This window comes from Gavia stellata, chromosome 1, assembly GCF_030936135.1.
Source record: "Gavia stellata isolate bGavSte3 chromosome 1, bGavSte3.hap2, whole genome shotgun sequence".
NCBI classification, from domain to species: Eukaryota; Metazoa; Chordata; class Aves; order Gaviiformes; family Gaviidae; genus Gavia; species Gavia stellata.
The window spans coordinates 34876841-34948929 of record NC_082594.1 but is presented as its reverse complement, the minus strand read 5'-3'; the positions used below and the strand labels follow the sequence as shown (position 1 = coordinate 34948929).

Genomic DNA, 72089 nt, shown 5'->3' with positions numbered 1-72089 from the left:
ATTAGCTGGCACACCCCTAAACAGAGCAGTGGTCTGAAGTAAACAGCTAACTTTATGCTAGATAGCTGAAGAAAAAAAATTGAATTATACTGGAGCCGAAGACCTGTTAAAAGGACTTGTGAAAGTGCTACCCCTCTTGTTAGCTGCCAACCCGAACAAGCTTTTGGTCAGATCGCCAACGAGACTGAACCCACCTTTCCATGATGTGAAGGAACAGAGGTGTCCCGCTGTTTCACAGAGGATTACAAACAGCCAGTAGATGGTAGCAACTGTCGGTCACTAGTAACCTGAGCTCGATGACTGACGACAACCTAGATGAAAAAAACCTCTGCGTTTCATTATCAACTGCATGAGCTATTCAGCCTCCCAGGAGAAAACTGTGTTAGGCTTTGCCATAGCTAATTTTAATTGATAGAGGAAAATGTTTTCAGAAATAATGCTGACCTATATATGGACTTCTTAAACTACTCTGTCCATTTAAGTCAATATTCAGGGGAAAACTAACATTAGGGCGGAATTACATTGGCAGGGTGTGTGAAAATGGTCTGAACAGATGGAAAGATAAGGAGAAACAGACTGTCTTGTCTACCCGTGGTTTTGGAAGGAGGAAAGTTAATAGAATAAGAACAAAAGAGTTATTACATATGTGCAGAACTTTCAAAACTAAAATCTGTATCCCGATGTTTTCAAAAACCTGTCAAGTGTCTTAAATGTTAAGTATCTTTATGTGGAGGATATAAAAAAATGTAATCATCATGCTATGGGAAATACATGAAAGAAGCAAATGCCTCACTGTTGGAAAAAATAATGCAAAGATTTCTTTTTAGAGGAATACTCTCTGGCCCATGGTAACTGTTACTGACAGAAAATTATTAGCTTGAAACTACAGGATGTGTCTTATAAAAAGAATTTGTAAATGTAATAACATAATTTCTGCATAAATTAAAATATTTTAATAGAATGTACTTGCTAAATAGTTGAAAAAATGCTAATTGAGGGAAACATCTGCTCTGAACAAGAGCATTTACCACAGGCAAAGTGCTTGTCTGCAGTGGCAGTTTGCATGAGGAATAACAGGATGCAAAGCCTCAAACTGTATTTTTACTCTGACAGGGAGTTTAAGGATATGGCATGTTGAGTTTGACATTCGTTGTATCCCTGATTTCCATACCATACTTGCTTCGTTTTCACGGGAAAAACTGAAGGAGGTGGGAGGAGGTGGGAAGGAGACGTTGCAAATGATAAGACATGACACTGAAAAGCTTAAACTGGGTTATTTAAGTGAAGCTGTACTTTTCTGGGTCTCTGTTTTCTTTATTATCACCACTAATAAAGGATCTTAGGCACATCTGTGCATCTCAGTTTTCCTCAGAAACACCTATGTCACGCTCACCTGCTGACTGCGAAGAAGGTACAACTTGCTTAGTGGTCTTGCAAACAGCTTTCCATCAAAAAACATGATGCAAATGCAATCTAAAGACCCTCCGTCAGCCTTCCCAGGCTGGGATGGTTTTTCAGAACTGCCAAGTTATATTGGTTTGGGATCTTTTTTTTTTTTCCTATTAGAAAAGCAGCATCTCTGTCCTTTAATAGATCCAGAGATCAGAGCTACTGAGTAAGGGGGCTGAGAGCTGGTGTAGATAATAGCAAAGCTCTGCCTGCCATTTTCACATCCCTGCTAAGCTGTCTTTAATAAGCATTACAATTAGCTTCTGATAGTTGCTCGGAGGCCTGCACAGAGCAGGCTGGTTGTCTGAGTATGGGTCTTATTAGTGAGTTGTCTCCTCACAAAACTTCCTTCACAAGTGACACCCTTCTCAGCAGTCTCTGCAGAAGCGAAGGATTGAACCCATTCAGAGACTGAACAGCCTGTAAAGCCTGTTCCCTGAAGGACACAATAACAAGAAAATAATATAAAGAAGAATGAAGGAGCGAGGACAGGATGGCATAGAAGAACCTGTGCTGATGCTAGGTGGAGAATAATTGTCATAAGGGTGTTTTTTCAACCTCTGAGCTATCAACCTGATAGTTTTCTCTCAGACTAAATATACTTACAGCTTGTTTTGGCATCAAGCAATTCTAGAGTATCAACATCTGCAGCCTTTAGATTTAAAAAAAATATATATATAGCCTCCCTTTAAAACTTTGATTTATTTTCCACAATAAAATAAAATTATAGTGTAGCTGAAAATAACAGAAGCCCACAGTTCTCAAATACCCAGTAGAAACAATCTGGCTGGCTGACCCCTCACCTGTGTTTCCTGATTAGAGTGTCACCTAAATCTATTTATAATGATATTTTCTTTATTAAATTATGTGCTCCTGGCAGGTATGCTCTCTTTTGTAAAGGACAAAGAGTATAATACATGATCTCAATGCAGTTAAACATCTAAGTTGTCTTTAAAATACGCTTTGTGTAGAACAGAAACAATACCAAAATGAAAAACATACATGCCTTGATTCAACTGAGTTTAAAGCAGGGGTTGTTTTTTCCATTTTCTCTTTTCATTATTATGTTATGCTGTATGTTATGTTATTCCAGACATCACCAAGGACTTCCCAGAAAATTCTGCATTTATGGAATCACTTTTTTCTAACCTCCAGCTGAGAAAATGTTTTTTAGTTTTGTTTAAATCTGATCATTATTTTCCTTCCCATTCTGCATAAGTCTGCCCTGACACAGACTCTCAACAAAAAAGTGAATCGATAGGTAAATGTGGTGTTTTGTTTGAAGACTTACGCTACATAATTCAAGGTTTAATTCTACTAAAAGGCAAAACTGACCGATTTCCATTCTTTATCTGAAAAATCAAACTTGTTCTCCATGTGTAATCTCTATCATAGAAGCATTAAACTGAATATAAGGCAGGACTTTTCCTACAAATGTCCTGTATTCCGTGACACTTCTGTGTCGGATCTACATATACAGATATGTACATACATATAGCCAGATCCATACCTACTACAAATGCTTGGAGTGCCATTATTTTCAGCAAAGTTTTGAGGGTTACATCAGCTAAGATCTTGACCTATAATTTTGTGTAATGCAGATTCAATACTCTGAAATTGCAATGATGCAGGCACTTCTAATAGGAAATAATTATGTTGGCAAGCCCATGCTGAATGGTAATGTAATAATAGTTTCATTCTGAGCTCTGTAAGAACAGTCCTCAGGGGAAGATCAAGGATTCACAGCAACATAGACAAAATCAAATTTTACTGTCCCAAGAATGAGGACAAATTCTTGCTGGATAAGGAAATGCCGTTTCGCAGTAGCTATTGACTCTCCACCCCTGCCACAGCCAGTTGCTGAGAGTGCCTCCCAACAGCAAAGAAGCTGATGCAGTGCAGGGTTTATAATAGGGATGGCCATGCAGGCAGTGGGATCGTAGCTACTCACTGGTGAGGACACAGCAGTCCACCAGTCATGACATGCCCAGTTGCTCAGGAAGGACTATACCTACAGAAGCAGTTTGTCCTGCCTCAGATGGGCCAGTGTAAGCCAATTTCAGAAGTTCAGTAGCCCCTGTAACACCAAGAATGTCCTTCTCATGCTTTCCCTTGCTTTCTTAGTATGATTTTTCTGCTGCCATCCCATTCCTGGACACGGCTGATCATGCTGCAAAGTGCCCCAGAGCATATCTGTAGGACAGCTCTCTAGCAAATTGAAGTATCTTGATCAAAAGTAGAGTAGGCTCCGTTTCACATGAGAGCATAATGTGTAAGCATGAAGCTTTACCTGCCAAGTAAGACAACCAGACAATGCCATTGGGTAGAAGTGGCCAAAACTAAAGTACACAACAACCCTGGAGGGATTTATTTCTGCACTGAATCATCTCACTTTCTTATATCCAACAATGACATAAACCAGAGCTGTGAAAACAAGCCTTCTCAGACCTTCTGAAATGTTTGAATCTCAGGGATTCAGCTCAGTCTGACCCTTAGTGAAATCCTGACATCTGCAAATACAGGCCTTTCACATGCAAATAGAGGGGTATAAATAGGGAGCACAAGCATTTTGGAAATGCTTTGACATACTGGGCACTTAGACCAACTTTTTCTTTGGTCACTTCTTTCTCTGCAGTTAAGAAATGTTAAGACATATGCCATGCAACATTGTCAGGACTTCTTCCCCTCACTACCCATGTGCCTAATGATTTAGATGAAAACACATTCAAAAGGGCCATTCACCAATCTCGTTGCAGGCATAAATATTTTCAACTCAGTGTCAAAGGATGCTAGAATGGGAGTGATACTCTGCCCAGTCCTTTTAAAATACAAATCATCCAAGCAGAGTGTGTGTGAAAAAACATGGACATGCCTGATGTTATTGTAAGGTTTCAGTGTTAGCATCCTGTGCTGGGAAAGAGCTCTGCTTAAATTCTCCCATGGTGATAAGATTTGTCTGTGCATGCAGCATGTTTCCAGACCCCATGCCTCTGTAAAGGCAACTTCATGCCTTCACCAGATAACACAAGTTTCCTCTGCACAAAATCCTCTGCTACAGTGATCACATCCCGCTCTCTCTTGAGGTGACAACCTGAGTGCTAGCATGACCCTAGGCTCTTTGTATGCTGCTTTTATCTTTACCATTTTAAAACTGAAATTTCCAAGGGTTCCAGACACTTTCTGGGCATTGCTAAAATCGCAGGAGCAACTACGATTAGTCCAAATAACCTAGGTCACATTTAAGTGACTTCTCCTTAGGATACTGGTTTAAGTTACTGTTCATCTCACCTCCAGCTGGCTTCCTTGGTTAATACATGGATCCTGTTCTTCAGTAACTCTTACCATCTAGTTCACTGAATATTACTGAAATGCTGTTTTTAGCACAGAAAACACCATAGACTCTGAGTTTTAGCTAGATTCTGATTTCCTCTTTTATGCAACTCACAGCAAGTATAATTTCAACAGTTGAAGATCGTTAAGTAAGTCAGTTTATTTTTGTGCTTTTGATATTATGAGATTTATAGTCAGGTCACTAAGGACTTAAATGACTACAAGGTCTTCTCTGGGGAAAGTCTATCAGCAAGAAAGATATTCTTGGAAGAGTTTTAATCTTTCCTAACCACAAAAGCATTGTAAAATTCCATCTTAAGGCTATATGTGACTGACAGTTTTTCCATTTTATTGCAATAATTTTGCAATCCTACTTTACTATACATCTTAATCTTCCACTTTCTTCTGCTCTATTGGATTGAGATCACCAGCATCAATAAAGAAGCAGAAACAGCATCTACGTGTATTTATCAGGAGGAAAGAATTTCAGTCGACAGTGATGAAGAAAGATTAAATACTTGTTCACTTTCAGCCTGGTTCCTGGGGATTTTCTGATGTATTTTAATCTGATGGCTTTTCCAGGACCTATAAACAAGCTAGACTAAAAATCAGAAACAAACAAAAAAACCCCCAAACCCTGCTTAACAAAGTTTTCCCTTCAATTTACCGTATAAAATCTTCCTTATATGCTTTTCCTTACTTTCTCATTTCCAGGTTAGAAATCAGTGCCTACATTCCAGAAACAAATGTTTTTAAACAGCACTGTAAAATATGGAGGTGGCCTAGTCACTTATTACATGTATGTAGTGATAAGTGACCGAGTCTTTTATTGCTGTTTAGGTTGGCAGAGAAAGCTATAACATATCCATGTAAAGGGAATCATTTTGGGTTTGATTTAGCAGGGGAAGGAAGGAAGGAAGGAAAGAAGGGAGGAATTTGCAAACATACCTGTGTGTCTCAAAAGGGTTTAAATCTGGCTTATTCTTGCCATGGAAACAGGTCATAAATCTGAAGAACTAGACAACACTAGCTGCAAGTCTTTATGAACAAACCATTTATTGGATGCAGCAAGCATGACTACATTTAGGGGACATATACTTCTGTTACAGATTGGCATGTGCTGACCCTCTCTTCCTTCTGCCAACTCTACTGTGTCTTTGTAGAGCTTGTCAAAATGTAGGCAAATTTTTGTAACACCCAAGTTCAAAAAATATCATGAAGAATTCTTAAAAACATTTTGTTTGCTTGTTTTACTATTCTTCTTTCTTCCTCCATTTGACCACCTTTTCATTTTCTGTGGAACGTTTCTGCGTTTCATTTGAAGTTGCTTTTCCTCTCGACGTACTAAGGTAGTCAGGCATTCTGCCAAACTCTGGATGTATTCCCAGGGGGATGCTATTTCCCTGGTGCACATGATCCCAGAAGGATGGACTGGCCTGATAATTTTATGTTTTTATGTTACAGAGCACTTACCACTGAGGTAGAGAGGGCAAAGTATGGGGGAAATGTAGTTTTACTCTTTCAATTTTGCAGAAGGGGAATTTAGGCCATATTAAAGGCCATCTTAGAGCATCATACTCTCAAAATAGCCTGGAGATATGTGCAATACTTGGCTTCACAGTCAAACCCTAACAGACAACAAGACTTCATTTGGTTTCACTGGTGCAACGAGCAATGGACCTGATTGAATTCAGGAGTTAACAAAATCAGGAGAAACTCAGTCTGGAGACTCAGTGAAAAACGGGAGCTTGGCTCACCATGACTTGCTACCTCATGTAATCACTTCCATTTCTAAAGGACATTGTGTAAATAGGAGCATGTGACAGTGGACTATTCTGATCTGGAAATGTTTTGCGCCCACATTATGTAAATGTCAGACAGAAGAGAACATGGTTCCCTCATGGCCAAAGTTTGTGTTTGGGGCCAGAGGATATCTCCAACTTCTTTAGCAAGCAGTTTGGATTACTAGAAGTGGATCTACAGACCCCAGGAGTTGGTGCAGAGGTTCTGGCATCTCAATAAAAACATTTCTGAGTATTTCACTTCATAATAGTTCTAGTCTGGTCCTATGGACTGAATGCCTAACTGCAGCTCAAGTGCCGTAGCTGACCTCGTCAGCCATTGCTTCCAGTTTTGTTTCAACCCAAAAGACTCTAGTTCATGAACACTGATACCAATTCATAACACAAATGAAAGCACAGCAAATGGCGAAGAGTCTGCTCTTAAGATTAAGAAGACTTGTTGGAGGTTCATAAGCAGCAGAAACACATCCAACTTACTAATTCCAATAATGCATTTATAGTAAGTAAGTAATGCCTATCACACCAGTGGCTCATTCAATGGTATTAACTGCAATTTATTATGCATGCATTCATTAGACCTATTCCTCCAAATCTGTCTGTGCTTCACTTGGTTCAGCACCCAAGGACAGCTCAATTTTCCTTGCTTTTTCTGGTCCCTGTACTTATCATTTCAGCCCTTGACATAATTAGATTCCTCGCTGGGAATTACTGCTTCAGTCAGAGATTTTTCAAAACATCAATGATCCACCAATGCTCTTTCCTTTAGGAAAATTTATTTTGGGGTAAGCTTGGTTCTGCACCAGCCAGAGGTTACTCCCAGCTTGGGTAACCTCACTGCAGCATGAGGAGGACAGAATCTGTTCCATAGCATATTTCCAGGTTATTGTACTAATATGTCATTTGCTGTTGTTCTGATTTGTTAATCACTATACATCAGCAGCAGACATTAGGTTTGTGTTCATCATCCCAGATGAAATCTGGCAACACTCAAAGTTCTAGCTTTCGCTTTTTTCCTACAACTTGATAAATGGCACAACTCTATGTAAAACTCTCCCCTCCTACATTTTTTTTTTTTTTTAGATATTGTCATATTCTATACATAGGATGATTTCTATAAGAACATAAAGATGCAGCTCTAACAGAAAAATTGCTTAGGAAATTCAGAGCATCTGAAATCAGAAAATGAGAAAAGAAACCATTCTGCAGACTTAATTAAGGCTCTTGCTAGCAGCAAAAACTATAATGCAACATGACAGTTATTTGAATGATTTTTCTTAAGATAACTATTGCTTTTCATTATCTAATTTGACATTAAGGTTGGTGCTGTGTGTCTAGCCTGCAAAACAAAAATAAAAGTTAATAAAACACATGCTAGAAATAGAATACAAGTTCAGAGGGAATGCTTTGGGGGCTAGGCCTTTCTCACGCTTTGGGGAGAAATATACTACCATACCCTTGTCCTAATTTTTTCACTGCAGTTTAGAAAAGGCCTTATGGCTAATATGTCACATCTAATATAATTTGCTCTTTCTGCCTTGCATTTTATTGAACCTTACTTTTTCATATTATAACCACTCTGCTGGAAGGGCTATAGATAAAGTTGTGTCAGCATTTCATTATTAACACTGGTTTTTCTGTGTTTTTCAAATCAGTCATTAAAACAATTCTCATCCCTGGCTTTAGACTGGTAGATATTTTCAACTTAGGTGTGGATCATTTGGAATAATTTTTTAAGAAATATTCTGGCCCACTTTTTATCTGAAGATCCATTTTTGCTCCTGAACGGGGAAACATAGTAGGATTTCTACTGAGTGCTGGAGCTCAGACTGCATCCCAGGCAATTTCTCCTGGTGGTGTAACCTTCTTCTTGCGGAATCTGTTCTTCCCAGTCCTCCTCCAAAATATGCCAGAAGACTAATGAATGATAAAGTCTGACCTTTGCAGGTGCTGAGTGCTTCTGTCTTACACAACCTGAGGACCTAGAGGACCACTCAAACACAAGAGTATGCCTTCCTTGGACAGGGAGCTGGCTCTACAAAATCAATAGGTCCACACAACTGCCAGCACAGTCTGGTCAATTCAGGCTTGAAATCAGAGATTAAATGCAATGGTGTCTTTGTGATAATGTTTTTAAGTAAAACTGCACTTACTGTTGAAGTCTTGACAAAAAAAAAAAAAAAAAAAGGCAAACTATTTAACTCAAGCATGTGTTTTGACTGCATAGGAATATATGACTAAATCTCCTGGGAGCTTTACTTACTACGCAACAAAAAAAATAAATAAATAAATAAACACAGTAATTCTCCCTTGAATTATTGAACAATTGAATTGATTAATACCCTCAATGCCAGCTGCACAAAGAAAATAAGTAAGGAAGAAATTTTAATGAAAAAAACTCCTGTCCCAACTGTGTGCCTTTCTCTTGAGCAATGTAGATGCTAAACTGGAATATTGATTGATAGGTAATTAACAAAACATATCTAATTTATCTGATGATTAAAGATCTAAGTGTATCTTTCAAGTGGATTAAAAGGAATTCAAATATAAGTATTTCATTTGTGAAACTGTATTGCTTAAGTAATTCTGTGTTAATTACTTGCAAATGAGGTATTTTTGTTTCATACGTCTTAAACCTCAACAAATACCCTTAATGAATTAACTGATAATGAGTGTCTTTTTAAAGCAGATCAGATATTAATTTGAAGTAGCTTAATATGTTCTTACTGCTGATATTGTCATTACCTATTGCAAGCATCAGCAAAATAAAATGTTTTCCTTTTTTTTTTTTGCTATTTTCTTTCACTCCTTTCTACCAATGTAATAATGTGTAAAGAAGAGAATTTCCTTAGTCCATGTCTTTAGTATGAAATTTTACAGAATGATAGCAGAAGGTATTTGTGCTCAAAAGCAATGAAAAGAAATTATGCCATTTATTGATGTACAAACTAAAGAAAAATACCATGTTTCTATGATTCAAGTTCGGAAAAGAGGCACAAAATGATAGAGCAGCTGAGGTTGGAAGGCACCTCTGGAATCATCTCACCTGACACCCTGCTAAAAGCAGGGTCAGCTTAGCTCAGGTTGCTCAGGGCTTTATCTACTTGAGATTTGAACATCTCCAAAGACAGACAGTCCTCAAGTTCCCACGGAACATTGCAAGAACATAATTTCCTCCATCTTTCTCCACGTATTCTCTCTTTCACTAGCCATCTTGCACCTTCTGAAGCAGATCCAGAGCTCTTGTATTCAGTGTCCATACTCTTCAGATGTTCCTTTCACCAACACTTCTGCTTATCCTTTCCAGTTCACATTTGTCTCACCATAGTCCTTGGTATTCCCCCTCCAAATTTCACTGTTTGTCTCTTGCTTTCTGTATAACTAATAAGTAAATACTAACTGCAGTTTCCTTATCTAGAAGTAATGGGTTTCTGACATCTTTCACACTATTTAGATCAAGGTTGGAATACCTGTACTTTAACTTTCTAATGGCTCATTCAGATTTTTCATTAGAGTTCTCTTCTGGTGTTAAACTACCACATGTTTATATTAACCTTTCTTATTCTCAGAGTAACATTATAATTTGCAGTTAGATCTTGACTTAAAATGCCTGCAATGCTATGGAAAAAAAAAAAAATTCTGGCCAAAAAAATCAAAATCTGAATAATGTTAACCAAAAAAGTGACTATTCTGATGAAGCACAGAGATGCTGGCACACGGAAGTTAAAAATCGGGTGTCTTATGCTCCAGGTCATGACCATAATCTACTTCCCATTAGCTAAATATCTACTCTAAGGCAGTCATTTAGTCAACCTTGATAGTTAGTAGAAAGGTATAATTGCCTCAGAGAGAAATTCAGCCATCTTACCATGATGCCTGTTCCGAGATACGATGAACTATCTAATGCATATGCTTCTCTCTCCCTGCCTCCAGACATGGGAATCTCCATCCTCTTTAAGACCCTAGTGTCTGCCTCTGCACTTTATGTTTTATAGCCGTTGACTTCCAAAGAGCTTTAGAGGATATTTCTGACAGGAAATATCTTGTATCATCAAGTCTCTAGGACCTGGCTATTGTTCCTAGACACAGCAAATGCAATCTGTGAAACAGGCTTGGCAGAGCAAATATGTGTGAATGAAGACTGAAAATTCATTATGCGCAGTCACTGAAACATAGAGAAGACAGAAGCAAAGCCAAGACAGGAGGGAAAGGAAAGGTTAAAATGCTTAAGGAGAAAAAGAAGTATGGCCGATGCAAAGAAGCAGCATGGTCTGAATGAAGAAGGACATGACAGCAACAAGTCTGAGGCATGCAGACTGGCTTTAGATACAGAGAACAAAACAAAATTCATCCATCATGGATGACATTACAACTGTGCATGGAGAGAAGGATGGGTAGTCAGAACAATGAATATGTCTATCAATTATTGCTAATAATTAGTATGTCACTCTTAAGGGCATCACTGTGATTACATACAAAGATGTGATAAGATGTTTAGCACAAAGGAAAAGAGACAAGGCAAAACTGTTCATAACTGATCCTATAAATATAAACTCAATGTATCTCAATCTGTGTCTGCCAAGAGACTCAACCAGAACGTGCATTCAGAGCAGACGACCTCTGAGTGTAGTCAGCCAGGCAAGATGCACTGGGTGGAGGTAAAAAAGGGGACCACCTGCCCAAGACCACTAGCCAGTATGATGTGCATCCACCCTCTTTCCACAAGAAAGTGAATATAAATCTGCTGACAATAGATTGCTTCTCTTACTCATCTTTCATAAATTCCTTTACAAGCAGGATACAGACTTTTAGGGATCCATGACTCAAAGCTACTGATTAGAGAAAACACCTTTATTAGGTGGCCTACAAGCATCTAATTGCATGGTGCAAGAGAAAGAGGACAAGACAGACTACCAATTAATTTTGGAGTCTCTCTTTGCCTCTCTTTGTCCACATTCGCTCCAGTGTGATCGACAAGGCCACCTCCCCACTGTCATGGGGTTCACACTGTGAAGGACAGGATGGTACGCTCCATCCTTATGCAACTCACTGAAAGCAACGCTACATTGAAAGAACAAGGTAGAAGGGAAAGAGAGTATTCAGTTCCCCCCTCATTTAATAAAATTAGTTTAACGTGCATGCTCTCTGTTAAGTGTTTCCTATCTGTGACCTTCTTCTGGAGGAGAAGATTCATTTCCAGAAAACTGTCAAGCTAAAAATGTGATACTTTTAAAGGGGAGATTTTAACTGCACTTCTGATAAGAACATATATAAGAAGCCCTTTGAGATTGATCTTCCTACGATTTCATTGATGCCTTGAGTGTTTTATTTGAAATGTTAGACGTTCCTTAGACAGAACTATGAGGTTTGGCTTTTAGCAAGACAATCAAGGTTTTATGCTTTTAATCACCATCTGTTGTTCATTAAATGTCAAATTGTTCCTAATGCTATCTTCTGGCATACAGGTTTTTAATTTGATTTAGTATTTTGTGTTCGTTACTGGCAATTGAGGGCTTGTTGTATAAGATTTTCATTTCTTATACTGTCTTGATTCCAGTCAGAAATAAATATACATATGCATTCATACACAGACACACACACATACAAAAGATGTGTAAACTTTTCAAAGCTGTAGAAGAAGTCTTATGAGGAGCAGCTGAGGGAACTGGGATTGTTTAGTCTGCAGAAGAGGAGGCTGAGGGGAGACCTTATTGCTCTCTACAATTACCTGAAAGGAGATTGCAGAGAGGTGGGTGTTGGTCTCTTCTCCCAAGTGACTAGTGACAGGACAAGAGGAAATGGCCTCAAGTTGCGCCAGGGGAGGTTTAGGCTGGATATTAGGAAAAATTTCTTTACTGAGAGAGTGGTGAGACACTGGAATAGGCTGCCCAGGGAGGTGGTGGAGTCACCCTCACTGGAGGTGTTCAAGGAACGTGTGGACGAGGCGTTGTGGGACATGGTTTCGTGGGCATGGTGGTGTTAGTTGATGGTTGGACTTGATGATCTTACAGGTCTTTTCCAACCTTAGTGATTCTGTGAATCTGTGAAGAATACAGAAAGCGAATGAAATTATTCTTTCAGTGGGTACAGTGACTGTATTCCCCACAAAGAATATAAAAAGAACAAGATAACAGATCTCGGGAAAATTGTTGAGAAACATTAGGATTGTCAGACTGCATCTTTCAATCAGAAAGATCAAAAGATGTTTTAACTGAAAATAGTCTGTGTGTTACAGGGAGGTTCAGGGTTCAACCAGGAGGACTCTGTCTGAGCCACTAAAAGAAAATAAATCAGCCGTTGACTCAGAAGGTGGTTTGGATGTCACAGTGAAGAGTCAATACACCCTGAAACACCATGTAAATCCAGACTGGTTGGACTGAGAGATTAGATATGAGAAGGGTTTCTTCTAATCACAGCAGAGAAAGCAGATGCAAAAATGAACTATGTTTGATGAGCTTCTGCAAATGTCAGCAGAGGAATCAGAAATTCTATACTGTTCTCTGATCCGGGATAACAGGTCATCTGCCAGTGATTGGTTAAGTAACAGGAACACACTGCTTTCCTAAGGAGTTTTACAAATACTTCAGGACTCCTTTTCTGAAAAATTTTCTTTGCAGTCATCAAGGAGAGATTAAATACCTTTCAACTGTCAATGTGCTGTTAACAATCTAAGCTCTACCTGACACATCTGATTGCTTGGGTCAATCCTGAAATATTCTCCAAAGCCTGGGGAAACCATATGTAAAGCTAATTGGGACAGACTCAAGGTTAGAAATACAGAAAATCAAGGTAGGTCACTGTAAAAAGCATCCTAACTAGTCAGGCTGTTGCTGTTTAGATCCTCGAGAGGTATAAACTAATGAAAAAACAAAGCAAGATGCCTCATGAACATAGATAACAAGACAGTAAGTGGCCACAAGCAAAATTCAGGAGTGAAGCTGGAGATCAGTATCAAGTCTAATTCCAGAATTTAAAGTCATGGCTGTAAGTCAGAATAGGAAAACATTATTGCTGAGCTACCAGACAGGAGATGGACTCACAAACAGGACCTGAACAGGAACTCTGGCATCATGAGAGGCTGTTCAGACTAGTCCCAGCACCACAGTATGGTCAACCAAGTTTCTGTTAGTCCTCGCAGATATTTGTCCAGCCTTAAAAACCTGCAAGATATTTTAACATCCCCAGTCAGTCTCTTCCATGCTTGACTGTCCTTCCAGCTAGAAAACCTTTCCAAATCTCGATCATACTGCTCTCTTGCTGTAACTCAAACCTATCTCTCCTTGTCCTATGCCCTGTGGACATGTAAAACAGCTCATTCCTTTCCCAGCTGACACAGCCCTTTGCCTATTTATTTCTCCCTTCAGTGTTCTCTCCTCAGCACCATCCATCACCAGGAAGGAAAAAACACTGACATAATTGGAGTTTTTTCACCTGCTTTCATAGTTAAGACAGGCTGAAGTTGGCCAGGTGGGCCATGGTAAGTAACACTTGTGCATGGTGAAGTGGAAAGAAGCACCAAGCATAGAGCTAAGAAAATAATAGCAGAGAAGTTTCTCAAAGATAGCCAAACACCCCAGCTATTTGTTCCTTGACAAATATACAAGAAGTCACCAGAGCAAAAGAAAAGGCAGGTGATATGCCACAAACCATAGCTGGGTGACAATAGCCTTTGCACACGGCAATAACATCAATAAGGTGACAAGTATACTGTACACACAGAGCACCATAGAAACAGATAGCACCACCAGGTAAGACTTCATTCTTTTCCCTGCCTTTTTAGCTAAGCCACAGCCACAAGCTAGACCAAGCTCCATTTATACTGCTGCAAGAGCCTGCCCCAAGGACCTTGTTAGTATATTGAAGATGTAGGAATGTCTATGTTGCCTCACTTCTCTGCAGCCACAAACTGTTGGTAGTTCCAGTTAAGGTCAATTGGTGGTCAGAAGCCAAGTCCTACGTCATTCGAGTGATGCTGCTATTTGACCTGTACTGCTGCAGACAGGAACCTTGGCTAAGGTTTTGCTGAAAATTTGGCCCCAAATTCCAACCCAGCACCAATTTTACACTAAATTTTCAGAAATCTTCCTGAGGTGGCTAAACACAGTGATGGTTTGTGAAATGAGAGGTGATAAGGGCCTAGATGGGAAATAACTGGGGGTGGGGGGCAGGGGAAAAGACCACTATTATTGATATTGTATAGGAAGAAACAAAAAGATTTTAACATGACCTGTATATTGGGATTCAGAGAAAGGATTCAGGTGAGAAAAAAAAGGTTATACGATGCCCAGTGGCAGAGGAAAGGAAGAAGGCTTCAGGAGGGGTACTAACAGCTCCATTTTGTCTGCATTAAGCTTATGTTGATGGTTTCAAAAGCATAATTGCTTCTAAAATAGTCAAATCATGCATTATGAATACATTATTACATGCATTTAGGCCTCTTTTCTTGCTGACAAATAATTCACAAAACAATCCTGATTTCTACAAATATATCCACTTGAAGCTCAAAAATTGGTCTAAAATCAAATCTTTACAGCACTGAGAGAAACACCTCAGCTAGTTCAGCTACATTAGTAGGTCAGATAGATCTTCCATTAGACAGTCTTTCTCTCTCACACAGATAATATACACACACAAATCAGTACATACTATCCAGTGTCTATATTATGGCAGCCTCCTGAACGTTTCTCAGCTTACAAGAGCAATTGCCATGGAAATGTTGTGACAACCCCCTTGAGGCAAATGAGTGGTCTACAAAACAGCATTTCTGAGCTCAAGAGGTCCCTTTTCAAGGCTATATTGAATTGAGTAAGTCACACCATTACTGAGGCAGTCTCAAGACTGGCAGTGCAAAACTATACAGTGATTTGCCAGCCTTAATCGCTTTTCAGTTCTATGCAGCAGCCCTCTGGAAGTCCTGAGACATGCTTTTCCAACACTTGCGCAGTATAACTGAAGCATCCATTGTTAAGGGGCTGTTTTCTTAGCAGTCCCTTTTGTAGCAGGGTCAGCTTTTTAAGAAGGGCTAACACTCCTTCAGTGTCAAAATGACCCTGGTTTCCAAGAAAAAGATCCCACAAAGTAAAAAGAATTAAACAGATGATTTAAATAAAGTAATATTGTATTCTCACAACTCCGATTATTTCTGTCCTCATTCTTCAGCACAGCTAACCTCCTATCCCATTTCATATAGCTTTCAGGTATGCGCCTTTTAGCGTTTTAGGATTCACTTTATCCTTTCCATTCTTTACCTCTTCACATCTTTTCTCCTCCCGGGGTTTCTCTCTCTCCTATCATTTCTGTGATACATAGGTACTAAAAATTAGTGCATATCGTAACCTGCTATGTACCATCATCCTCCCACTGCACTAGAACTGATATAACTACACCACTTTAGAATATCGTCCTATATGGATGCATTTTATATAGGAGAGACTTAAGCTTTCAGTTATTGCTTCTAACCAATACTCCTAAAAGATCAAAGTTCAGGAGCATTTGAACTGAGGAAGGGGAGCTTGCCGGTTATATAGACCCAGATGCAAGCTCTAAGTTCATGTTCACTTACACTCTTATCCACCTCCCAGAATGGAAGATAGTCTATGTCTGGGTTCTGATTCAATGCCATCTCTCTCTGTAAGGGGATTAACTGCTTGTTAGAAGTGTGAGAATGACAATCTGGGAATTTAGGAGACATGCTCAGGGACAGAAATGACATAGCATAAGTAGGAACATGACAACGACTTCAGTTCATGGCATGTGTCAGTGCTGAGTTTGAGGGAACATGCCCATAGGAATGATACACATTCATTCTGCCCTGACATGTTTGCTGATGCGACCAACAGTGCAGAGCATTGTGGTGACAACGCTGATGTCGGAATAACCATTCCTCTAAGAGACAGGCTAAAAAAGAATTCATTTCCCATAAGCTGCCAAATGGCCATTTCCACAGTCACAGCCCATGGCATGTACATGGAGGCCTTCATATTCAAAATGCACTTACAAACAAACACCCTGCTCATCCCTGTTAGGAAATTATATGTACTGTCCCTGTTTTAAGGAGAGGAATAACAATGACAACAAATGCAAATAACCTTCCCACAAGGAACTGGTTCTCATAATTCACTCTGAGGACCTGCCTCCTGCATTGTCACCAGACTAGTCCCTCCTCACCAAGTGGCAGTGACTTCCAACTTCACAGGCCAAGCAAGAACTGCCTCCCCCTTCCCACTCAGCAGAGCTATGCTCACCCCTCCAGTGTCTATAAAGCCCATGCTTACCACCCTGAGGTGGGCAGACCTGAGACAGTCATGATGAGCTCCATGATCCACATGCCCTCCACCCACACTCATAGAGGTGGTCTCAGCTCAGCACGTCCACCCTGTGCTTAGCCAGCACCAAACTCCAACCATCCCCTGTCATATGCCTGGTCCCACTGTAGGCAGACTCATGAGGAAAGCGTGGGTCCATCTTAAAGCCATGAACCTGCTCAGCTGTCCCTCCCCAGAGAAATGTGTAGCTCCACTTTCTGACTATAAACAATGTGCATGAAGGGGGAAGTGGAAACCAGTTTGGACTTCTGTGACCAACCTTGGACCTGCACTTTTCTGATGTTTCAAATTTGCCTTGCCTGTCCCAATCCAATATTGTTCTTCTTGAGAGACTCATTGCTAATATTATAATCCACGCTGGCAAATAAATGTACACATCTCACTGATTACTAGAATGACTGCAATAAAATTGCTTCCTCACGTCTTTCCCTCATCTTTCTTAGCTCTGCACATGTAATTTTCCACTCTATTGTACTTGCTCTGAACTCCGCTTTGAAGAGCTTTTCCTTTTACTGAAATACTAAACAGTCACAACAATTTATTTGCACTTTTATTGTGCCTGCCTCCCCTTGGAGAATATCAACACAAATTACAAACATCAGTGATTTTAGCCTCCATTCATCCCAGCAATATAATCCCCAGCCTACGGATGAGGAAACTAAAGCGTGACTTGTCCAAAGTCATATAGGAAACTCACTCCAGAAATCAGTGGTGTCTTAAGGATGCTGGAGGCCATGGGTACTGTGAGCATGTGCAGCAGAGACACTGTCTGTACATGTGGTGAGACCAGTTCCCTGAGCAGGAGGTGTGGATTCACTCCATCTGAGTCTCCAGACTTGCAGAGCCACTGCCCAGGAAGTCTGAGCTATTTGGCTGCAGGGCTGCTTTTGAAAGAAAGGCCCAGAACCTGAGCCTTACGGTGTCATAATTTAAGATGGCATTGCCAAAAATAAGAACTTAATTCCTGCACAGGTTCCTGCCTGCAGAAGTTTTAGGCCACAGTTAAGAAAGTGGCGTGCACATCAACAGAAACTTTTCGTTTCAGTTTCTTTTCCTCCTACAGGTGTCTACAGTCTTTCTACCCCTAACTCTCACCAGTTGGCTGGAAACAAAGTCATTAGGCTATCAGAATAGAATCCAGCTTGCTGATCTTGGCCCCTAATTTAAGTTTATGATGAGGCAGTCCTCCTAAATTAGGTGTTTCAGTCCCTACAAAGCAAATATGGAAAAGTGAAGGCTTCGGTAGGGAGATTATGTATCCAACTTGAGTGACCAAATATAGATGGACTACATAACTTCTTAGAGTTTTTTCAGAAACACTCATCATTCCCAAATATCTGCACAGAGGGCACTCATATAAAAACTTAGGTAATTACTATAGGAGGGTCATTTAACAAGCAGCCTAAAATTTAAGCTGAAGTTAAATAGGTAAAGTAGGAGGACTAGACCTTCTCTTTATCTTGTATGCCAAGTTCAGTTTCTTTTTGTTTTCAATTCAAGCAAAAACATAGTCCAAAATTATTTCTTTAGAAGTCAAGATTAGTTTCCATTCATAGTCTATTCAGTAAAAGTCATTCTATAGCAAACATTTTTAACACAAATATTGTGGGAGCTGAATTTTCAGTCATTCTTTTATAATGTTGAGAGTCACAGAGAATGAATTGTCATCTTCTTCTTACAACTGAATTCACACTGTGCTAGTTTTATAAGTTGTCTGCTCACACATCAGACATAGAGCTATCCTGAAAATATAGGTGAATAATAGATTTGATAAAATATGTTGTTTTCACATGATAGAAACTGTGAATTTGATTTGCATTTATTTGACATTTCATTTGAAAAACCAGGAATGAAATTTCAAAATGGCACAACATTTCATTTCAACATTTTCAAAAGGAATCTTTTGCATTTTTTATTTTGAAATGTTTTTTTCATATTAAAATTGACCTCATTTTAAAATAAGGGGATTCAACCATACATGGAACATGTGGTCTTAGTTGACTCACATTTTAGTTATGCCAGTATGGAGCAAATCACGTTATTTTTGGGTCCCTGCATCTCCCCCCCCCAAAAAAAAAGAAGGAGAGATGCTCCTAGAGCTAGGGGTTTTTCTCACAATTTTTTTGTCTCAGTTCTCAAGTTGCAATCTTTATTACTTGGTATTTTCTCAGTACAAACAAAACCCTTGGGTGATATTCATCTCATCCAACTTAATTTCCCTCAAATGCGACAGTGGAATTCAAACACTTACACGTAGATGTCCAGGATGCAGCTCTCCCCATGTGAGGTGGGATTACTTCAAGAGGCAAAGTGAATACAGCCAACAGATGGAAGGGTACTGAAGGGTACTGAGCACAGCCTAGAGTAAGCACATACATCTGATCAGATAAAGAAATCTCTTAGTTTCATTGACCATGACTGAGGGGCACACATTCAGGGATTCAGTTGCCCCCACTGTAAGCACCTAGGGCCATTTAAGATGCCCTAGAAGAGGTACATACGACACGGGGTCTACAGGAAATGTGCCTCACTAGACCAGATAGAGGCAAGGCAGTATACCCTAAGGCACTTCAAATGGCCCTAAAAATAGCAGGGTGGGTCACAGAATTAAACCCGACATGTTTAATCCAATTAACATGCCACAATGCTTCAGAGTATTGTCCAGCCTATGTATTTTTATTATTACATGTTTTTCCTTAAGGAGAGGGTGAATCACAGTTGGACAGTGCCTAACTCTCTCTATGGATAGTGCCTATACAACTAGCTTAGAGTAAATACATCTTGCAGATTGATAAAGATGCATAAACTAAATTCCGCTCCATCTGATTCATGTGGCTTTGCAGTATAATAGCAAGTGTGAACTTCGAATATTCCCGGTAAAGTCATCACACTGAGAGGACCATGAATGAAACACAGCCAGTCACAACAAGTACTTCATGAGCTATTCTCTAACATTTTACAAAAACGAAAAGTGGGTTCAGATCTATAATTAAAGCATCCATGCCAAATCTTTCGCTCTGTTAAAATAAAACTACTCGTTACAGTGCCATAGGCAGCACTTAGTTTCACTTGTGGAAGCCCAGGCAGTGTTCTAACTGGCACTTGGGGGATTCACATTGCCAGCTTTAGGCAATCCAGTGAAGTGCCTAAATTAGAAGGCCAATTTCCCTGGGCTCCCTGCATAATCCACAGAGAAAGAACAAAAGGAATCAGTCTCCCTAAATGCTACCTAAATCTCAGAGAGCAACCCATTCTGCAGACTTTAGAGCCCTCCCAATCCTACAGGTGCTTAAAATCAGTAATAAATTAGGTTTTGCTTGCTCTCACATGGGTATTTAGGACCATACAAGATACCCTTGGGTATCATGGCTATCAGATTGGAAGCATAGACCTCTCTGGAACATCTGTGGGTCCAGGCACAGTACTATTATGTACCTCAGACAGCTCTAGACCTAAATTACATTAAGGTTTAAGTGACTTCCTATTTAACCTCAAAATTCCCAGAATTTTGTCTTTAGTTACCCATGCACACTGAAAAGGACCTCTGTTTTGAGGCTAAGCATTTATTGACTGCCTAAAGCTCTATTGCAATCCAGGATTAGGCAGACAGGTGACGTTCAGGAGACTAAGTCTCTTGAAAAAGCTCAGTTTATTCTGGTCTGGCAGAAATTCCATGGGAAGCCAAACATCCCTCTTGCTGAAAAGGCTTTTTGGTGGCAGCCGAAAAAGGTAATGTAACGATTTAATGGCAATATTTGAAATTCACTTCACTTTGCTGTGTTTGGACTTGTTTCCCCCACAATTGCCTCCCCCTTGTCTGGACTGAACAATTCCCCTGATGTGACTATGGAGGTCCTTGAGATGTGCACCATATTTGGGACAAAATAATGCTATTATCATACAAATGATGCTGAAGAGCTGCCTCTGTTGTGCAGGCTACACTAAAAAATGAATGAAAAAAAGATTAGATTCTGTGAGATCCTTCCTTGCAGGAACAATGTATTGTAAAGCAGATTTGCTTCATTTCCTTCAAAATCCCTCAGATAATGCAGGACAACGCTTTTCAATGGTTCCCACTATAAGCACTGTGTGTCTAAGTAAATGAGAACATGGTACACTTCAGAAATCATTGTAAAGAATTACTGTTTATCTGGATAAGGAAGGGTAGTCTTGAGACCTGATTATGCCTACTGATCCAAATGCATTGAAAACTCTGTTCTCATTTTCACATTCCTCAAGTAGCAAAACTTGACATCTGTGCAAAAACTGTCCCACTGAACAAAAAATATGGCTGCTAGTGCAACTAAAAGGGCTAGAGTTTGTTGCTAATGAAACTTTCACCCCATTTTTATCTGTCCTTCAGAGGAGTTTGTCATTATTGTTTTTTTAAAGTTCCCACAGGAAATCTCAGCACTTTTATCTGCACTTTGAGGGTCATGTAAAAGGTTGGGGTGTGTTTGAACGCTGAAGAAATTTTTCAGAATGCAGATTTGTAAATGAGAGCAATTATTTACTCAGAACAATTGAGCCTGGGCATAAAAGCCAGGAAGTACATATACAACGAGAGGGCTAGATGCCAGCTCTATGTGCTCGCTGCCTATCTGGGTTTCTGAGCAGCCGTATCTCTCAGTCACTGACACTAATGAGGGATGAGGATTTTCAGCATCTCACAAGCATGACTGTTGTAGGGCTGTTTGCATGGACTATCCTGGGGTTTTCATGCTTGCCATAGTTCATGGAAATATGGCAGTGGGGATGTATCACCTTGCACCTGGACCTCTGCTCTAGTCTTAAATATGTGGTACTGGTTCTGACTGCTGATATTTGTTCATCTCTTTAACACTAGAACTGACACAGTCGCAGTTATCCTGTATGATTTGACAGTACCCTGGCAACAATTTTCACTAAAGGACAGCAACACTGAATTTTCCTATACAGCCTTTCCATCTTGTATAACGTCACTCACATGCACAGAACTCGACTGATATCTCCCTGAAAGATTTTTATCTATTTCATGTAGAGAAATGCTGAAGTCAATCATTTGGTCATTTGTGTAGTGAAATCAGTTCTCAACCATAATAGGGAGCAGGCTGCAAACAGTGCTGATTTCATTACGCACAAAGAGCGGGTCTTGAAATGATGGAGCATTCAGCTCTGCCTCCTAAAGATTCCCCACCGCACAAAGCAGAGTAATATAATTGTTAAGAATGGAGGGGTACATTTCCAGAGTGCTTTGCTCAGCAGTTTATTCTCCTGACTCTGATTAAAGTTAATGGGAGTCATGCAGCTGAAACCCCATGGATTGCACATGGTTTGATGACACAATACAGCTGCAAACGAAGGCAGGATTGTGAAGAGTCAGGTACAAAATGGCAATTTTTGCTCCATTTAACCATCATCTCTTTTTCAGCTTTCAGCACATTAACCACTTTTCTGCTGATCATGTCTGCAATGTCTAAAACTAAGCGGTGCTCTTTGGAGCACCCTATTTCAACAGTAAAACTGAGACCTTGTCAATACAGCCACTAGTACCGATGGTAACACCTGTCTTGTGTTTTGTTCCCAAAAATAGAAATTTTTTTACAATGTGGGCTAACGCAGGATGGTTTTCACCCTGTTGCAGACTACTAATAATTCCTCACCAAGATACATGAAGGATTAACTCCTGGGAATGCTCCACAAGTGCTACCGCTAAACCCTGTTCAGTGCATTGTTCGATTAACAGCATTTTCCACTGTAAGAAATAAACTTATGTGATTTATGGGTACAAAATAATTCTTGGCCAAAAGTACATTGTGAACATATTTTAAAAGCTGTAAACACACACTATTTATTTAAAGGAAAATGTGCTAAAAGCTTACTTAATAAAGTATTTAAGTGCCAGGAAATTTTGGTCAAGCTTTTTTTCTCTTGAAGATTATGAGTCCAGAAACCTTGCGGTCTGTCCTCATTATTTGTTCACCCCCAAATCCTTTCAAAGCCAAGACATTCAAAATGCTTCTTTATGTTTTGGTAACATCCCTTTATTTACACCTTTCACTTTTATCCCATTAATATCATCTTCAGACTGCCTTGGACACACTACTTAGGACATCCTGTCCAAAACACCACCATAAGCCGGCAGTAGAAAAACTTCTAGCTCATGTTTTACAGATATATTTCATATGGAACTCATTTTCTTGAGCTGCAAGAAAGTATATCCATGACCTGTCTGTGAGTCATAGAAATCCCCGTGCTGGAAGCTGAAGCTATGCACTAAGAGAAGATCTATACTACTAAATAATGGAAGATGAGGAATTGTGCTGGACTGCTGATCATCCACATGGTGTTTCTTTACTCCCTGGCTCTGCTCTGAACCTCTCTAACTAGATTCCTTCAAGACTTAGTTATAAAAGAACTGGGAATTTTCACCAGCATGGACTGGACTGCCAGTCTGTGCCACTTGGACCTAGGTCTATTTCCCTTACAATAGAGACAGTGACAGTTATTTTTCTGAGGGTTGCAAAGATGCATTTTTGTGATCTTCTTATGAATCCATAATTCCATTTCCAGGAGGTGAATAGCTGCACTTAAAAAGCTGTTGATTTATGAATCTAACTATATTAAAATGCTTTTAGGAAAGCTGCTTTGCAACAGAAAGAAGCTCCTTGCTCATATTTTGCTCATATTTCTCCATATGGAAACATGAAGAGTTAACATCAGATAAAACTAAAAATCAACAGAAGATCATTCTTGCGTCTTGAGTTTCTTATGCTGTGACCATCACCCCAGATTCTGGATATCACTCCAGAAGATCAGAATAAGAGAAATAATTCCCATCCTCCTCGAGCCTGATTCTGTGCCTGCAGACACACCTCTGAATCTCTCTGGGCCACTTCTCTTACTGCCAATACAAAGGAAAAAGCAGAAATTAGTCTGAGCTAGGGAAAAGAGAAAATGCTTCCCATCTCCCACAGAGAACAGACACACAGTTAAAGCCCCCAGGCCCTCAATAAGAAGACATCAAAGAATCACTTCCAAAACATAATCCGGTTCCCAAAGATTTGCACTAAGAAATCCCTGCAGGAGCTGGCAATGCCAGAAGCAGTACCAATCCCCACCCCAATTCCCATCCTGCATGGCAGGGTGTAGTGTGAAGCTGCACAGATTGCACCTCAAAGTTTCTGAGGGAGTCAGGTTGCTCGAAGGGAAAAGGCCCCAGTAATCAGCACAGAGACGAAAGCCCAGATGTACGCACTTTGTCTGACCTACAGAAACCTGGCTGTCCCCCGTTTTGCAAAGCTACACATTCCTCAAGGGGAGGGAAGCTATAAAAGGAACGCTTTGCAGATAAAGAGATCTTTCACAACTTCCAGCTGACTTTTTCTCCTTACCCATTTATAAAGGCATGGAATTTAGCATGAATATGAGGACTATTATTATATCTTCCTCCTCTTCACATTGAAGTTTCCATGCTAAATTACTGTTAGTGAAAGACTCTGTGGCCCACAGATAAAAGACGCTATACGAAGAGATAACCATTATTATTCCCATTTAAAAAGCCAAACGAATCTCTTCCCACTTTAAAACACACCAAAAAGGGAGATGCAGAAAATGTTAAATCAAGGTGCATTTGATCATTCCAAACTTTCCTGAGTTCCAAAGACCCAGCATCTTTAACGTCACTGTTTCTTGGGGGTATTTTTCATCCCAATAAAACGATTCAGCAGAGAGTGTTTCCATTCAAAATGTTTCAAATTGCTTTCCTGTCAAATGTATAAAATGTCCTGCATTATGCATAAGAAAGATTTGTACCTCAGCTTTGCTAACATAAACAGTATTTGCAGCATAGGCAACTAATAGAACAAGTTAATGCTCTGGGGTCTGTTCATAACACAGACGGTAATGATTTGTGCAGTTTATGTATGTGCTTCCCACATAAATGTCAAGAATCTGAGTTCTTTTCTGCCAATCTTTCAAACACTGATCTTCCATAGCATGGGCAATGGCAGCAATCCCTCATCACCTCAGTCTTTCCAGAGTCTTCTTTGGCCCACCCTGATTACAGATCAAGAGCTGATTAATTGAGTCGCACAGATGCACGTAGAATTAGCCAAGAACCAAGTAGGTTAACAAAGCTATGGCTCACTAGGTAAAGGAATTCCCACGTCCAGTTGCAGAGTGCCCAGTACTGAGGAAATTGCCTGTCAAGGTACCCACACCACACTGCACAGGGGGGTTTGCAAGGTATTTCTAAACAAGCTGGGTCATTTCTGTGGCACAGTGCTTGAGCTCTGGAAGCAAGTTAGTCACATTAGCATAGCCTGCTAGCCAAGTACTCATGTTAGCATCGTGCTAAAAGAGCTATCCTGGTTTTCAGCTTAAAGAAGCTGTCTATACTGCCAAATGAAAGACAGCAAAGAGATTTCTGTTCTTGGTCCAAGAGGCACTGGAGGCTTTACATTATCTAGGCTTAGGGCCAGCACTCAAGTGTCACTGTAAGGAGTTGCACCACAGGGCACAGACATATCCTTGGTTCCCTATACAATCTGGTGAGACACCTGAGCTTCTAAGAGGAGGATGCAGAACAACCGACACACTGAGCCAGCCAGAAGGAAATGCCAAAGACTGAAATCTCCTAGTTAGTTGCCATTGCAACACTAGAAGTCAGGGCCAAACCGCATACAAATCCATTTAGGCCTCAACTCTCATTACAGCACCAGCAGGGAATAATACAGGGGCTGGGGTGTGGGGTTTGGGAGCAAATTCTCCATCCCTCCTCTGAAAATTGTTTTACCATTCAGGCAGGAATACAATACCCCTGGAGCCTGAGGGATAATGACAGCACAGTTCTTCTGTGCCTCTCTAATGAAGGAGTCCCAGGGCTGGCTCCTATACCTTAGACAGCTTATGTATATCATCTCATGCACACCATTCATGAACATAGGCGCAGGAGGCAGACCTTGGGATTCTCCATGTTCAGGGAAGTTTCTTGGGCTAGGGTGTCAGCCTCCTTCTTGTTTCTTCTCTTCCTGGCTCCTTAGTGCTTTCCTTTCAAACCAGATGGGGCCCAACCCCATCAGCAATACAAAAGATGGTGCCAGTTCAAAGTATTATACATGAGGTTTAGAGGTAATTGGTCCAGTCTCCTCAATGGTGATGAAAAGAGTTGTAGGTCAACTGAAAGGAGAGATCAACACAAATTTTACAAGGTTTAGAAAACATGACCTAGGAGGAAGCGGTGGGAAATGGGGCTTTCTTTATCTAGAAAAGATAAGACATTGTAGATATATAAAAAGCATTTTCCAGGAAGTAAATGGTTCTTACACAAATGAGAGTTAACTGTGCTTTGAATCTGTTGCAGACAGATCAAGAAAACATGCCCAAACTTCAGGCTACGGAAGTCCAGTGGCACTTCATCCTTCCCCTGCTCCTATACACTTTTCTGAAGTCTCTGCTATTGGCCACTGTTATGTAGAGGACGCTGGGGCCGCTGAGTCTTTGCTCTCAGCAACACAGTCATGCTTATCTTCCTAACTCCACTTAATTTGCAGCAGAGAAGGTTTATGAAAAATTTCCTAGTTTTGAGGGTAGTTAAGTGCCCAAAGAGGCCACCTAGGGAGACTGTGAAATCTCCATCATTAGAGGTTTTATAGAACAGATTACACAAACAGCTGTCAAGGGCAGCTCAGACATATGTGACCCTGCCTTCAAGCAGAGGGGCGGACAAGGAGATCTCCTGGGATCTCTGTCTAGGATTCTGCCACTCTTCTGCACAGCCTCAGCCAAAAGCAGCGCGCTCAAATGTCATCTTCCAGTGACACCTTCTGCCATTGGTGGATCCACTAGCTCTATAGCTGAGGAAGAGCAATGGTTTAAAGCCAGATTTGCCCTCACCCATGGCCCAAGGCCAAGTACAGCCCAACTGGCCTGGAGAATGTAGGTCAGTGGCAGGAGCCATTCCCTGAAGACTCGAAAGAACAGTTGCCCATGCAGCTTCCTTTGCTTGCCCGTACGTGGCTAACAGCTTGCAAACTGGCAGCAACCCAACAAGCAGAGGGGAAGGCAGGATTCCTGCTAGACACACACATTTGCCCTCACACGTGCTCACTTTTACAAACCATAATGTTGCCATTCCTTAATTCTCATCTTTCCAAACCCAGCTCAGCTACAAAGCAAGCATTTTGTCCTGATAGAAAAGGAGAACTCCTAGTCCTGCAAATCACAGGTTGTTTGGCAGTGTGAAAAAGGTCATGGCTGCCGGCTCGGTGTGTGGCACACACTTGTGCCATCGGTCTCTGGCTTTCAGGGAGCAACTGTTGTGCAGTCACAAAAACGCAAAGGAAGAAAGGAAAGAAATCAAATATTTGCAGGAGGAAAAGTGATCCTACCCCACATGGTACAAATTTAGGGATGCATTGTAGCTACATTATGTGCACACAGCTACTGAAACAGTTTCCAACAGAATGTTTACACAGTTGTCTGGAAGCATATTGTTTGTCTACTTTTCAAAGCCAATTTATATGCAGCACACATAGCAGCATGCATGAAAATTCAGACAAAAACACAGATGCATGCAACAATCCCTGGCCAGCTCTTGCTGCTCTTTATTGTTTGTTGCTCAGAAGTACCTAGGAGAGAGGAGGAAGGTAGCAGCCCATTGTGCTAGGCGCTGTACTACCCCAAACTAAAAGACAGGTATTTCCCTTGAGGAACATACGATCTCCATTTAAGACAAGATACAACAAGTGAATGTAACAGAGTGAGGGAGTGACATATGGGAATGAATAATAAGAGAGTTTATATGTGCCAGCTTTATGCTCTCATGTGCCAGATAATTGAATACATGATGCAAATAAATGCCAGTCTCTTACTGAAGGCAACAAGTTATCTGTAGTTAGTTGGCAATTTATCAGGATCTTCAGGGAGAAATTAATGAGAAATTTGGAGGAGCCCAGGGAAGCTGATAGATCTGTTCGGAGAGGGCATCCCAGAGAAAAGTGTCAGCGTGCGATAAAGGGAAGGGTGTGTGACAAGGGAACAGGAGGATGAAGGAGGTTGGCATTGCTTAGGCAGCAAAGCAGGGAGGCTGAGGTAACAGGGTTGCTGAGAGGGAAGGATGTGAAAGTCCTGGACCAAAGAATAAAGAGCTTGTATCTAAATTGTTGAAGAGAGGGTAGGACCAGAAGGACTGCAAAAGGCAAAAAAGGATTAATTTGTCACTGCACTGTGAACAAACTGGGGGAAATAAGGTCAGTGAGTGCCGGGAAAGTGTCAGAGTGAAACTTATGTCACTGCAGACTGTCTAAGAAATGGTGTGGAGCCACCAAACCAGTAACAACCTGTGCTGGGAAGCATGGGGGTGAGAACTTCTCTGTGTCCAAGGAGGAAGGAGAGGAGGAAACACGCCCTCAAACAAAGCAGAGGTAGCACTAGCTACAGGAGAGGAGGCAACAGGGATGGCGAGTGAAGCCTGCCCAAGGTTGTGTGCAATGGCCAGCTCAACAACATGTTTTGATTTTAACAGCCAGCACTACTGAACCACCTTCATCCAAGGCCCAAAAGGACAAGTCTAGTGGAAGAAGTGAAAAGTTGTTTTACTCCCTTTTCTTGGACTGCTCCTTTGCAAAAGGTCCCTCTCTCCCCACATGTAATCATTGCATGGATCAGAGCTGAGTCTCCTGCCTTAGGTGCCTCGAGTTAGGCGGTGTGAAAACCACTCATCAACAAAATTACATCGAAATCCCTGTACTGCAGTTGCCTGTGTCACAGCCCAGACATATGTCCTCTCCTTCGGGCTCTGTGGCAGGGACTATTTATGCTCAATATTGTTTATATACCCCAAAACCTCCACGGGGAGATGCCAAATCAATAGGCCAAGAGCTGGAATATAGCAATTTTGTGCCTTTATCTTTCTGTTTTTAAAAGGACAATGGCCTTTCTACAACTCTGTAGAGCTTCTTATTAACAGAAGTACTGCCAGCTGCCAGGGCCCCAGGGGCACTTATGGGCCTCACTGCCCACCTTGCCCACTCCCCAGGGCTGTCCCCTACCCTGCCCAGGACCTCATGTCAGCCCCCCAGGGCCATCAGCCCCTGCCCCAGTGACGCCGCAGCAGGGCCGGTCTCCAGCTCCCCACAGCCCTGCCCTGCCTGGCCGTGGGTACTGCTGAGCGAGGCCCACCCGTGGGCCCATGCCCCAGCCTGGCCTCAGCATGTCCCCATCCCCAGGGAGGTGCCCGATGCCTGGAGCCAGGGCTGCCCTGGTGTCCCCTGGCTGCCCTGCTCCTGGCTGAGGCGGGGGGACGGGCCCTGGCTGCCAGGCCCTGTCCTCATAGACCCCAGGGGAGCCCCTGCCGCACCCTAGCACCAGCTGTCTGAGAAATATTACCACAGGACAAAAATCAAAGGACAAGCTCAGCCTTGCCAGGGCTGAAACATCCCGATCCAGCCTCTCCACACAAGACATTTTAAGGTTTTATAAGTGAAGGGGATGTTTCTGCTTTCCTTCTGGTACTGAGCTACCGAGGTCTAACCCGATCATGTTTTATCTTCTCTGCAGCAGCATTGTGTGGTCCCCTGAAGAGATGGCCGCTGCCACTATCTTCCCACCTCTGGGCCACCTCAGTAAGGTCCAGCTGGAGCCTGGCGCCAGGTCACACGGGGTCTGGGCCACACTGCAACCAAGCATGGTGGGTAGCCATGGCATCCCCACCTCCACCGCCACTGTGGAAGCCTCCAGCCCAGGCCGACTGCTGTTTCCAAAGGTGAGAAGGCTAGACCACAAGGACCTGTCCCCAGGAAGGACTTGAGAATTGCAGTCAATTCACCAGAATTGGTCACATATATGCTAACATCAACTCCCTCCCTAAACGGTGGTGCACCGAGGAGCCTCAAGGCCCATGCTGACAGCATTTCTCAATAATAAGTGGAGAGCTGCTCACCTTCCGTGACACGCACACAAATGTAGAGGGAAAAAATATTTCTTGCAGTATTTTGTTCTTCCTTTCTCAGCCAAATCCTTACTTGGGCTGTTACGGATTATTCACACAGCAGCCCTGCCTGCGCTGACTGATCAGATTACTGCACCAATGCTTCCATGGCTTTCAAATTCATTTCACAGGTTTCCAAGAAACAGATGCTGATACCCGATAAGTGGCAGCACCTGGCTTCAAAACGTGTCATCAGTTCATCAGCCTCCAATGTCTCGAGTAACATCTCAGCTTGGTGGAGAAATGTTACCCTAACCAGCTAACATATTTCTGTCTGGGGAAATGAAGCTCCTTTATGTACTTGTTGACATACTGATTCACACCTTTGCGCTGTTCCCAGAGCTGTTTAAGCACACAGAGCCCAAGTGAGTACAATGATCCCGTTTCAGACATTTGGTGCCGTGGCTCCCCATTGCATCCCAGAAGTTACCTATTTGTCACAAGCAGCTTTACATGGCTCTATAGCACAGCTGAGATTCTTTGACATTTATTTTTTATTAAAACAAAAGTAATCACTTGCATACGTATTGATTTTGATTATCAGAGGACACAGACATGATCACGTAGGCAATAGAAGAAAATTAACCACATGAACTACTGTCTTTGTCATTGTAGAGCTCTGAATTTCAGAATTTCAGCCTGCTTTCTGACATAATGAAGTTAAGACATTGTTACAGCACACACACTCAGAAACTATTACAAAATACCCATTTAAAAAAACCCACATCATATATCCAACTAGTTTGACCAGACTTCTGTTTTCCACAAGAACTCTTACCTTGCTGTAAGACAGAATTACCCAGGGAACAAATTGGACCCTACACTAACAAAGTTCTCAGGAAGCTAATTACAGAATGGCAAAAATGCTGAATAGAGACACATTAAATAACATGGCTGTCATTCTATGGCAATGCATGATATACACCTAAGAGCCACTTGTGGCCAATAAAGTCAATGGGAGGATTTGCATCCACTTACAAGAGCATAAAGGAAAGGAAAACAGTGTTTCTTGCACTGTACTGCCAGGAAAATGGAGACAAGTTGACCACAAAACATGGCTAGATTGCAGTAAGTCCATTCGTAAGACCAGATCTAGGCTAAGGGCCGCAGAATGGGAGAGGGACAAAGTTGGTGAAAACCTTGCTGCCAGTTTTGCCTCCACAGTTGCTCCAGGAAGCCAGCCTGATGCTGTGGCAGCTTGGGACATAGCTGAGCTGAAGTGAGGCAACTACAGGTGAGGTCCCAGGGGTGGCATCAACAATGACGAGGGTAGAGAGCTCTGCCCCTGCCTTGATGACTTCTCTTCCCTCCCTGGGGTAGGACTTCAAACAACAAAGTGCATTTCTACCCGCTTTCCTGAAGCCTTGAGCCAGATACTGCTGCTTCCACCTAACAAATGGGTTGCTGTCCTCCGACCAAGTCTACTTCCTATGCTATTTTAATCCTTCGATTAATTTCTCTGAGGTCTTAATTCACTCTGATGAAGATCAGTGGAAATTCATTCTCAGTTTCTGGGTGACTTGCCTGTGTTACACTGACAAATGCACATCAGTGGGTAATTAGCTTCTCAGTCAGTAGATAGGCTGTGCCCATCAATTTCTGTGAACAAAATGCACTAAATCTATGCAGTAAATCTACCCTTAGAGGCAGGACAATTGTAAAGCACTGAACACTAATAAACACCAATCAAAACTTAAGGAATCCAGTACTGCCAAACACTGGTGTCAGCAATATTGCTGACCAGAGTGGGCAATTCCTTTAAAGAGTATAATTAATATATATATATATATGTAACACCCACAAGTCCAGTACATCAGACCAGATGAACCCAAAACTGGCAATAGCATTGTCTAAAGGCATATTGGATCTCTCATTTTAGTTGCTGCCAGTTTTATCGCATGCTTATGTCACTGAGATACTAAGGCTGAAAGGTCACATCATATCTTAGAAGGTAACCGTCATTGTAAACATACAATCTCTGGTCTGTGGGGTTATAATCGATACTCTGGATTGTATCTAACTTTTTATCCATAATAACACTAATTCTACCTTCTTGGCCAGTACTCGTGTCATACATGTAGAAGATTTCCTCTTTCCTAGTGTTCATTGGCCTTGTGGCATACAGAACACCACATAACATGAAAGCGTTGGAAACAGATGGCTTGTACTGTCTTGTCTGCCAAGTATTTAGCACATCAAGGCTGGTCTCATTGAGTTTGCTAATCACAATGTTGCCCATGCTATTTTCTGTTGAATATATTACCCATAACCCACTTTCATCCACGGCAAAATCTATGTCTTGCCATGATACACCTGCGTAAGAGAAACGGTTACCAGTAACAGCATCTGGAAGATCCTTCCTCAAAACCATGGTGTTTGTTTTTACATCGTGCTTCACCATATATCTTGAACCATAAGAGTGATAGTACAAAAAATTATTATAAAGGGCAGCACCACTTCCTTCCCCATATGTTATTCTACTTTCATACATGGGTTTAAAGAGCAGCAAATCATCAAAGGTACTATAAATTCTGTAGTATTCCAAGTATCTCCCATCTGTGTTCAATGGTGCAACCCAATAGACTTCCTTCTCTGGATTAGACGGAGAGTAATCTCTACCCCAGGAACCATATTTGTAGGAAAATCCTCTCCAGTTCAGCTTTACAATATAGGGCTGGCTAACATTGAGCAGTCCACGGTGAATGCAGCTACCTGCAATTAAAGAGAAAGAAACAGGTTTTCCAAATGTCATCATTAGTGAAAGGTTTTGCATACTGTAGCCTCTAGGGTGTGCTTACGAGGGATTAGCTTTGTGGCAAAGCACAGACATAAATGCATAGCTTCATGTGTAAAAGGCTTGGTTTTGGCCAAGGTCAGCAACTGGATGTCACAAAGTGTTCCAAGTTGACTCAGAAAGTTAGTGAAAAAAAAAAAAAGTACATGTTATTATGGCTATTGGGGGGGTTTGCAAAGATAGGGACATCCGTCCTCAGTCAGGATTAATTCGCAAAAAATAAGTGTTCACTGTGCTGTGCCAGACAAGGGACAGATTTCTGTTTCTACCCATTTGATGCACGCCAGCCTGATGCACTAGGAAATCCCTTGGAAAATACAATTTCAGAAGCATTTTAGGTTATTTTCTACCTCAGTGGAACTGAGGGCATGGGAGATGGGAAAAAAAGAAAGAGGAGCATCTGATTTCTCTGTCTTTCACTGAGGAGGGGAAGGAAGGAGCAGCAGCAGCAGTAATTCCAGAGTCACATTTCAGATTAGCGTTCTGCTGTCAGAATCACAGCTTTACAACAGTGTGTCACAGCCGCATGGTGCATTCCACCTCAGGCCCTCAAAGAAATCTGTAGACAGTAACAATCACAGCCTAGGAAATGTAGACAGGTATTACTCCAAGTTTTCATGTGAGGCAACTCTAAAGAGAATATGACTTCAAGCTGAACCAGAACAGCTCTGTTTTCCACATATCAAGTGCGAAGCCATTTTCAGGAGCATGGAAAAAACTTTTTTTTTTTGTTAATTTTGCTACCCAAAATCTTTGGCTTTTTGCATCTACAGAACATTTTTCAAGATGTGCTGCTGGGCTGAGTAGAAATTTTTCCACACTTACTAGGACAAACAATGAAGCAAAATGAACATTCAATTATGACAAAGGCTCTTTGGAACAAAAAAGTCCAAATGAACTTAGATACAATAAATACTTTCCCTTTACTCATGCTGAATGGCAGTGACATTCCTGTTTCCTGACAAATTCTCAACATTGTAAGTCACTGGTGGAAAAAATCCTCCAGTCATAAATGTCCTTGGGCTTCTGATGAGTCCGAAGCTGCCACTGGCAAAAACCAGTATGCTTTTTTCCAAGTCTAAACATTAGCTGTTTGTATTACTGCCACAAAAGTGTCCCAGATTTTTCATTGTAAGGATATATTTCATTGTTCACCTAAGGTATGGAGACAGAGATGTCAAGTGACTGGCACCAGCTCACAAGCTTAGTGGTACTCCAATGTTTCCCAGTTCAGTGGCATGCTCTAGCCACTAGACAGCCTTCACTTCCTTATTAAAGATGGAGTATAATATGAATAGACCTAAATCTCACATGTCAATTAATGGATAAATTAATGGCCACAACTGTTTGATGTTAATACTACCTCCCTCAGAGCACGAACTCCATGCACCACCAGCTATGGCGTGAATGATGAAAGTCAAACTTATCTTTTGAAGTTTTAATACTCTGCATGGGTACTGTGTCACGATTGCTTACAGCCTGTATGAAAAGAATGGCTGTTCATAAGCTCAGTCATATGAAGGAATGTCTAGCATATAAATAACCTGTGTCTTAGCACAAAGAAGAAAGAGAAATAACAGAGAGAGAATTTACCTTTTGCCCTCAAAGCTGGCCATCCCTAAGCAAGGCCAGACAATACTTACGGAACTGAACAGAAAACTCCTAAAGCCACTGACAGAAAAAGCCTAGGAGGTATCTTGTACTCAAAGGCATCCTAGTCTGTCCCACAGATAGAGGGAAATGTGGAGACAGACCAATCTGAAGCACTCTACTTGGAAAAAGACTGGGAAACAAGATATTTGGTGGAAAATGGACTGTTGCAAACACAGAGAAATCTTTTTCTGATCTGCTTTGCCCAGGGGGAAGGGACTCTGCCTCTGGGACAAGGAAACCTGTTGCCTGAATGTTAGAAGTGTCCAAGCAAGAGGGCAACATTTGTGCCAATGTGTAAAGTCGATTTGGGCAGTGAAGCTCTCCATGTCTCCTTGTTTCTCAAAATGTAGTATTTCTCTCTGTCCACTACATAACACCTTCACCCCACACAGTCTTGTACTGTCTTGAGCTAGTGACTTGAGGGACATGTGATTCATTTGCAGCCTCATCTCAACATAAGTGAGGAAGGTGGGGAGCAGCTTTATATTAAATATAAATCACTATGCTGAGCTAAAACCTTGCGTCCCCAGGCCACATTGGCAAATTCCTTGGGGTCAGTATTGCCCATGGGAGCAGCTCTGCATCCCTGAGTGCCCAGCTCATGGTAGAGAGTATGCCATGAGTTGTGAACAACCCCATCTCTTCCCCCAGTCTTTTTTGTGTCCTGGGATTCTCGTGGCTGAAACGTGGGATGACCCTAGTTGAACACTGCTTCCCTCTGCGCCACCAAGAATCGTAGCGTATCAGCATTCCTGGCTCGGAGCAGATGAGCATTTAAGCATGCACTTAAGTGTTTCACAAAGGATGAGGCCCTGGAGCAGAAACCTCATTTCCAAATATAGCTCACAAGGAAGGCACTGCTGTATGGCTAGCCAGGCTGCATCTCTGGAAATGGCACGTAGCATGGCTAGTAACATAGCCTCAGCACTTGGCACAGATACCAATGTTTGGAGATGCTTATACCTCAGCTCATGCAAAGGAAGAAAGCTAAGGCAGACAGTGCAAAACAGCTTGCAGCCTGCCAACTCCATCAATCAATTTGAACTGTTTTTTTCTTATATCCCTATTATGTATTGCTACCTCCAGCATGAGAGCTTCTTTCAAGATGGTGACATATTGAATATATTACTGTGCTTAAATCACAATAAACTTATCTTAGAATTAAATGGTTATTAAATGCTCTAAAACTCTCGATTTGTTTAGAAAAATATAGCACCGAAGCTTGCAGGTAGTGAAGCACTGCTAAGCTCATCTATATGCGACCTCAAATAATTTTTCATGTCATTAAGCAGAACACAATTCCAGATTTATTTTAATAATTCATACATTGTTTCATAAATAAAAAACAAACGTGTGTTCAGCAGAGAGACCTTTTTTACAAAAGAAATAATAAATTATTATTTCTTCCCTTAAAGAGATCTCTCTGCTGAACACTTGTTTGGTTTTTATTTATGAAACAATGAATTATTAAAATAAAGTTAGAAGTGTGTTCCGTTTTAATGACATAAAAAATTGTCTGACGTTTCTATAGAGCATGTGCTTGATTTTGATTTCCTTGAAAACTTTCCCAGAATTATTTTTTTTTTTACCAAAAAACTCTCTGGTAGTCAGGGGGTGATCTGTCTTCTGCACAGGTTCAGAAGGATTCATTGTTGTTTATTTAATTTAAACTTGCCTTCCTGTCTGGATCTTGTGGGAAGAAAAATGCACAAAGAAAACAAAGTGTCATGTAATTTTGTAAATATTAGAAGGTACTTGAAATAAATCCATATGCATTATTCAAACTTCCAAGTTTTTAACTCCTTTCTCCACTGTTTTGGGCCACTGATAAATGATGCCTTGGTATTTTTGCCTTCCTTTGTTTCATGCTTCTGTAGCAAATAGGCGAGAGGAGGACTAACATAGGTACACGTAGTTCTCCTTCTACCTACATAAAGAACCAGTATCTCAGCTCAGTTGTTTACTAATCCTTCTGATTCATGAGAGAAGGACCTGGCACTTAGTTGTCAGGACTGGAGGGAGCCTGACTTGCTTGGCTAACAGGCTGCAGAACTGAGCATGAGACACATCCCCTTGGGTCTCGCTTCACCCACTTCACTCTGAAGCACTCACAGAGCACATCAGCTTCTCACTCCAACAATACATATGCCAAAAAAACTCCAGCAGCCTCCCACCACCAAGCAGCTGCATCTGATTGCAAAAGAGAAGGGACCACAGTTCGCCTATGCAGCCGAAGATCATGAGACAAGGTGAGACCCACATTTAAAGGAACTTCCATGAGGGGCACAGAGGCCAGGAGCAGGCTGATGCTACACTCTCACACATGCTTCCAAGCACCAGATGTGCATGCTCCTCTCCCATCAGACGAACTACTGCATCCAGATGTGTGAGCTGTTACCAGCCTTACTATGGCTTGAGACACAGTAGACAGAGCTGCTCAGGGAAAGGCTCATCTTGGTTCCTACTGCCTCACTCACATAGGAAGACCCACACAGACACCTCAGTCTTCACCAGTATCACAGGGCACAGACACAGGCTGACAGCTGCGTCAGAGAAGACTTATGTTGTCAGCGTCTAAGAGGGGATGAGGTGGAGGGCTAGAGTTCATCTGACCTACCCTCAGGCAACTAAAAATTCAGGTGCCTCAGCTAAGCTCCTTCCATTGCCAATGGAGAAATGCATGTGTCTCCAGGGGCAGTTTAGGCAGTCCTGGAGAGGAGGCACTGGCCAGCTCTTTTCAAGTGCCTGTAGGCATGTCTCTCTCTTTGCACATGGACATATTAATTTCAAAACACAACCCAAAACACTTAAAAACCACAGACATCTTGTGTACATGGGAGGTAAAATATAAGGCAAAAGTGAAATCACTGTAAGACTCCAATAGTATTGCCTGAGTTTCAGCATTAAGCTACACCAGGTCTTCCTCCTGCTGAGACCTATTCACCAGCAACTTGAAATCCTTAATTACTAAATGTATAAAAGCCAGAAAAAACAGCTTTTCTCTTTTTTCCCCTTTTTCTTTTTTTGCCTTTGAGAGTTTCATCTGACTCACTTCTCCCTGCTGCCTCTCTCAGATCATTCCAGTGAGATGTGACAAAGAATCTGCTGCAGAGTCCTCAAAGAACCATCCTGCGGTCTTTTCTCTCTACACCTGCCCTGATGCAGCCAGATGAGATCCATGCAAAAGAAAAATGAATGGGTAAATATTTCTTCCCACTGGAGTCGTGAGGAGAGAGATGCCAGGAACTGCTGCAGATAGGAAAGCCAGTGATGATGAGGAGAATGAATAACTACATATTTACTAAGCCCCATCTCAGACACCCAGACACCCACTTCTCCAGCCGGAGAGAAAGGCAAATGGAAACCAGTGATTTATTTCTGCTATGTTGTTTGAGAACAGGCCTGCTCACTCTGAGAAATACAGCAGCAAAAGCCTTGGGGGACAGAGTCAGAGGGGCTGCGTACTACAGCACTGAGAATCAAGAAGCTTTAATTAAACTTGCCTTTAGACTCATGGTCTTAGACAGCTTGGGGATTAGCCAAGCTCTCTCTAGTTCATATTGCCTACCCAAAATGTGCAGGAGAGAGGATGAAGAGGGAAAGAAAACGCAGTCTGAAAACAGGACAAAGAGTCAGTTTAATACAAACATTATAAATATAATATGAACTAAAAGCAGGGCAAGGCCAAATGGTTTGGCAGGAATTCAAGGCATTCAAGCTTGCAGAGAAAACGTATGGAAATTGTGTTCAAATGCATAAATGAGTGCTAGAGAGCTTCAGAGGCCTAGGTGTGAGCATCCATGCAAAGCCTCCAAAATGACCATCTAGAAAATGCAGCTCTCTTGAATACTAACTCCATCTCCCCAAGCAATAACGTCTTCCTACTACTACTTGTTTTCAGATCCAGTCTGCAGGACATGTAATTGCTCTACAAAGTTCTCTGCCCAGAGAATATTTGCTCCCCACCAGGCACATAAAGTCAGGATATGCCAGTTCTGCGTGGATTAGCAGGGATCTGAACCTGCATAACACCTGAGTTCTCTGTATAGCTGGCATCTCCCAACAGGCAGGAAACTTGCCAGCCCTCAGTTGCTCTGCCAGTTCTTTGTGCCAGCCTCAGAGACCACCCTCACCCTAAAAGTGGACATGACCATATACCCACACACATCCTCCAACCTCTCCAGGGTTCCTATTGCTGTGGGCAGGAGATAAACTCACAGACAACTCCAGAGGATGTCCTCAGCTGATGTCAGTGGTGGTAACTCTCCGGAAGTCAATGGAGCTATTGTTGTTCATACCGCCTGAGGTTTTGGCCTTCTAGGTCATTTTCTGCTCTGTGGTTCCCACACAATGTAGTGACGTGCAAAGGTGCCTGAGCTAGCTGGCACACCAGTCATGAGTAAGGCAATGCTAAAGCAATACAATTTTGGTCTAGATAAATTGTATCCATCTCTGTACCGTGCCCTGAGAAACAATACTAAATAATTCTATTATGGTCACAATCCTATGCAGTTACATTTCCCCATCCCAGAGCTATCATCCTGCTCTAGACACGACTTGCCTATCCTTTCATGGAGCTGCACTGTGAAGCACAGACCTCCCTTTCCCACTCCATGAAAGCTCGTATGTCCCACAGACGCTCATGCCAACCACCCAGGCAGTCCTCCCTTCATCACTCATGGAAGGACAAAGTATTCTTGTTCCAGAGCTCAGTACTTTCTCACCAAAACAAAGGCTTGCTGGAGGCTTGAAGAGAAAGAGGCTGTTTCTTTCCACACACCATCACCCTCAATAAATCAATGGCATACCCTTCAAATACTTCTAAAACATTGCTTTTCTTTTTTTTTATTGAAACATTTTAAGCCCTTCCTTAAGGAGCAGAGAAGGGCCTAGAGATTTTGCAATGCAGGTTTTTGTTTCGGCTTTCTCTCTTGCCTGCTCCCCCAGACAAGGTGTTACTTGTGCATCCTGTCAGAGAAGTGCAGCAGCTGCTTGCACCACCAGGAAGCCCTAAGAAGATCACAATAGGAAAGGCAGCTGACCCTAAGGGGAACTTGTATTTCTGCCTCTCGCCTTTCCGATGAGATGCTTGAACTAGCTGACCCAAAGCTGAGGAGAGGTAAATGCCGGTAGGTGCAAATCTGTGCTCCTTGCAAGCAGGACACCACTCCTCCTTTTTTATGGGCTCCTCTGGCTGATTGCTAACCAGCTTATGTGAAAAAGCAGGATCCTTCCCCTGGGTGTTGTACACAACAGAGCAGTTTCTCTCTTACAATGCTCTGTCAAAAGAACCCCCCTGTGTATAAAACACGCAGGGGATCAACACAGTTTGATAAATCCTCCTGCCTGTTAGCAAGTGGGATGCTTGACCTGGCATACCTAAACTAGTGTTTCCTAAATGGTTTGCTCCAGTCTATCATATCTGACTCTTTCTCAGACTACGATTCACTCGCAATGTGATTTTGCAAACTGAACACAACATCAAGACAAAAATTATTCCAGTTGTAAACTTATCACCACATATCCTGTGACTGTTGATACTTTTATATGAACTGCACTCTGGGAACCACTGATCTAAGCCCCAGAACATAACCTTTCCTAGTTAAGAAAATTATAAAATCCTAGTTCTGCTGAAATCAGTAATAAAGCTCCCACTTATTTCCCTGAGACCAGAATTTCCCCCCCAAGGTTCTTGACCTTCTGATTTAGCAGAATCTTTTGCCTGTGAAGCAAAAGTAATCTTCATGCAAAGCTACCTTCCGAAGCTTGCATTACCAACAGCTTTAGTGTTGCTCATACATTTCCCAAGCAGCATTAGAGCAAAATTGCCATGACACAGGTCACTTTCACAGGAACTATTAAAAATCAAAGCCGGTTAGAAAAAAGCATAGTTTCCCACAAAAAAAAAAGGAAACTGTTTTGAAAAAGAGAAGTGGGTAGAGATTCGCTTTTCACACTGCAGGTGAGAGGAAGATTACAACTTTTTCCAGTTGAAAACAGCTACTGTGTCTGGAAGAGTTTGTTTCCTGCCCTCATTTTCCTTTTGAACCCATTGATGAAACAGTAAGAGCTGTCTCCTCAATTTTTCAAGAGCTAAGTAGTATCATTATAATTGTATTTAATATTAACAAAGAGAAATCTGTGCATTTACTGTTCTACCCATGTATTATGTTGTTTCTTACCTGTTATACAAGTGAAATGCTTACCTGGTGGGAAATAAGGGGGTACTGTAGTTTTGTTTGCGCTCTCTTCACACTCTTTCAATCGATTCTGCAGAGACACAATTTGTCGACGAATTGCAAGGATATTGTTTTTGTCCAGTGATTCTAGTTCATTTACGAGTATAGTCAGATTTGTGATCTAGAGAGAAAAAAAGAAGAGAGCAAGTTTAAATTTCTGTCAACCTTATTATACAGATATTTGCAGGCAGGGTTGATCGTACCATAGAAGATGCTGCAGAACAGGTTTTAAGAATTATCACTAAGAATAGCCCTTATCCTGCTAGCCTGAACTTTACATTTACAGTAGAGGTATGTGACTACAAAGGAATGCTTTAACACTCCATTGTATACCATAATGCAAAAATATAGTGTTATTTTATACATAGTATAAAAATATCCAGCAATTCTTAGGCAAGTGCTAGCTATTATATACAAAAAGTACTTATTCCAGCCTTACAAAAGCATCTGGAAATTTTATTTGCAAAGATAAATAATGTTCTCAATCACCTACTTGACGATCTAGAGGACAATGGAGAAAATTATATTTCACTTTCCATCTGAAGTAATTATTCTCTCTAGGTGAGTGATTAATTACAATTTTGAAAATGTGATTTATAGTCTGCTGGGAAGGTGATAGTCTTTCCCACTTCTTGATTTCATATTGATCGGGCCACTGCCCTAGCAACCAGAAGCTAATTTTACAATTATCTAAGTTAAAGCACAGAGGCTTTCAAGCATGGGGGTCTATAAATTAACATTTATTATAATAATTTAATCAGCTCATGCACTCAACGCTATGCAAAACTGCTAACTTTCAGGCAGATAGTTGGCAAAAATAAAGAAGTCCCTATTAGTTTTGAGGTTTCTTTGCTTTTCAATGCTCTATATCAAGGAAAAAGATGTTAATACATTTAAGGTCAAGCTTTCTTTTAATTTATGCTGATGAAATGCTAAAATAATTCCACTGGCTGCAGTAGAGACAGGCTACATTTCCTCAACATAAACACTAAAGACAGAATAGACTATCTGTATATTTGAACCCTCAGTGGCTAATTAAGATTCTGGCAATACCTCCAAATATATTTGCTCAACGATGACATTGCTTCCAACAAGGCTGGATTTCAGCTGAGTGACCAGTCTCTCTAGGTCACTGATTTCCACTTTCAGTAACTGGAAGTCCAGTTCTCTGTAAGATATACTGCTCTTCTCCATATGCTCCACTCTTACGGTTAGATTAAGGATTTGCTGCTGATACAGTTCAATCATTTTTGAGTACTCTCTAACCTTAAAGAAAAAAAAAAAGGTACATATTCAAGTCCAGTTTAGCAAATAAAACAAGCCTGTTTGACATCTTTATTCTATTTCTGATTACCTCATGTATAACTTGACATATATATTCTTCACATAGATTACATAAATGAAATTCTCATCACATACATAAAAAATGTAAAATTTAACCCCCATTTATAGTTGGCAGTTCCACAAAGTCCCCTCAGAAATGCCTGGGGATAACTGAAGGCAGAATTTTACTCACAGTCTTCCATTTTTTAAAATTCTTTGCTAATATTGTCTGTGTGAGCTAATTTTATCCTCAGTATGCCAAGAACTTACATTGGTGAAAATTTTATTAGGAAATCTGCAGTGTGTTATCTCACAAAAGCAACCCAAGGAGGCTGAAAAATGCAATAAAGGATACACAAGTTTTTCAACTTCATTTCTTATTATTTGAATCCAAATAGGATTTTAGCCTGTGTACATTTGAATTGTGTCAAAAGTTGGAAGAACTGGTTTGGGGTTTGTCTTTGAGCAGGGGGGGAATGTTTAAACACAGTGTTAAAAATCAAATCTGGTTTAAATTAAAATGTAAAATTTATTGCAGGCTTTAGCTACAGTAATTTACATAGCAGCCTTTTCAGCCTTTGAACCATTAAACAGTTGTCCAGATAAATATATTTTCACACATGTATCTGCTGAGGTAAAGGTCACAGCACAAGCATTGCGGTGCAGAATGTTAAGAATATTATACGGATTTGGGACATTCCTTGGAAAATATTAGTTTCTTGAAATTTAACACTTTGGGAAATATACATAATTTCTCTCCTATATGCTTCATAAAAGTCATGTCTGTTTTGCATTAAATCAATATAATTATATCACAAAAAGCAAGAAGTAGGAATAAATATAAGTAGTTTGTTGCACCGGTAACTCCGTATTTATTCTCTCAGATGGTGTTTGTAGTATAAGTCCCTCTCTCTACAGCACTATGATTTCCATAACTATTGCTTCTTTGCCTGAAAGATTTTTAGCCCACATCATCTCAAACATTCTTGCATTATCTTAACATAAAATGAAAGTCAGTGGTTTTCCCCATTGGCTCTGGAATGACCTCTCAAATCCTGTCATGGTGTGAAGACTATAGACTCCCTTTTCTCCTTTTCTGGCAGCAGTCCCTGGGATGGGAACCCCAACAAATACACTTATCCAATAATTCCTTCAATTTTGATTGAATCCTTTGTGTACCAAAGAGGAGGTGTGGGACCTCATGGCCCTGAAGAAGGAGAAACATAAGTGAGAACACCCTCTTTTCAAAAGTATAATTTTCAATAACGGCACAACTACACTATAAGTCTGAACAAACCCCCTCTGCATGCCCATACATAACGTACCTGCATGCCCATACATAACATACACCAAAAGCAGGCTGCTCAATCCATGCATTTAAATCAGGGTTTGAAACAGATCTTCTGTTCTAAATGCGTGCAGCCAAACATTGAGCTGCTCTGATATAAACTGGCATGTCTCCATAAGCTGCAGCAGAAGCACCCTGGCTCATAACACTGGATGCTCTAGATCTCTCAGGTCAAGCCTGGGTAACTTCAAGCTAAGGAATATGTAAGCTATTTCTCACATATAAAAATAAAAAGAAAATTAAAAAAAATTTAAAAAAAAAAAAAAAAGACTTAGATTTAGCTCCTTGTATCTGGCTGACAACAAAGACAGCTGGGATCCCTTGTCCTAACTGTCACCATCATCTGTTCAGGAGGGAACTGTAGGAAGAACTGGACAATGTTCTTGGAAAAGCCAGATGTAGTTGGACCTCACACTTTTACTGATCTCCAAAATCAGTTTGGAGTTGGAAGATATCATCAGAAAAATCTTCCAAAAAAATTCTTCAAAGGTCAATGTTTAAACTGTGTGTCTAGAGTTTGCACAACAAAAAAGAAAGCATGTACGATCACAGCCTGAGAAATATAAAGCAAGCCCATGCCTGAACAAAATTGCACTGCTCTGTGAAGCCACATGCATCATAGAGATATTTGGAAATCTATCTAGGTATTAATAACCTTTCTCACAGTAGTAGTAGTAGTAGTAGTAGTAGTAGTAGTAGTAGTAGCAGCAGCAGCAGCAGCAGCAGCAGCAGCAGCAGCAGCAGCAGCAGTAGTAATAATATTAATATTAATAATGCTGCAATACAGACCAAATCTACAAATCACTGAAATAAACAGACCGATGGAATTAGTGATGGGTACTCATTAGTGAGAAACCTGTGAATCTGGAGTTTTCTCCAGGGTCCTGAGAGCCTGGACAAAATGCTGAGGGTGAACAAGGCGTACATAGTTATTTCAGCCCTGATTGCAGAGTGCTGCAGGACACAGACCTGAAGTTCCCCTCCCACATCAGAGGGTTTTCACTCAGTCAACCATCTAGGTCATTTAAGGACATGTCAACACCATCCAGTGGAGTATAGCTGAGAGATATCCATACAAGTTGAGCCTGAACTAGCCCTTGCACTCTGCCACCAGCCCCACCAGCATCACAATGAACTTAGGCTAATAGCTTCCCTGGCAAATTATTGGACAAATACAATTTTCTCAGCAGTGCTGCTCTAACAGGTCTATACTGCTTTTGCAGGCAAATCCAGCACATATGTCGAGCATTGCAATGCCTTATGTGGACATTCCCACCTGCTCAGATCTGGCTCAGGAGTTTCTGTAGTTTAGAAATATCAGCTGAAAAAGAAACATGACGTTGCTCTGTTGCTTGGCAGACAGATTTAAGCAGCTTGTAATCCCTGGTCTTCTATTGCATCTACCTGCTAGGGACTAGCTGTTGTCTCTTGACAGGCTGGCCCAGAAATTCTGTGCATATCCCATATTTGGGGATACAGACCAATAACTAGTACTGATTGCTGCCACATTTGTGGTAAAAGCCTAAAGTAGGGTATGATGAGTGCCTAGGGCCTGTATTAGCCCTTTATAGGAAGAGAATGGAGCCATGTGAGGCATACGTAAGAAACAAATTCCTCAGTTTCAGTTTTTGCTCCTTTCCAAGCATTGTCACCCTCGTGGAATGAAAAGGGCAGGAAAAATCTGCAATGCTCATTTACTGTGTCATTTACCTGCAATTGGTATTTATCAACACAGGTTTTGCAGCATGCACACAGACACTTCTCCAGCACACATTTGGAGTGTATAGAAGGGGAAACAAAGGTGCAAGATAAAGACGTAAAAGGAAAAAAGTGAGAGGACTGAGGGAAGATAAGAAAGAAGTGACAAAACCAGCAACTCTATAGTCACTCAGCCCAGGACGCTGACTTCGGGCAGGCCTGACCTCTACAGACCCATAAGGAACAAGGTTGGCAAGCAGTCTGCAAGCTGACACGGAGAAGAATTCCACTGCAGCTTAACCTGTTTCGAAAACAGCTGTTCCTGGCAGAGGGCAGGCATGATTTTTTTTCTCCTGTTTTTGTTACATGAGGATGTCGTGGCTGTTGTGAGCCAAGTTCTGAAAGACACTCTCTCTCCTTGGGATCACGTGCTGACCCATCCCTGTTATGGAAGTGTCCTCTCCCCTTTCCTATTGAGAGGAGCAACCAATTCCCGCTTTGCTTTGAAAGGTTAATTTTCTTCTGTAATCATAATTATGCTGGCAAAGGTTGATGCGACAGAGGAAAAATTAGTCTGGTATTTTCAGGCTACGGTTTGTACTCATTTGGCACATGAGAGCATCTCTTTATCTGCAAGCTTCCTTGCCTGCTGATTCTATAAAAGGACCCCCTTGCTTTTTGAATTAGCCTACAATCAGGCAAAAGGTTAACGATTCAATCAGGTTGTTTATCTGGGACTTCTAGCACATGGAAAGCATCCTTAAGAGGGTCCAATCCTGCAGCTCTTACCCAGGAAAGGCTCCCATGAGCTTCAAAGGGTGTTTTAGAAGAGCAACTAAAGCATGGATTCTCAGAGTCAAAAAAGGAAGCACTCAGTAGAAATTCCCACCCCTGTGGTGAGACTAGGTTATGTTTGAGCATGATTCCCTAGGAATTTGCTCAGGATCATTTCTAATAATGATCAATAATGAGAACTTGGCTTTCCTCCATGTCATTATTTCCTTCTTTCTATGAGTATTATCATGACTAAAGTAATACACAGGTTTGTATAAGGAGGATTTTTTTCCACAACTGGAAAAATGAAGAATTTGTAAGTATGAAGACTCATGCATCAGAAGACCTCAGATTACTTAAGTTCAGCTATCAATAGGGCAATGCTTGACAGCTTTCTTCTTTCTACAGAAAACAACATTATAATACTGTGTTCAGTTTTGGGCCCCTCACTACAAGAAAGATATTGAGGTGCTGGAGTGTGTCCAGAGAAGGGCAACAATGTTGGTGAGGGGTCTGGAGCACAAGTCTTTTGAGGAGCGCCTGAGGGAACTGGGGTTGTTCAGTCTGGAGAAGAGGATGCTGAGGGGAGACGTTATCGCTCTCTGCAAGTGCCTGAAAGGAGGTTGCAGAGAGGTGGGTGTTGGTCTCTTCTCCCAAGTGACTAGCAACAGGACAAGAGGAAATGGCCTCAAGTTCACCAGGGGAGGTTTGGGCTGGATATTAGGGAAAATTTCTTTACTGAGAGAGTGGTGAAGCATTGGAACAGGCTGCCCAGGGAAGTGGTGGAGTCACCCTCACTGGAGGTGTTCAAGGAACGTGTGGACGAGGCATTGTGGGACACGGTTTAATGGGCATGGTGGTGTTGGGTTGATGGTTGGACTTGATGATCTTACAGGTCTTTTCCAACCTTAATGATTCTGTGATTCTGTGATAACTGAGAAATCTTACACACATAGAGTTACACCAAAATGCAATCTGTTCATTTTCATTTCTGACCCAAAGTGTCTCTTTGCCTATACCACACCAAAGTATATGTCACACTTTATCTAACTAGATGCATTGTAACACTGCTTGGCTGATTAGTCTCGACAGGACGGAATTCAGTGAAGCCTGAGTTAGGTCAAGAATTTTCACTGTCTGCACCGAGAACTGAAAGCCAAGGTCAGTGTCTACACTGCAGTACACTGCTGGGCACCTAAGGATGACAACACAGTTACACCAGTTGACACCAGTTGGCAATCTAGATATTAAAGTCCATGACAGGGATTCAGCTTGCCCTGAATTTAGAGGTGAGTTTCACATACAAATCTGGAACCTAATTTTAGGTATCTATAGTAACCTGTGTCTTTATATGAGCAAGATGTCTGAACTCAATGGAGATCTGAGGTTGTCCACATAGAGAGGTCAAGCAGCATTTGAGATGCTCTGCAGATCTGCATGACACTAGCAGGTAAGTCACACATTGGACTTGCTACAGAAAACATGCACCATTCTGAGGAAAGTACTGGTAAGAGACTGGTTACACCAGGGCAAGTGACTGGGGAAGGTGGTACACAAACACCTTGAAGAATCACACCAACTTTCTGGCTGGGAATCATGCCCCTGATCCCGTCCCAGTGCAATTAGCTTAAAATGCTGGCAGTAACCGCAGTGGGAAATCTTGAAGGCGCAGGAGCAGGCAGTGCCCCTGTGCCGTAAGAAGAGCCGGCGGGGAAGACGGCCGGCCTGGCTCAACAAGGAGCTTATGCTGAGGCTTGGGGAAAAAAAGAGAACTTACCACCTCTGGAAAAAGGGGCAGGCAAGTGAAGAAGAGTACAAGGACCTCGTTAGGTCATGCAGGGAGGGAATTAGGAAGGCGAAAGCCCAGCTAGAGCTCAACCTGGCCACGGTCGTGAGGGACAACAAAAAAAGCTTCTATAAATACATTAACAGCAAAAAGAGGGCCAAGGAGGATCTCCATCCTCTACTGGATGCGGCGGGGAACCTTGTCACGAAGGATGAGGAAAAGGCTGAGGTACTTAATGCCTTCTTTGCCTCAGTCTTTAACAGCCACACCGGGTATCCTCAGGGTATCCGTCCCCCTGAGCTGGATGACAGGGATGGAGGGCAAAATAGGCTCCCCATGATCCAGGAGGAAGCAGTTAACGACCTGCTATGCCACCTGGACACTCATAAGTCTATGGGGCCTGATGGCATCCACCCAAGGGTGCTGAGGGAACTGGCGGAAGAGCTTGCCAAGCCGCTCTCCATCATTTATCAACAGTCCTGGTCAACGGGGGAGGTCCCGGATGACTGGAGGCTTGCCAACGTGACGCCCATCTACAAGAAGGGTCGGAAGGAGGATCCGGGGAACTACAGGCCTGTCAGCCTGACCTCGGTGCCGGGGAAGGTTATGGAGAGGCTCATCTTGAGGGCGCTCACGGGACACGTGCAGGTTACCCAAGGGATCAGGCCAAGCCAGCACGGGTTCATGAAAGGCAGGTCCTGCTTGACCAACCTGATCTCCTTCTATGACCAGGTGACCCGCCTAGTGGATGAGGGGAAGGCTGTTGATGTTGTCTACCTGGACTTCAGCAAAGCCTTTGACACTGTTCCCCACAGTATTCTCCTAGAGAAGCTGGCGGCCTGTGGTTTAGACAGGTACACTCTTCGCTGGGTAAAAAACTGGCTGGATGGCCGAGCCCAGAGGGTTGTGGTGAATGGGGTGAAATCCAGCTGGCGGCCGGTCACAAGCGGAGTCCCCCAGGGCTCGGTTTTGGGACCGGTCTTGTTTAATATCTTCATTGATGATCTGGATGAGGGGATAGAGTGCTCCCTCAGCAAGTTTGCAGATGACACCAAGTTGGGAGGGAGTGTTGATCTGCTTGAGGGTAGGAAGGCTCTGCAGAGGGATCTGGACAGGCTGGATCGATGGGCTGAGGCCAACCGGATGAAGTTCAATAAGGCCAAGTGCCGGGTTCTACACTTCGGCCACAACAACCCCAGGCAACGCTACAGGCTTGGGGATGAGTGGCTGGAAAGTTCCCCTGCAGAAAAGGACCTGGGGGTGTTGATCGACACCCGGCTGAATATGAGCCAGCAGTGTGCCCAGGTGGCCAAGAAGGCCAACGGCATCCTGGCTTGCATCAGAAATGGTGTGGCCAGCAGGAGCAGGGAGGTGATCATGCCTCTGTACTCGGCTCTGGTGAGGCCGCACCTCGAATACTGTGTTCAGTTTTGGGCCCCTCACTACAAGAAGGACATTGAGGTGCTGGAGCGTGTCCAGAGAAGGGCGACGAAGCTGGTGAGGGGTCTGGAACACAAGTCTTATGAGGAGCGGCTGAGCGAGCTGGGGTTGTTTAGCCTGGAGAAGAGGAGGCTGAGGGGAGACCTCATCGCTCTCTACAACTACCTGAAAGGGGGTTGCAGAGAGGTGGGTGTTGGTCTCTTCTCCCAAGTGACTAGTGACAGGACTAGAGGAAATGGCCTCAAGTTGCGACAGGGGAGGTTCAGGCTAGACATTAGGAAAAAGTTCTTCACTGAGAGAGTGGTGAAACACTGGAATAGGCTGCCCAGGGAGGTGGTAGAGTCACCCTCCCTGGAGGTATTCAAGGAGCGTGTGGATGTGGCATTGTGGGATGTAGCTTGATGGACATGGTGCTGTGTGGTGTTGGGTGGGTTGTGGCTTGTTATTGTTGTTGTGTGGCATGGATTTTGTGGTTGTGTTTTGGTGTGTTTTTTTTTTTTTTTTTTTTTTTTTTTTTTTTTTTTTTTTCCCCCCCCCAGGTTGGACTCGATGATCTTACAGGTCTTTTCCAACCGTACTGATTCTGTGATTCTGGGAACAGTCTGGGGACGTGAAATCTCAGTGATTTTCTGAGATTTGGGTCATTAACTGAGCTACGCCTCCATGCTGCAAGGGATCAGGTAATTCCTGTGCTTGGAGACAGTGGGACTTCTGTCAGCTTGCTCTTCATATTCCTGCTGACAGCTGCATGTGTTTCATTGTTAGCTCCAGTTCTTTCAAAACAAGTGATTTGAACTGAAAGATCTTACCACAGGATCCTCTGCCTGTTGTTGTGTTTTTTATGCACAGCTTATCTGTTCTTGATTATACCAGAGCAGGGTTATGAATATTTATGGTTAGAATTTATAATTTAATGCTGTGCCTTTTCTGCTGATTAATTCAAGGACACTTCATTTCTTAAGATGCTTGGTTCCTGAAGAAAACACGTTCTGCTGGACACCTAATCTGAATCCTGAATATTTATCCACTATCAAAAGTCAAATACAGATTTCTGTCTTCACAAGCAGCTTCACCCAGTGCACTGCAGCATGTGTAGGTTTGCCTGAGTTCCTCAAAAAATGGATCTGAATTCATGCAACAAGCAGCCCAAGTAGTGTAAGGTGTGTTTGTCTTCAACAACAATGCATAATTCAGCACTCTCACTGCCACAGCTTCAGATGTTGACAAGGAAGATACTTGATTTTTTTTTATTTTTTTTTTAATCTGTGAGAGCAGAAGACATGAAGGGGCAAATATTCACCTACTTCTTCAGTCTGGGCAGCGGTGACCTTTCTCCTCTTTCCCTTCATTTCCCTCTTACAATCTGGCTGGCTTGACACAAATAATAACACATGAAAAAGCAGGAGGCTTGGCTTCCTATAGCTCTGTGTAGCAATCACAAACCAATAAAACTGAGCCAAAAGAGGAAAAACATAACCATTCTTCCAAAAATACCACATGCCTCTAGCTGCAAAGGCCTAGAAAAGAGGCCTAAGGATATTTAAATGTATGACATGCTACAATGTCAGAGATTTGAGATTTAATCACCCTTCTTCTTCTTCTTACAGATCCCTCTTTCTCCCTGTTTGAAAGGCAGGTCACAGAAAACCACTGACTGCTGTACTTTTTCACAGGCAACCGTTTTTCAGCAGATACAATTGTTATATTTATGAGACAAGAACACCTTACTTGAGAAAGCTCTCTCTCAAATTTCTCCAAGAGCGTTGTGGCTATGATTTCCAATTGCTCAGCCTTCTGCACTGGAAAGGTGGTATCCGGCAAGTACACAGAGCACTGACAAGTTCCCTCATCATCCACAGAGCCGGAGACGTTGGCAAAGAGCTGCAATAACAAATCGGTAAGGAAAAAAGTGTTAATATTCTTCTCTGGAATCAGTAGCTAATGCCTGACAATAATATAAGCTGTGACAATTGTGAGATCAACAACTTCGTTACTAGACATCCTTCACCTTTTTATTCCAAGGAACTCAAAATATCTAGCATTTTTTATGACTCAGCCTTACAAATCTTTCTGAAAATAGCTAAATATTGCTGTAAAGATTTTACCGTTGGAAAAACAGAGGCATATAATAGTTCTTACTTTCCCAATCTTGTGGACAATGTTCCTAAGATAATGAAATAACTGTTCCAGCAGATGGAAAAGCACACAACAGCAGGAAAATAATGACTTAGTAAGTTAGGTCTTATAGTTACTGTTCTGTTAATCTGAATTGAATTGATCAGATCATCTAGTTGTTTCCATCCATAGAGATGAAAGCACCGAAATAGAACTAGTAACAGGGAAAGTTTTGAAAAGAAAAATGCTTCATTTGGAGTTTCTCAGCCAGCCCCAGCAAATAGACATATTCGTTTAATTATACACCACTGAAAGGTGACAAATTAAATATGCAGGCTCAGCCTGAGGTAGAGATACTTATTTTGCTACAAAATATTGCACGTAACGCCCACACATCACAGCCCACTCATCCACATTTGTGGATAGTTCGCAAAGCTATTGCCCATTCCATTAGCATGAATCGCCGTGTCCTGGCTGTCTGCATGTTCAAAGCATCACCACTGGAGCAATGTGTATGGTGTATGGAAAGGTCAGGGCTGGCAATTCATGATCTTGCCATAATTTACAGCCAAAGCACACAGTTTCCTATAAACACTGCGCTGAATACTGAAGCAGTTCTTTTTTGTTTGTACACAAAACATTTCCCAGTTCATAAACCTATCACAAATTTATTAATAAAGATATTTGATGTTACTTTAAAATATTCTGGCACACACTTCAAGGCGGCTGCATATTTTAAAACTACAGACTTGCTCTTTAAATACACTTCTTTCTATAATCTCTCCTCCTGCCTTGCAGAAATCCCAGTTTTTCATGTGTTTTCTCTTTCTCACTCTTAAAAATAAACAAGCAAATAACAAAACTATCTACTGAAAGCTGACATTTCAGCACTTTTTCCCTCGCTTTTTCACAGTAATTTCAACTAACTTCCTCACCACCAAACTAGCCCAGAACATGCAGTGATGGCCAGCAGCAAAGCTGTCTTGATCTGTGAGCCCAAGAGAACAGCAGCAAGCAGGAATGATCCCAGTTCACACTTCTGGCAACCTCTTTACTGCAGCTGTAACGAACAGCATGCATCTCATTTTGAAAGAAAGCATGAAAAGACGTTTTATCTGTGTTATTCAAGCACCATGGGCCTTAAAACTTCTCTCACAGCCAGACTGCTGAAGACATTTAACATGAAAGGAAGCAGAGAAGTATCTCATGGCATTCCAGAATGTCCCAGCACATAACTTCCATTGATTTCCCCTCCAGGTAGGTTACCAAAGCACCTCTGAATATCCCACTGAGAACATAGTGCAAACTATTTCTATGTTTCCAAGTACTTTTGAAAATATGGCTAGCAGTACCTAAATTACTATGAAAAATATGTTCCTAAGTCACTTAGATGCTTCTGCACCTCTGAGTCCTCTGTGTACAGGCATAACTGGGATGGAAAATTGCTCAGCAATAACAAAAGAAACAGATGGGGGGAAAAAACAAAAGAAGAAATAAATGTGGCTTAGTGAGTACATGGGACCTTCTATAAGACTGTTGTGCACTGGCATGCTAATTTTGTGTAGAAGGTATTGTATTCTATCCCTCCTGTGTATAAAACAAATATAATATGTATGTGTATATGTATACCAAGAGAGAGTATACTATACGTATTGTAGCATAGTATGTACTATACATAAATATATGTTTCCATATATAGCATAGTGCAAACTACACATTGTGTACTCTGCTATAAACTGCAGTCCTGACTATATACAGCCATCAGTTTATCTAGATGTACCATGCTTACTCTATGTGCTAAATAAACCATTCATAAATGTATTCAGATGATCTCCCAAAAAACCTCCATCTTGTGCATTTAAACTCCTTATGAAAAACAATCACTATATTTTAACATTTGTGTTATAAGAGCGCCTTGAATTGCAGGCAGAGCTTCATTGCAGTAAGCGCAGCTTATATCTAAGCCAAGAGACAGCTCCCCCAAAGGAACAGACAGCCTGGGCAGACAGAACTACTTCCATTCTTCCATTGACATTACAAACACTGGGATCATGACATTCATGAGACCAAGAAGCATTGTTTAGTTAAAAGCCCCTTAGGTCAGTAAGTGCTTCTACCAAAATACAATACCAGTCAAAGGATAACCATATAACAAAAATGTCTTCCCTTGTCCTGTAGAAAAATGCACAAGATAGGCTGTTACTTTTGATGGAGTTGTATGTTTTTTAAAGTCTAATAATTTACACTAAATGCTTAAAAGCGAGCAAACTGTCCAGGCCTACAGCAAGGACTTGACAGTAACATTTCACTCTGTAAAATTAAGCTGTTATGTATACATATTTGAAGCTATGAGAAATGTTCCTTTTCCACATCCCTTCAATTTAAGAAAGGGGGTAGGAGCTGGCAGGTACCTGATTTTCTGAAAACCAGGAAATTTATTCAGCTGCCTAAATGTGGACTTAGGGACTTAGGGTTACATCCTCAAAACACCCTAGCCATTTCAGTGCTTAATTTCCAGCTACACTGTAGTCCAATGGCCTTCAAAGCTCTGAATTAGCTACTTGCTCATTCAATGAATTCAGAGAATGGGATCCACAGAAACCACAGGGCAGGAACAGAGACCACCTCAGCTGGGCAAGGAGAGGGATGAGGTTTGGGTCCTGCTACTGAGACTCAGAGAGAGACTCCTAATTCCATTTAACTTTCTAAACCCTTTACTGGAGCCAGAGACTTAACTCCCTCTCAGAAGATGTCTCTCCACACATCCCAGGTGCCACACTGGGCTAGCCTGGACAACAAAAATCTGCTGTCAAGCTGTCTACCATCTCTGACCTGATCTGGAGCTGTGCTTTGGACAAACCCTGTTCTTGATACTAAGTTGCAGGACCATTCAGAGCAAGTGTGTCCCATTGAATGTGCTCCAAACAAACATTATTAAGCAGTCTCTGACGCAGAGAAGGAAAGAAACCAAACGCTGAAATCTGCAGACCAAGGACTTGAACACTGTACCAGAAGACACAGAAATCAGATTCAAGTCCCTCTATCAGCAAATAGTTGAATAAAATTTGAACTAAGTAGAACAGGAAGAATTACGATTTTCTCACCCCCAGCAACTACAAGCGGGCATTTCTCTGAAGATAGTTTCAAGGCCCTGCTCTGGTTTACATGGTAAGACAGAGTTGAAAAGAAGTTTTCCCCTTCCTCCAGGGAGGCTGTAACCACCAAACTGTTTGGTACCTTGCCATCAAACCCCCATGGCCCCAGCTGTTTCATGTCTGGGGTCCAGTTCAGTAGTCACAAGGGCAATGCCAGAGCTTTGGATGTGACTTAAGGCATTGAATGACATGGCAGCAGCACTCATGATTTTGGGACTTCGCTACTGCCTAAAATCCTGGACACATAACACCTAAATGCCGTTTCCTGGACAGCCTAACTGATGAACGTGTGTCAAGGTTAAATCTCTGAGTGACTGTGTGGCATTTAAAAAATGGGACACAAGTTCCTAATTTGTTTTTTTCTGGACTTCATTGAAGAACAGTAATGGTCATACCTTTGGGGGAGTGCGCAGGTCACCAGTTGTCTTGCTAGGCTGAGTCAGATACAGAAGTGTTGTATTGAGAAGAGGAGTCTAAAAAGCAAAGGAAAGCCTGTTTAGTGTGAATTTCTGCATATGGCACTGTCCCTTCCCCACCAGCTAGCCCCCATCCTGCAGCTCCAAAGCACTTTGATTTTATTATGGGAGCCATCCCCAGCAACTTTAAAACTAATTGGCTTTTCTGATCTGCTGCTGAGGCGACTAACATTTCCCCGGGCACTGTCACTTCATAGGCACCTGTTCTTGAAGAAAGGCTCTGTGTGACCAGTGCAAGGCAGGGGACGCTCAGCCTCCCCGGGAGGTGTGAGCTGGGGCTCTGACAGGCAGCCCTGGCAGATTGCATGGCAGTCTAAAATGACAGTACCATGCCCCCCTGCCCTAAATCCGAAGACTACTGTCCTCCCAGCAGGGACGTTCACTCCTCACTGCCCGGCTTGTACTCCAGCCTCTCAGCGCAGGACTCGTTGCCCCTTTCATGCCAAGCTGTCAGGCTACAAACTGCGACAGCGGGGGCATGCATCCTGCTCTGCTACTAGCACCACGGAGGGGGCAGCATCCCACTGCCACCACACTGCCAAGGATACAGCCAGGTCCACCTTGGGAGTCTCATGTAGTAAGAAAATATACCTCCCCTTTAACTTCCATCTGTGGTTGGCACCTGCCTTCCTGTCGCAGCAAGGAGAGCGGCTGTCACCCTGGCACTGTACTGTGTGTGCCTAAAGGTCTACTGCATCCCCACATAGTGTGCAGAGCATGGTGCATCACTGTGACGCGGCACACTGTCACCTATAGTGGGGTCTCACTAAAATCTGTGGCAAACTGGGAACTGCAGCAACATACTCTCAATGTCAAATGGTGTGACAGACCAAGCACCAAATGGTCTTCCCCCGCAACAGGACACCTACCCCTGGGTCTTTCTGCATTTCCCAAATCCCATTCAGAGTCCCATTCCCGAGCCAGGGAATGTCGGGGAGCTCCAAATGGCTGGCAAAGGGCAGGTCTATTAGAGGGCACAGCATAAACAAGCTTTTGTAGGACAGTTGGTTAAATAAACCCATTTGAACAAGCATTTGTGCGCTCATATGATTACATCAAACATGGGGCAGGGGGACAGTTAGTAGCAATTAACAGTGGTAGGGCAGAGAGCATCACACATTGTGTAAATTGCACAAACTGGAGACTAGCTTAAAGTTAAGCAAACTGAGGAGAAATGTCTCTCATACTAAGCTTTCTATCCTCAGCTTATCAACATATATTTACACCTCCATCTTGCCTTTTGCAACTTTCCATTCCTTGAGCAGTTAAATCCACCTTCCCAGGAGATGCTGATTTCACTGCCTGCATCCACAGTGCTCCCAAATATCAAAAAATATAACTAGGGGCACGCAGGATTTTTCTGGTTGGTGAGTAAACCAGACAAATCAGAAAAAGTCATTGGGAGCCAAAATGGGTTTTTTTCCAAATTTTAACTAAAAAATACCAAAAGGCAGTCACTTTGGGTCAAACAAAACCAAAATGTTTTGTTTCGTTTGGAAGAGCTTTTAAGCTATGCGCAAACTTTTTCTTCTGGTAATTTAAGCCCAGTTTAAAATTTAAAAAGAAATGAGGTAGTACAAAATCAAAACAAATCTCTCACTAATGTAGTTTTTACTTTTTACCTTTTATTTCAAAGTTTTCTCTTCTTCCTTCCTGCCCAGATTTGTCGGTGGGGTTTGGGGTTTTTTTTTCCTGATTAATAGCTTTGTTATGAACTTCTGCTTTGCCCAAACAGATACAGTTTTATGGGGAAGAGGGAGAGCACCCTACAAAAACCACCCAGCATGGCTTTCATATGCCTGGTCACAGAGTATGACAGCAATCATGCAACTGGGAAAGCCCCCACCTCCCAACTCCATCCATATCAAAGGTGTGGATCCTTTCCTGCTATAAGCCCTTGCTAATTAATTAGAAGCTACACAGAGCATTTAATACCCACTCAGATCCTCACTGGGAGTTGCACTCATCTAACCAAAGGCAGAATTTGACTCTGATTTTAAACCTGTGCCTCACTTTTACATTTATTACCCAGTCCCTATACATTAGTTGGAGAGAGGATAGAGGAATACTTTAAACTTTCTCCATATAGAGATCCCAACACTTGCCTAGTAATTTTGCAGTAACCTTAAAATATTTTTCAGCAATCTAGATTACCTGAGAAGACAAGAAGGCACCAAAGCTCAGGTTATGAGACCCTCATCTTACCACTTCTGTTGTTGCCGTTGTTCCAGCCACAGCAGTCATGCTTTGCATGAGGAGCAGCACAGCCATCTGTGTGTGCTTCATCTTCTCAGCCAGCAGAGGTGACAGCAAAGGGACAAAGGAGATCTTTTATAGTAGAGTCTGGGGATTTCCCCAACCAAACCTTAAGGAACTTGCATGATATTTTTTTAAGTTTTTGGAGAACTGATGTCATGAAGTCATACAATAATAGGTGCCAAATACTAATATACAAAGAACATACAAGTTACTCACCATCAGAAATTAACTACATCCAATTTCCCAACAGGAAAGCTTTCCCATATGGTGCAGTATCTAATCTTAATCTTTCTTGGTTATGCAGAACTTTGTGTGCTTATTTGCTAGGACAGGTAGATAAACATTTCCTCTTACTGTGACTCAGTCACAAAAATTCTTATTGATTCCTTCTAAGTTATGCAGACAATACAGGTCTGGGTGGTATTTATTACTTCTAGGCACAGAGAAGAGCAGGTCAGGTTAGACTTTTCACACACCAGAAATATCCTCCCCTTATTTCAAAGGCTGACAGACCTTTGACAATAAGTGAAATGCACAGGGGTCTCTAGAGCTTTTCAGTTCCCTCAACTGTCACGCAGCACAGGTGGGACACAGACTACCTCCCTCCATTTCCCTCCCAGTAAGCTTAGGTCTCATACATTAACACTATGTACCCATTAATGCTTACTTGTGTATTAACACTGTATACCCATCAATGCTTACTCACTTGCTCTCTTTTCACGGAGCTGCATGCCGCCTGACCACAATGATTCACTATCCTGTCTCTAGAGCACAGGTCCAGAGAGAGATAAAAAAAGGTCACAGGCAATGTCTAATGTGGCCCCCACACTTCCCAGTTGTACCACACTACCTTATGACAGGCAGTGATTTGCCTGCAGTTCCCAAGGCACCCAGCCCACCACAGGAACTCCCCACTTCCAACAAGCTACCACCTTGGTGGAGTCGGCTGCAAGCCTCCACCTGGAGCAAGACAAATTAAAATTTCTCTCCAGACTTGTGTGGATCACTGGAAAAATGAGCTTGGTGTTTGGGAGGGAGGTCCCAGTCGGGACTAAGGGGATGGCCATGTCTGTGCACTTGTAAAAGAAGTCAGGAAGTCCCTAGACCAAAACATGCCATCTCTTGTCCCTTCCTGTGCCTGCATCATCAATCCAGCATTTGCCCTTTCCTTCTTCATTTAGTCAGACTTAGTTCTTCTACTGGGTCAGTAGCAAATGGCTGCAGTTGTGTGTAAGTGGAGAAAGTGGTTAGGAGACCTTATTCCCTTCTAACGTTGGAGGGCAGGAGCAGCAGCACTTCTGAGCAGCAGTACTGCCTCATATGAAACCTGTCTCCCAGCTGAGGAACTCAGAAGGCTTTATTGTGTTACCATAGCACTATCAACTCCAGGTGGCAAATGGGAAAGCTGAGTCTGAGGGCAGATCCATACTAGAAAACTCTTCAGAGCAGTCAAGTCCATTGGGCTGACATGTTTTTGCCACAGCTTTGCAGAAGCATAAGCCTCCCGACAGATTCACAAGGCTGGCAGCAGCATCTTTTTTGAGGAATAGCTCATTTTGTAGGGAATGGATATAATATGTTCTTGCAAAAACACTTTTTTCACAGCAGAAGCTGTGTCTCCACTGGAGGATTTCATGGCTAATAATTCAATGTAAGATAGACAAGACCTGGAAGGCATGGGATAATGTCTAAGCAAAAAGAACCAGAGCCATGATGGTAAAGCAAGAAAACAAATCCAGGCCTCTTCTTACCAGGTTATAGTGGTCTGCTTTCCTGGGGTAAAATACAGTACTTTCAAGGGGATGGCGAGACTGAAGCTATAATTACAGTGTCTTTGAAAGGGCTTAAGCCCTGAGCCCCAGTCCAAGAGGAGCAGGCCGGCTCACACCAGAGCAGCTATAGGCTTTGAACTATCCTCTGCACCATAAGAAAAACACTTTGGCCATTCCAGAGCAGATTTCAGGTGCAAACCAGCACATACATGTTGCAGATAACCAGTAAACCTACGCTGTCCACCAATTTAGCTCCCCGTTTACTCTCAGGTTGTGATATCCTGATATTGCATAATTGCCACATCCTTCCCAGACTCTTTTTTGGAGTGAACCAACTGATCTCCTCCAAACAAAACCAAGGAAAGTCCTGAAAACAGATCACTCACAAAAGGTGGCATTGATGAGGGTTTGCTCCTTATCAACCCTGCCTGGTTCTAACCAGCCCTCCAACAATATCCCACCAGGTGTCATACTGACAAATTCCTGCCATAAGCCCTCCTGGCATAACCCTTGTTATGAAAATACCACTCTGGTGGGCTCCAACCCATGTCTCAGGTTATTTCTGATGCTCCAAACAAAAAGAAAAAAAAAAACCAAAAGAACCCACACAGAAAAGCAATTACAAAATTACAGAATCACTATGGTTGGAAAAGACCTGTAAGATCATCAAGTCCAACCATTAACCAAGACCACCATGCCTACTAAACCGTGTCCCACAATGCCACATCCATACGTTCCTTGAACACCTCCAGTGACGGTGACTCCAAATGATCATATCTGAGAGCCAAAGGGCCCCGAAGAGACCCAAAAGGACAAATGCCTCATCATGTGGATGTGAGGGAAGCCACCAGGCTGCTGTAAAGGAGCCAGCTCTGAGCAGGGTGCAAACAGGTCACTTTCCTGTGGACCAGGCATCATTCCCAGGGGTGGATGCATTTAGCAGAATAGATGCAGCCTCAAGGGAAAACCTAGCACAGAGAAATAGAGAAACCAACCTGAGAATACAGATGCATCTGTATGTATGCAGACACCAAATGAGCCGCATGCTCCATGCCCCATCCATGCAGCAATGCCTTGGCAGCCTGCAAACTACCTGAAGGCAGCTGGCTATGGCACATACAAGCCCACTGGCCTTGACCTGGAGTCCTGCCGGCTACAGAGGGGGCAACCTTGCAGCACATGTGGCCACATTCGCAGGCTCCAGTGCATAGCAAGCAAGTGCAGTTTTGAAGGCAGCTTTGTGCAGTCAGCATAGGGAGCCTGTGAGTTTGGAGCCTGGATCTCAGAAGAAAAACCTGTTTTCTAAGTGTAACAGTGAGTCTCTGTTCCTTCCAGAGACTGATACTGAAAATCACCCACAAAGCACAATAATTTCTCACCAGATTCTCTTTTATGCTTAAAAGCCAGTTCCGAGATAGGAAGCAAATATTAGCTAAGTAATGATAGTTAATCAGTTGCTTTGGCAATTTCTCCTGTATTTCTGTTTGCACATGACCTCACAGAGACAATGGGGAGCTACATTTTTATTCCTAGTCAAAGCATAATTATTACTAAATAAAAATATCTTCTTTAGATCTATGTAGAGCCCTTCATCTGAAAAATAAGTCAGATTCATTGTCTGCATTTTAGAGGACAGAAACTTTACTTACATGTCATACAGGAAGGTTGCACTTATTCAGGAATTTCCACTAAGGAAAACAGCAAAATACAAGGATTTTCTCTTTGTAGAGCTGCACCCACCAGTACTTCCTTGTTGTGCAACAGACCCAGTAGGCAATCCAGGGCAAAGTCCCTGGGGCACAGACCTTCTCTTTGATTTCGGTGGGAGTTATACACCAAAATACCTTTGCAAAAAAAAAACAACCCTTTTGTCTCACAGAGTCCTGTTCAGCAGAGCCCTTTTCAAACGCAGCCTAACTTAGGCTTTGTGTTTATTACAGCAGAGATTATTCTGATTATTACTCAACAGAGAAATAGGTGATTCAGATCATCTGCTCTCTAAAGCTGCTGGCTCAGTCCAAAGTCATTGGAGTCAAATATTATCTGATCATGCTTGGTGGTACGAACATAAACCTCTACATCTCAGTTTCCCATCTACATATGGAACAGATAGTATTTCCCTACCTCAGAGGCATCTTTTGAGATTAGATGCATTAACAAGAATAAGAAGCACTCAATAAGAAGCACTATTACAGGAACAGGGACCACAAGAAACATGCAAAAATAAAGGCACAAGAAAGGATGTAACTTGTCCCAGCTTAGTAGGCCAATGACAGGATGAAGAGTTGAATGTAAGTTATGTATCTTCATTCTATCTATCAAATAATCATCAATTAATATATTTATTCCAGTTGATGTGACAATTTCAAATCCTCTCTGACTGTTCAGGACATTCCCAGGACAGGCTTATCACTTACACTTTCTTAAAAGAAAAATAAAAAAAAAGAAGATTCAAACTGGGGTGTAGCACCTAATCATGCTAACCTGACAGAACAGTTGAAAGTACTGCACTGCACATTACATTTTGCAAGTCTAATGTAAAAGCGTTTCTCCTCTGCCTGCAGACATGATAAGACTCCGAGCTTCATGGAATCAGCATTCCAGTGCATGTCGTCCAGTACCCTGCATACTGTGGATTTAGCAAAGCTTGCCTAGAGCTTTTTAAATCCCCCCTCCCACCAAACTATGTATTTCTGAAGTAAAGCCAAAAAGATGGAGAAAATATGAATTCAAATTCATCGTGTGATACAAGAACATAACAGCTAATATTCCTTTTTTCTCCAAAGGTGGCTGCAGAATGGTTCTTTCTGACCCTAACCAGTCTAGGCTTGTTTGGTTATAGGATCATCCTGCCGTGAAACAAGGAAGTTAGGGTGGGCAGCTTTCTTCAGTAAGATGCTGTGTAACAATTGACATTAAATCCTACTATTTCACAATATCAATGTCCAACATAGCCCTGTTCTACTCTGCTAATCTCTTTACAAGTTCCTTGCACTTTCCCCCCACCCAAATGATTCACATTTTTATGCAATATATTTTGGTGTTATGTATCATAAAGCCTATTTTTTTGGAAGATATTATGCAAAAACTTTCATTTAATCCCTTTATCAGTAGAATGTCAGGTTAGTGTTTTAAAAACCATCCCTCTGGGCTATGTCCGAAATAAGAAAGCATATGAGAAATGTTAACACCTAGTTTAAAAAAAGGTGTGAGTAAGGGCGAGTCTCAGTTTTCTGACACTGTAGGAAAGGGGTGTCTTTCTGAAGCAGAATGAGAAACTGAGTATTATTTGCAGAGAGGGCAAAATTTCCCTTACAGCTTTAAAAATGCCATTGACACAAACTGAGCTGACTGAGCTGCCAAAACTGAAAGAAAAAAAATTATCCGTAATGTCAAAAAAGAGACCTTCAGGAAGAAAGACATAAGAGGAAGAAGACAGCAGGTGAGGTACATGCCAGACAGAAGGATGACAAATGATTAGCCACAGATTCTGTGGCTTGGCAGAAGAGCTTGTTACTCTGAAACAAAGCAACCTACAGACTCTTGGATAAATTAATTGTGTCTAGCCATAATCTGCCTGTGATTTCAAAGCCAAAAGAAATCAGGGAAGTCCTGGTCTGTAAGAATGGGAAGGCACCAGGCAGAAGAGAATGGGTGGCAAAAAAGAGAGAGCATAGATGAAAACTGGCACACTTTGTTAGAGAACATCAAAATGCATGAAAAGCAAAACCTAGAGGAGGCATGTGTATATAAGAAACATGGACAGCAGTATCAAAATATGCTGGGGTGGTGAGTAAGAATGAAATCCCATTGCAAGGACACTTAAGGAAAAGCAGTAACTACTTCATTAAAAGAAACAAGAACAAAACCAGAGAGTAGGGTATATTCATACAGCATGGCAAAGAAAGGTAGAGGAAAACATCTGGGAGAAGGAAGATCATAGGACAGACATAGGAAAGAGGTGTACATTGCATTGGGATTATGATAGGTTTGCATGGATGGCTAGCCACGTGTATAAAGGCCGGAGAAACCTGCATGCAAATGTTTTCAAAGAACAAAGAATAATTGCTCAACAATAACCTGGGGCAATGACAAGGCAGGGGGCATGTTATTTCTGACAGCAGATAACTACTCCTTCAAAAGATACCTTGGAAACAGAGCCAGCATGATGTGGAAAGGAATGATTTACTTTGGTATCATGTTGCAGATAAACCAATTTTCAAGAGTAAGATATGACACACAATTAGGAAAGACCCCAACCTAATACAGGTTGTCTTCTCATCTGAGCAGCTGTTTGTTTAGCATTTCAGTACACTGCAGTTGAAATTCTCAGAGTCTTGCATTTAGTTCCTGTCCCTTCCCCTAAATGTGCATTTAATGATGAGAATACCTTCTCCTTCAGAAAGACTTCTCCTTCATACATATGTGTCCAGTCCCAGGTAACAGAGGAACATTGTCTGGACATGGTCTGAGTCATTAATGCCAATCCCAACACTTACAGGCACCTATATAATAAAGACTTAATACAGAAAGGTCCTTGAAACATCTGCTCCACATACCACCATATCACAGGTCCCAACAATGATAAGAGCTTTATTAAAAAAAACAAAAGCCATTTCTCTAATGCCTGCACGTGCCTCTGGTTGGTGAATATAAGTACAGCCACTTGGCCAGAGGGAAAAGGCTCCCAGCTGCTTTATGGCTCTGCACACTCCAGGTAAACTGCTGCCTCTGTCAGCTCGCAGAGCAGCACCAGCCTCATGCACCAATGCACCCAGCTGCTTCATGAACAAGAAATGTGGCTAGCCCAGCCAGGAGGCGGCAAGCGTTTAGTGACCACTTGACTAAACGTGCACACACTGTGCTGTGCAGAGTTAAGGAATGGGAAAGAAAAAATCTTCTCCCCAACAATAAACCCACATCTGAATGATATGGTCCTCTGCTTCTTATTTTTTCTACCTGTTCTGAATCTCAGCCCAGGGTTGCCTTGACAAGCCTAAGGAGATGATGATAGAAATGGGTTTTCATGCCAGTTCTATTAATACTTTCCTTCTCACAGATACAAAGAGGATGTCTTCCCCCTATATGGGCCAAGCAATGTAAAGTGCAATATATTCAATCGCAACAATATATTCAATCGCTCTTCAAAGACAAAATCTTCTGTGCTTGGCATGGTAGCAAAAAGGTCCTCCTTCAGGTCTTCATCTTCAGCCAGATAGCACAATGAAGAGGATATGGAAAATATCTGAGCTCGAATAAGAGATGAGGAAACCTATAGACTATCAGCTGGATACAGCTGCAGCTTTATTTAGCCATTAGCATTCTGAATATTTTCTCATTAATATTAGATATCCCCAAGGAGGCTCATAACATGTATTTCAAAGACCTCATTGTCTCCCAGGCAAGGATAATATTCTCATGCCTTTCCTGGGGCATGCACACAGAGTTAAACCGACCCTACACCTACTCAGCCTCCTTGGAGCATTGCATCACCAGAGCATTAATATATCCGGGATCAAGGTGTGGCCATTGTAGCTTCAAACAGCCCGACATTGTGTGGTGGTAGAGACATGCTGCATTCATATGTGAGATAGGCTATATAGGGACTTGACCATGATCGAACAGACTAGCTGAGCAGCTATTCACATGAGTAGTCCCTTCTCTTCAGCTACATTCGTCACTCAGGGATCGGTGAAAAGAAAGCTCACACCCAGATACTGCTTGACCCTAGAAAAGAAAATCCTCATTTGGTTTTATAAACTATTCAATTGTTCTGTTTTGCTGTACCTGTAGACATGGACATGTGTGCTTTGGGCTTTGCAATGGACACAATAATCCATTCTGACCAGATACATACTTTGCATAACAGTAACTGCAAGCAATGCCAAAGCAGCCCTGCTCTCCTAGAAATAAATAGATGGACCACAGGAGAATGTTCATATTGGGCAGCACAAAGAAGAGTCATGCTCAGGCATGTGCTCTGCAGCTGACTGACCTGAATTGTAACTATAGTAGCAAGACAGATTTCTGCAGATCTCAGGGTGGGATAGGCTCTGCTTCACCTGCAGTTGCTATTACGCAACTCAGCCTGCTTCTCAGAACAAATTAACATGCCCGCTTTCAACTTTTGAAACAACTGAAGCAAGAGAGTCTGAAGAAAATAGAGTGGCCCAAGCAGCTCACTCTCTCCCTGCCCTGGGGACCCTTGAGCAAGGAAAGCTTTCCTACAATACTGCTCAACATTGCTCACACTAGAACATTCATGCTGATTGCTTTCCCCGACGTTGACTACTGCAAGCTTTCTGTAGGCTCAGGAGTTTGTTAGTCCAGTCCATCCTCAGCTGCAGTGGGCTTAATCCAGTCGTACAGAGAGCACAGGTAATGACCCCTCTATTAAGGCATTTACCGGGGCAAATGCCTCATTTTCAGTCCTTTGTAACACAGCCAAATTTCAAGTTTCTGAGCTCAGTGTTTGCCTTAATGTTTTTTTAAGACTCGGGAGAACCAGAACAATTTTTTGTTGCTGTTGCTTTGAGAGCAAGGTTAAAGGAGAACAGTTTTCCTGAATGCTATTTTTTGGCAGAATTCTGAACAGCCTCACTGGCTTTCAGAGGAACCTGACATTCAAATGAACTTACTGCAGGGCCTGAAAAATATCCCTTGTTGATCTCAAAAAAAATCTGATCCAATTTGGCCAAGTTATAAATTCACCTTTTATAGAAAAATATCAAAGACACTATGCAAGGTCACTGCATACAATGATGGGGGAAAGAACACGAGTCTATAATGCCCAGACCCCAGGGTGAGCTACTGAGCCACAGCACCTCTCAGACATCTTCTGACAAATCTCTGCACCTGGTTAATCTTGCTGCAGCAGCAGAAGATGGTGCTGCATCCAGCTGCCCTCTGCAACAGTTTAGCACCCCCAAAACCGAGTCAGAGGAACAGAACAAGTGCCCTCATCCACACCTGAGGCCACAACTTGAATACCGTGTCCAATTTTGGGCCCCTCACTACAAGAAGGACATTGAGGTGCTGGAACGTGTCCAGAGAAGGGCGACGAAGCTGGTGAGGGGTCTGGAGCACAAGTCTTTTGAGGAGCGGCTGAGGGAGCTGGGGTTGTTCAGCCTGGAGAAGAGGAGGCTGAGGGGAGACCTTATCGCTCTCTATAATTACCTGAAAGGGGGTTGCAGAGAGGTGGGTGTTGGTCTCTTCTCCCAAGTGACTCGCAACAGGACAAGAGGAAATGGCCTCAAGTTCACCAGGGGAGGTTTGGGCTAGATATTAGGAAAAAGTTCTTTACTGAGAGAGTGGTGAAGCATTGGAACAGGCTGCCCAGGGAGGTGGTGGAGTCCCCATCCCTGGAGGTGTTCAAGGAACGTGTGGACGTGGCATTGCGGGACATGGTTTAGTGGGCATGGTGGTGTTGGGTTGATGGTTGGACTTGATGATCTTACAGGTCTTTTCCAACCTTATTGATTGATTCTGTGATTCTGTGATTCCAGTTCACAGTCCAGTTTAACTCATAAGTGAAACCAGGTTTGTGCTAAGACGGTACCCTTTGAACTGGAGCAGTAAGACTTGAATGAGCTGGTGCTCCAGTCTGCTATCTGCCACCCTGGCAGGAACTTCTGACAGAACTGCTGTGATAAATAGCAGAGAAGGTGGGGAAGTGATAACATCTTGAATTGCTGGAGGTTGAATTGCACATGAACATGAGTTGGAGTACTCACAAGAGCTTGCAAATATAATTCAGAACATATGGCATGCTCCCAAAGCCTTGTTTACATGACAAAGTGTATTTAGGCTGAGATAGTGTCAACTTTAAAGAAAAATAAGTCTTTCCTCAATCGATTTTTGGATAGGCTCTCTTATTTCAAAACAGGAGTGACTTAGTCTGAATTAGTTTAAGTCCATTCTGACTTGAGCTAAGCTAATTCAAAAAAAGACACTCTATTGATGGAATTAGACCACCTGCCTAGAGAATGCATAATTATTAATAGATCTCTATGTAGACAAGTCTGGAGCAATTTCTAAAAACACATATCCAAAACAGGTAAGATGGTAGCACCAAAGGAAATCATGGTAAAAAGGAAAGAGAAGCAGAGAGAAAATCCGTGTGTAAAAATCCCCAGAATTAAAATGTTCACTTATTAGCCATTAATTGCTGTGAATGCACTTCTTCACAATGCTTTTCTGAATAGTCAAGGGCAATATCTGCAAAAAAATGTTTTTTCACAGATCCTGCCTGTGGAACCTGTTTTTTCTCTACAGTTTGGATTTCAGATTCTCCCTGAAGGTAAGTGAGTGTCACGCCATAAACTTGACAAGGACCCATCTGCATGTCTACATATTAAAAACTCAGTCCTCTTCTCATAAGACATACTCCCAATCACTGTTTTAGTGGAACAGCAGCTGATTTCCAATAGCCTGTGGAAGTTTGCCATTGGGTTTGGAATTCCCTGCCAGGCTGGTTTCTGCCAGTTTGTGACAGTATTTGCACTGCTTTATCATTATGATCTCACTAGGTGTCTGAAGCAATGGTATGTATTTACACAGAAACAGACCTTGTTTCCACAAAAATACACTATATGACATCAGAATAGTTCGTTTTGCCCACAAGAAAATGATTCAGTCCACCATCATGAATGATTCTTTGGTTTCTCTATGATAATAATACATTTATCTGGTAGATGTTCTGTTTCAGTGGCAGTTTTTAAATAACAGCATTAACATCCTAGTCAAACAGGATGTCATAGCTATAATCTCTTCAGTTGTTTAATTAAAAAGTGTATCTTCACTTTTCTTATGCATTAGGTTATAAACTCAAAATGAAAGTAGAAAGTCTGCCCCTCTTTTAAAATGCAATGAAAGTTTCTCAACTCATTAGTTTTGATTTTAACTGAAGTAACATTGCTCCCTCAGTTGCTTAAAAACAGGAGTGAAACATCCATCTTCTTACAGCCCTTGTTCAGTATCTGCCCACCTGAACTCTGTTTTCATTTCAGAAGTATGTCAGAGGGATGTCAATAGAGCTTCACCAGGGCAAATCTGAGGAGAAAGGAGAATAACCCTCACCATCTGTAGATACCAAGACAACCTGAAATCTCTGATAGGCAAGTTCTGGCAGTTCTTGGCATGACACTTTCAGAGGTTTCTGCCTCCAACTGTCCACCGCATTACTCTGCTGGTAGTACCACGTGGTAATACAGCAGAAAGTGTGGCACTTCCCAAGCCTTCTCTGCTCACATCTCAGCATCCCAGCTTAAATGGCTGGAGGATGCAATGTCTGCATGTAGGATGTGCTAGCCTTTGCTTGCTGCCCCTTTGGCTGAGGGGGTGAAGCAGAACATGAGGCAGGACCAGCAGTGGAGAAGTGGCAAAGACCCGCGTTCCTCCCACACGGGTGACAGCAATAGACCCAAGCCTGCACGAAACAGGGTGTGCAGGAGAAGGAATAGGAGCACCCGAGGCAACGTAGCTCTCAGAAGAACAAGGCGCAGTGTAAAATGAGTCTCAAAAGGTGACACATTTTCCCATCTGGTTCAGCTGAACTCAGCTGCGCTACCAGGGTGAAGCCACCTCACCGAGCCCAATAACACTGCTGTCCGACAGCAGAACACATGGTGGCTGTCAGACCATTAAGGGGGGAAAAGCATGGCTGAGAGATGCTTCCCATTTCTCTGCTACACTCACACCAAATGCTGTATAGATATTATACAAACAGCTTCCCTTCTGTTGGATTTGCTTGCACCTGTTATAATCTAATTAGGAGGAAATTGGACTTCTTTTGCTCACATCATAAACAGAGGCAACGTAAACATATAAATCTTTCTCTTAAATTCCTTTTTCTTCTTTGTGAAATGCCAGAAGACTGCCCTGTGAACCCAATGTGCAATTCTCTTTTGCATAGCATGATGAATAATGGATCAAGCTTATATCTACTGCAGACAAAAATCATGCCTTTCTGAAATCCATTCACTGCTTCATGGACCCCAAATCCTCTAGGTGCGATACATTTCAGTTGTCATAAATCCATGTAATGTTCCTGTGCATGACACTGTTCATTTAGACCACCAATATAGTTAAAATGACACATGTGAAAAAAACACATGTTACCAAACAACTCCCCAGCAATCACACAGCTGCTGATGCTGAAGGGACTGTGTGCTTTATTCAGCGATAGTCAGGCACTTCCATCCACATTTACCACCTGCTGTCAATATAATGTCAGGTGGAGCTGTGCAGTTCTCACTCAGCTTACTTTTATTCAAGCTGTTCTCATTAAGGTTTTTGCAAGCAAATTAAGTGCAGTAGGTGAGATCCTGCACCCACTGCCCCTGCAGTTCATAGAAATCTCCCCACTGTTGGATCAGGGCCCAGAGACTGAACTTTAAAGATGAGGAAGCCTAGGAGCTGGTCCTCATTTCATCTCTTTCTTTTCAAAAAGCCCTGGTGTGTAACAAGACTAATTCAATGTAAAAGCAGAGAATAGGACAACACAGTAAACAAAGGGCATTTATTACCCTTATCTTTAAAGTCTAGGACATGCCATTCACACTACAGTTCAACAGTCCTTATTCTCTAAGTAGTCATGGGCATCTTCAAAGTAGTTTAGGGACCTTCTCAAACTCAGCTAGACAAGGTATAGCGAATCTGGCTATTAGGCCCCTATTCAGCAATGCCCTTAAGCAAATGCTTATGACCCATTAATGTAAGTAGCAAAGCACTTTGATGAAATCCGGTCTTTAAACAACAAGGAAGCCATATTTCAAAGTGGCATTGTATATCTCTAAAATGAACATATGGCTCTTAAAGTTTTCTGAAAGGCTTTTGTTTTACAATATATATCAATTTTTTGTGCAGTATCCAGTTTTTCTCAGTTCTTAACATAATTAAAGTCATCGGGAAAAACTAAGTTTGCTTTTCTGATAGAATGAGCAAAATGTCTTCAGATTATATTTCTCTTTGGCATACAACGAAGAACAACCAGAGGATGTGCTTTCTTCACACAGAATTCACCATTATCTTGATATGAAATGGGAGAAGTATATGCTTTTCTGTTCAAATCACTATAAATCAGCTTTCATCGTGGACTTTGTGCACAAAATTAGCCTGCCCAACCATGTAAACAAACAAATGAATCAATGTAACATTGTTTTTATATGGCATATTGTCATCACTCATTAGTAATCTAATTCTGCATGTGTTCTGCAGTTTGATAGACAAGTTGTGCACAGGAAAAGAATAACATTCTTAAGACTTTGGCACCTACAGCTAAGCTGTTAAATTCATATTAATGCATCAAAATAAGTAATCAGCAGCTCTGAAAATCAGGTCATTCATTTTTGTGCCTAAATATAGATGTAGATGACTAACTTTAGGCATTCACAGTTGAAAAGTGTTCATCCAAATGTGTCATCAGGGAGGGTTGAATAGATTTCTAGAAGAAACACTTGAGAGAAAAATTCTAAATTATAACAATTTAGATGATAAACAGTATTATAATTTATTATTCACATAGTTCTATTGGTGTGCCTGGCATTCTAAAGGCAAGAGAAGAAATACAGCTAAATATGCTATTCTAAATATACTTTAAAGACTCGAACTGAGGCTATAAAGATTTACAGCACAATTACTCGTGTTCAGCTCATTGTAGTATTTTTCTGAGGGAAGCGTTTATGCAGAGAATTTTCTCCTCTGCTGTGTGAAAATAAAAGGTAGCATGATACTTGTGAACTTAGAAGCAGTCAGAAACATCATCAAACAAAATTTTCCAACTTAGCCCTACATCCATAAAGATTTTTAGATGCTTAATTTCTATGTCAACATCCAACTTGCCACTGACATCAAGGGGAAAACAATGGGAAGCAGGCTTGTGATTCATCTCTAAAATCAGTAGAGAGAAAGGTAATTCCAGAGAGTGACTTATACAACACTAAGGTAAGTTACTTAGAAAGATTTGTGATATGACCCTCTTTTTGTTAATTAACAGAAAGACAACTAGCTTCAACTGGACACCTGACATTTAGAGGTGAAATAAATCCTCTTCTTGGTGCCTACATCAAAGTTGTGTTTCCATATTTCTTTTGGACAGAAGCACTGAAAAATTTCAACATTGGTAGATGCTGAAATCTGGGAATATTCAGGACCCAAAAATCCTATGGCTCTGTATAAAAATGCATGACCCCTCATGACCAAGAATAACGTATTTTAACAGAGACTTTAAAAGGGCCAACAAACTTTTGCAAAGGCAGCAGTCACACTCTTGACAAAGTGAAAAAAGCAAGTGTTCATTTGAACAGAGAGGAACAGGTATGACCACCCAGAAAAGATGTGCTCCTTTTTAAAGATGTGTTAAACAATTCATATATTCCTCATGAATCCCACTCCTGGCAGGCTGTGTAGTAAGCAGATAGTGACCATATGAGTTTCATTCTGTGCCAGCTTCTGTATCTGGCATCCCAGCCAGTTAGTACGATGGATTGCTCTTCCTAAGGATCTAATGGCACTAATGAAGAGCTACTGATCAAGTTTAAATGCAAAAGAAAATATATTATTGCCGGGACATTTATAGAAATAACTTAATAATAACTGCCCATTTTGCAAAAAGGAAGATGGATGTTTAATAGGGTCTTTTTTCATTAAAACACTCATTTCTGTCCCTCTAGGGAAATGTGTCATGATACGTTAGAGACAACCCATTCCTTTTGTGTCTAGGGAGAAAACAATTGCAGTGTCAAAATTTCCCATGAAGACAGCAATGAGGCCAGAATCTGGAAAGCACTTTAAATATGCATGCCTGTATTAAATTCAAGAAAAAATGTTTACAGATTAAATTCCATCTGTGCTACCACTCCCTGACATGAGAATGGCAGTGAAACACCTCTGAGTCCATCTTCAGCAGCGACACTTGAATCTTTATGGAGTGTTTCAGTGTTGGATAGTACATCTTTTTAGTCTGGCCAACACAGATGGCAAAGCTGAGGCTCAGGCTCTGGTAACTATAAATGCTGCAGCCACCAAATCCATTCATAAAGAACAGAAGCATGAGATGGTTCAGAGAGGGTCAAGTCTATCTATATAAAACAGGCTAGATGGTTCACCTGTCTCTCTCTCTCCCCCCACTGGCAGTAGAGTCTAACTAGCTTAGACTAGACACCTAACTTTTAGACAGTTACGTTTAGGTAAGACCAATGCAGAGAATAGCCTACAGCAAGGAATAGCCCTAAAGCACCAAGGTCTAAAAGATGTGCTGAAAGATTAAATGAACTTGGCTATGTGGAGGTAACTTAGCTCCTTGCTACCTCACCTGCAGAGTTCCCCTCTTGGTCCTGCTGTGGTAAGCCCTTCATCCTTAGTCCACCAGAACAGAACAGGTTCC

General features: G+C 41.9%; 1 protein-coding gene across 1 annotated transcript; it reads right to left on the bottom strand.

Annotated features, from left to right (window-relative positions):
- Nucleotides 1-31791: 31791 nt before the first annotated feature.
- On the bottom strand, nucleotides 31792-56960 carry OLFM4 (olfactomedin 4). The gene is made up of 6 exons (XM_009812620.2): nucleotides 56880-56960; nucleotides 54594-54671; nucleotides 50657-50809; nucleotides 41613-41825; nucleotides 40527-40680; nucleotides 31792-32585 (listed from the first exon to the last, which is right to left on the bottom strand). Exons 1-6 carry the CDS (start codon nucleotides 56958-56960, stop codon nucleotides 31792-31794), a joined length of 1473 nt encoding a protein of 490 aa, XP_009810922.2.
- Between the last annotated feature and the right edge of the window lie 15129 nt (nucleotides 56961-72089).

Excerpts from the sequence above, each read along its gene's own strand:
- OLFM4 (XM_009812620.2), bottom strand. The coding sequence starts at position 56,960 with ATGAAGCACACACAGATGGCTGTGCTGCTCCTCATGCAAAGCATGACT. Across the intron at positions 50,810-54,593 it reads ACCTGCGCACTCCCCCAAAG|CTCTTTGCCAACGTCTCCGG; the intron begins GTATGACCATTA and ends TTGTTATTGCAG. Across the intron at positions 41,826-50,656 it reads TTGAGAGAGAGCTTTCTCAA|GTTAGAGAGTACTCAAAAAT; the intron begins GTAAGGTGTTCT and ends TTTTTCTTTAAG.